At 40.7% G+C, this 59,725-nt stretch overlaps 1 protein-coding gene across 4 annotated transcripts; it reads right to left on the bottom strand.

The window, feature by feature from the left end:
- On the bottom strand, window positions 10,871-59,222 carry LANCL1 (LanC like 1). 4 transcript variants are annotated; one of them, XM_005676490.3, is made up of 10 exons: window positions 59,163-59,222; window positions 58,756-58,852; window positions 55,057-55,174; window positions 36,748-36,955; window positions 26,580-26,715; window positions 25,867-26,013; window positions 24,136-24,318; window positions 15,365-15,541; window positions 14,827-14,899; window positions 10,871-14,068 (listed from the first exon to the last, which is right to left on the bottom strand). In XM_005676490.3, exons 2-10 carry the CDS (start codon window positions 58,834-58,836, stop codon window positions 13,992-13,994), a joined length of 1,200 nt encoding a protein of 399 aa, XP_005676547.1. In that variant the 5' UTR covers window positions 58,837-58,852; window positions 59,163-59,222; the 3' UTR covers window positions 10,871-13,991. The 4 variants fall into 4 exon arrangements, with proteins under 4 accessions (XP_005676547.1, XP_013827931.1, XP_013827938.1 ...); XM_013972477.2 differs by lacking the exon at window positions 59,163-59,222 and adding an exon at window positions 58,939-59,156; XM_013972484.2 differs by lacking the exon at window positions 59,163-59,222 and adding an exon at window positions 59,027-59,156.

Below are 59,725 nucleotides of genomic sequence, written 5' to 3'. Positions count from 1 at the left end.
CTAAAGATATCAGTTAGGTCTAACTGGTCCATTGTATCATTTAAAGTTTGTGTTTACTTGCTAACTTTATGTTTGGTTGATCTAGCCATTGGTGTGAGTGGAGTATTAAAGTCTCCCACTATTATTGTGTTACTGTTAATTTCCCCTTTTGTACCTGTTAGCATTTGCCTATGTATTGAAATGCTCCTATCTTGGCTGCATATATATTTATAATTGTTATATCTTCTTCTTGGATTGATCCTTTGATCATTATGTCATGTTCTTTGTCTCTTTTCATAGTCTTTATTTCAAAGTCTGTTTTGTCTGAGTACTGCTACTCCTGCTTTCTTTTGGTCTCCATTTGCATGAAATATCTTTTTCCAGCCCTTCACTTTGAGTCTGTATATGTCCATTGGTTTGAGGTGGGTCTCTTGTAGACAGCATATATAGGGGTCTTATTTTTGTATCCATTCAGCCAGTCTTTGTCTTTTGGTTGAGGCATTCAACCCATTATTGATAAGTATGATCCCACTGCCATTTACTTCGTTGTTTTGGGTTCAATTTTATAAACGTTTTCTGTGTTTCCCATCTAGAGAAGATCCTTTAGCATTTGTTGAAGAGCTGGTTTGCTGGTGCTGAATTCTCTCAGCTTTTGCTTGCCAGTAAAGCTTTTGATTTCTCCTTTGTATCCGAATGAGATCCTTGCTGGGTACAGTATTCTTGGTTGTAGGTTTTTCTCTTTCATCATTTTCAGTATGTCCAGCCATTCCCTTCTGGCCTGAAGAGCTTCTATTGAAAGATCAGCTATTATTCTTATGGGGATCCCCTTGTGTGTTATTTGTTGCTTTTCCCTTGCTGCTTTTAATATTTGCTCTTTGTGTTTGATCTTCGTTAGTTTGATTACCATGTTTCTTGGGTGTTTTGACACCTGATGATGACAGAGGATGAGATGGTTGGATGGCATCACTGACTCAATGGACATGAGTTTGAGTAAGCTGTGGGAGTTGGTGATGGACAGGGAAGCCTGGCGTGCTGCAGTCCATGGGGTCGCAAAGAGTTGGACACGACTGAGCAACTGAACTGAATTGAACTGGGTGTTTTGCCTTGGTTTTATCCTTTTTGGGACTCTCTGGGTTTCTTGGACTTGGGTGGCTATTTCCTTCCCCATTTTAGGGAAGTTTTCAACTGTTATCTCCTCAAGTATTTTCTAATGCCTTTTCTTTTAGTCTTCTTCTTCTGGGACACCTATGATTTGAATGTAGGGGTGTTAAACATTGTCCCAGAAGTCTCTGGGATTGTCCTCATTTTTTAAATTCTTTTTTTTTTTTTTTTGCCTCTCTGCTTCATTTATTTCCGCCATTCTATCTTCCGCCTCATTTATCCTCTCTTCTGCCTGAGTTATTCTACTGTTGGTTCCCTCCAGAATGCTTTTGATCTCAATTATTCTATTATTCATTATTGATTGACTCTTCTTTATTTGTTCTAGGTCCTTGTTAAACATTACTTGCATCCTCTCAGTCCTTGTCTCTATTTATCTGTAGCTCCATTTTGTTTTCAAGATTTTGGATCATCTTTACTATCATTATTCTGAATTCTTTTTCAGGTAGACTCCTTATCTCCTCCTCTTGTGTTTGGTTTGGTGGATATTTAAAATGTTTTTTACCTACTGAATACTTCTCTGCCTTTTCATTTTGTTTAGATTGCTGTGTTTGGGGTACCCTTTCTGTAGGCTGAATGTTCAAGGTTCCTCTTTATTGTGGAGTCTGCTCCCTGTGGGTGGGGTTGGATTGGTGGCTTGTCAAGATTTCCTGGTTGGGGGAGCTTGTGTCTCTGTTCTGGTGGGTGGAGCTGGATCTCTTCTTTCTGTAGTGCAATGAAGTGTCCAGTAATGAGTTCTGGGGTGTCTATGGGTTTGGCATGGCTTTGGGAAGCCTGTCTTTTAATGCTCAGGGTTGTGTTCCTGCTTTGCTGGAGAATTAGCATGGTATGTCTTGCACTGGAACTTGTTGGCTCTTGGGTGAGGCTTGGTTTCAGTGTAGATATGGAGATTTTGGGGTGAACTCTTGTCTACTGATGTTCCCTGGAGTTAGTTCTCTGATGTTCTCAAATTTTGGAGTTAAGCCTTCTGCTTCTGGCTTTCAGTCCTTCTCTTACAGTAGCCTCAAGACTTCTCCCATCCATACAGCAGAGATGATAAAACATCTAGGTTAATGGTGAAACAATTCCCCACAGTGACACCCAGAGAGATTCACGGAGTTACATAGAGAAGAGAAGAGGGAGGAGGGACATAGAGGTGACCAGGAGTAGAAGAGGGGGAGTCAAAAGAGGAGAAAGCAATCTAGCCAGTAATCAATTCCCTAAGTGCTCTCCATAGCCCGGAAGACCTAGAGAGATTCAAGAGTTACACAGAGAAGAGAAGAGAAAGAAAGGAGATATAAGTGACCTGGGGGAAAAATCATTTGAGTCGCTCAGTCGTATCCCAACTCTTTGCGACCATGTGGACTGCAGCACAGCAGGCCTCCTTGTTGGTCCAACACCAACTCCTGGAGTTTACTCAAACTCATGTCCATTGAGTTGGTGATGCCATCCAATGATCTCATCTTCTATCATCCCCTTCTCCTCTCGCTTTCAATCTTTCCCAGCATCAGGGTCTTTTCAAATGAGTCAGTTCTTCACATCAGGTGGCCAAAGTATTGGAGTTTCAGCTTCAGCATCAGTCCTTCCAATGAATATTCAGGACTGATTTCCTTTAGGATTGACTGGCTGGATCTCCCTGCAGTCCAAGGGACTCTCAAGAGTCTTCTCCAACACCACAGTTCAAAAGCATCAATTCTTCAGTGTTCAGACTTCTTTATAGTCCAACTCACACATCCATACATGACTACTGGAAAAACCATAGCTTTGACTAGATGGACCTTTGCTGGCAAAGTAATGTCTCTGCTTTTGAATATGCTGTCTATGTTGGTCATAACTTTCCTTCCAAGGAGTAAGCGTCTTTTAATTTCATGGCTGCAGTCACCAGCTGCAATGATTTTGGAGCCCTAAATAATAAATTCTGTCACTGTTTCTATTGTTTCCCCATCTATTTCCCATGAAGTGATGGGACTGGATGCCATGATCTAAGTTTTCTGAATGTTGAGCTTTAAGCCAACTTTTTCACTCTCTTTCACTTTCATCAAGAGGCTCTTTAGTTCTTCTTCACTTTCTGCCATAAGGGTGGTGTCATCTGCATATCTGAGGTTATTGATATTTCTCCCAGCAATCTTGATTCCAGCTTGTGCTTCCAACAGCCCAGCGTTTCTCATGATGTACTCTGCATATAAGTTAAATAAGCAGGGTGACAATATACAGGCTCGACATACTCCTCTCCCAGTCTGTTGTTCCTTTTCCAGTTCTAACTGTTGCTTCCTAATCTGCATACAGATTTCTCAAGAGGCAGGTCAGGAGACCTGGTATTCCCGTCTCTTTAAGAATTTTCCACAGTTTGCTGTGATCCACACAATCAAAGGTTTTGTCATAGTCAATAAAACAGAAGTAGATTTTTTTTGGAACTCTCTTGTTTTTTTGATGATCCAACTGATGTTGGGGGAGAAAAGAGAGAATGAAAAGGGGAGACAGCAATCAAGCCAAAATCAAATCCCTAAGTGAAAAATGGATACTTGAAGATTAGATTCTTAAAAATTCAAAATTGATAACAAATTGATAATAAATATCAGAAAGCGAAGATTAAAAATCTAGAATAGAGTTTAGACTCTCAAAAATACAATATAAAAATACAAAACAAAATCAATCACAAAATTTATATATATATGCCGGGAGCCAGCATGAGGAATTCCCCCTGTGACAAGGTCATGCGGCAGAGCTCTGAAGGCAAGGCTAATCAGACCTCAGGTTTTCCCCTTGGTATTTCCTGAGCATGTACCCCCTAAAATAAGAATCTGCCTGCTTTTCCACTCTTCTGATATTCTCTGGAAAAAGTCAAATCAGGGCTTTAGTCTTCTGCATTTGAAAGGGATGTTTCAGTTAAACCGCTCTGATAGCTCTCTAGCTTGCCTAACAGGTTCCCCCTGACCTCTTACAGCTTGTGAATTGCTTACAGCCCCCAACCCTGAAAGGCACAAAGCTTAAAGCATCTTAAAGATACAGAGCCTTTTTTAAAGAGCTAAAAATCATATTGGTGACGGGTTTTCACTGTTGACTCAATGATTGCCGCCAGGCCTCCATATTCTTTATCTTTTAGGCACCTGGGAGGATGTTAATCAATGTAAATGGGATATGGAAAAAGATATATAGTAGTTTTGATGTTAGTGTTAATTACTTTTGAGTTAATTACTTTTCTTTTGTTATAAATCACTGTACTCCTTTTACTTGTTATAAATTGCTGTATCTTTGCTATGTAAGAATGTAACTTTATTTAGTGCTTTCTGAGAGTGGCACCAGACTTTGGGAAGACCAACACAAATAAGTCTTCTAGTTGACAAACCCTTATCAGAAACAAGGTTGTAAAATGTTAATTGGCCCTTTTGGCCAGAAGATGATGTAAATCACCTAAGACTTGTGTATACAACTAGGTATGCAGAGAGAAAAGCTTGGTTTTGATAAGAGTCTGGGCTGCTAATGCTGCATAATTTTGTATTACCCATTGATCTCTATGTACAATCAAAAAGGTATAAAAGGCCTTCCTAGACAATAGAGGCTGGGCCAGTTGCTGGACTGGTTTCCCCCATGTCTTCTCTTTACTCTAATTTCTGGCTGAATTCCCATCTGGGGCGTGGAGGCTCACCATGTCTACTTACTTGTCCCGGCTTCTAAGATCCGTAAGAGAGAGAGCCCAAGGCGGGGCACTCTCCGATATTCAAACGGACGCCGGTGGCCTAATGTAGATGGTGCAAGCTCCTTGTCTGGAACTTTATTGGCTTTCCACGTAAACCAAGTTATTCAGCCTCTTTTCTCCACTTAATTTTCCTACTACACTATTTCTTCCTAATCTAATCTTATATTAATAAATAAATAAGTTTTTTCCTTCACCAACACCATCCCCGCTTTGAATTCCATGGATCCCCCGGGGCTGGACCCCGGCATATATATATATATATATAATTTGCTTTAAAAATAGGGTCTTTTTTGGCAAGGTAATAGTAGGGTGTAAAAATGAAAATTGAAGGAGTAATAAAGAACTTAAAAAATTTTTTTAAGTGACAATAGTAAAAACATATCTAGGAATTTCTCTGGAGCTGTTGTGGGCAGTGCGGTGTCAGTTCAGTTTCAGATAGTTCCTTGTTCCAGCTTGTACTTGTTCTCAAGGTCTATGGGCCCCCTCCAATGCACAGTCAATATCAACTACAGGACTTTAGTCTGTTGCACCTATTGCTTCCAGAGCAGTTCCCTCTTCTTTGTTTATTTTGGCTTCCTCTGTCTGCCAGTCTCTTCAGTGTCAAATTTCTGCCCTGACACAAGGAGGCAAAGGTGGTCCCTTATTTAGGTTCAGTTGTGTTGTGGGGAGGGAGGGACACTGCAAACAAATGTTGCTGCCATGTGCGGGGAGTGCTTGCAGTGTAGGGACCGCACTGGGTTTGTTTGCCACATGCCAAGGTGGCGTGTGCTTCCCACGTCTACACTGCTTAGGCTTCAGGGTGCTCTGCAAGGGCACTGTCCCAGGTGGGCCCTGCATTTTGTGCCCTTCCCAGCTCGAAGCTGCTCAGGTTCTTGGGTACTCTGCAAGGGCTCAGACCCGGTTGTGGTGTGCATTTTGTGCCCTTCCCAGGCCTGAGCAGCTCAGGTGACCGGGTGCTTGGCAAGCGCCCTGTCCCAGGTTGGCCATGCGTCTTAATCACCTCCCTGGTCCGGCCGCTTGGTTTCCCAAGTGTGCCATGAGAGCACTGTCTCAGGGGTGCTGTGTGTCTCCTCAGGGGAGCTTATCTCAGGCTGCTACACTCCTGGCAGATGTCAACCGTCCAGGATCCCAGGAAGACACGGATAGCAACTGGGAGCCTGCTCACAGTTTGGTGGAAGATGCCGTCTCTGGGGTCGAGATTGCAGCAGCCCTCTTCTTCTGGCTCTGGCTTTCACAAGCCTCCCTCTCTGCCTCCAGCTGGGGAGGGGCCTATATGCAGCCAGCTAACCCACTCCAGTGTTCTTGCCTGAGAATCCCAGGGACAGGGGAGCCTGGTGGGCTGCCGTCTATGGGGTCGCACAGAGTCGGACACGACTGAAGCGACTTAGCAGCAGCAGCAGCTCTCTTTTGGTATTCACTCAATCCTTTGTTCTGTGAGCATGCCAGGCTGTGCATTACAGCATTTGTGGCAAAGTTTTTTTTTTCTTCTCTCTGGCGATCCTGTGATTTGGGTTGCTATCTCACATTAGCTCCCTCAGATCATCCTCAGGGAATTCAGGTCCAGTTCTTACCCTAAGGACTGATGATGCAACTCCCGCCTCCCTGGTGGGGGACATGAGTCTCTGGGCTACTTCTCCACTGGCAGTTGTGGTTAGGCATGTATTCTGTGGTTTTTTTTTCTCTCCTGATTATGTTGCCCTCTGAGGTTCCAAAACTCCCCACAGACCTGTCGAAGGGTTTCCTATTGTGGAAACTTCTCCTCCTTCACAACTCCCTCCCCAGGATGCTGACTTTTGTCTTTTTTTTTTTTTTTTTTTCTATTTTGTCCTACCTCCTTTTGAAGAGAACGGGCTGCCTTTCTGGGTGCCTGGTGTCCTCTGCCAGCATTGTTTTGTGGAAGTTGCTCAACATCCAAATAAGTTTTGATGAATTTGTGGGAGAGAAAGTGGTCTCCTGTCCTATTCCTTCACCATCTTGGGACCACCCCGCAGGCCTAGGTATTTTTCATGGGCCAACAGATTGGTGTGTGTGTTGTAAAACACAACATGAAAACAGAAAATTGAAAACACTAAAGTTTAAGTTACATGGCTACAGAATATGTAATGTTAACCTCATTATTTTAAAATTTTTCTCAAGCTTGATCAGAATCATCTGGGGTTGTTAAAGCAGATTGCTTTCTATGCCAGCATATCTGACTTAGTTTGTCTTGGTTGGGTCCTATAGTTTGCATTTCTAACAAGTTCCAGGTAATGCTAATTAACCTTGTTGGGCTAGAGACTGCACTTTGAGAACCAACAATCTGAGAATGTTAATTCATGTTTATTGGCTTGAGCACCTAGGTAGTTAGTAAGTGAATTAGGAAATCATTAAGTGAATTAGGAAACTCAGCAAAAAGGGCAATTTGAAATGACTGGTAGAAAGATGATGAATTTGGCTTTTTCAAGGAAACAGAAGAGTCTACAGTCAATAATATATTTCAGTAATATGCAAATGAAGCTAATTCTTAACTGGACAGGTGAGAACTGGTGAAAGGTAAAATACAACATGCTGTTCTTTCACTATAGTAAGTGGTAGACAATACATTGGCTATGTGAGTCATCTAATCTTACATCAATTCCTAGCACAGAACACCCCCTGCAGGAGGAAACTGGCAATCCACTCCAGTATTCTTGCCTGGAAGTAATCCCATGGACAGAGGAGCTTGGTGGGCTACAGTCAATGGGGTTACAAGAAGTTGCACACGACTGAGTGACTAAGCATGATCACGAGGCTGAGTACAGAACGTGCAGGGCACACACTAATGTGAACAAGAGTGTCTGCCTAGGCTTACTTGTATCAGTGTTCCAATTTAGAAGTTAAAAATGAATATTTTCCTATTTCTAGTGACATTTCCAAGCTTCCTGGTTCAGCCCTGTTCTTATGCACTGAAGTGTCCCTGGATAAATGACCTCTGTGACACCACAGATCACTTTATGAAATTTTCATTTAGGAAATATGGCAAATGACAGATGGTGGCAAATAAAGTGTAAATGACACCTCTGGTGTACATTTTCTACTCAGAACATGCTAAGGAAAAAAAAAAACTGGAGAAAGTGATGTGATTGATCTTTTTTTAAAATTTAAATACCTTTAACAATTAGTTGACTAATCGTGGCTCCTTATAAATTCTAAACAATGGCAAGGGTCTAATTTTCCTCATACAAATCTTGATTCCAGATGACTCCAATTAATTATTTAGTATAGATTATCTTCCACATGAGGACTCTGAATTGAAAGATTCCAAACCCTTGGCAATTTTTCTACTAAAAGTCTAAACACATATTTGTTCCAAGCCCACTCCTATCCCTTGCTACAAGCACTATCACAGACAACTGATTTCTTCAAGGCTGTACCCTTTGCGCTGACATTGTTTGGGATTGTATCACATCAGTAATCAGACTCCAATCATCCCAGCTCTTTGATGCTCTTGCTATTAGTGCCTGTGCTCTTTGATCACAACATCAATCAGTTCTCTCAATTCATCAGCCAACTCCTGACCTTCCCTCCTTCTTCTCTAGAGTCAGAATTCTGTGATGCATCATCTAGCACCGCGGTACTCAAATGCTCTGTGGCCAGTAGCATGGGCATTGTCTGGGAGCTTGTTAGACATGCAGACTCTGAGGGCTCGCCAGACTGGCATTTTAGAATCATCTTAACAAGATTCCTAATGATTTGTATGCAGATAAGGCGGGCTTCCCTGGTGGTTTAGACTGTAAAGAATCTGCCTGCAATGTGGGAGACCCAGGTTGGATCCCTGGATCTGGAAGATCCCCTGGAGAAGAAAATGGCGACCTACTCCAGTATTCTTCCCTGAAGAATCCCATAGAGAGAGGAGCCTGGCAGGCTGCAGTCCATGGGGTCACAAAGATTTAGCGACTAAAAATAACAACTCTCTGCAGGAGTACTGAACTCAGTTATTTACAAATACAGATAGAAACCATGGGTCACAGGAGAAACTTGGACACACTTGAAATTTGTGGAATAAGGGAAGGACTAGCTGGAAGGTGAACAGGAATATTTGAAAATGTTTCCTTGTAATCAGCTGTCTCTTCCCCCATCTTCTTCACCAGACTGAGTTGTCAGGGTTGGGATGTGTGTCTCATGCACACAGAATCCTCTGCCAGGCATCTTGCTTGTAACATACACGCTTAATGAATTTGGGGAATAAAATGGTTTTAAAGCATTTCTCAGGTATGATTAAATAAAATGGCAGTCTGAAGCATATGAATATTGCCAGCAGTTCAGATTATACCAGCAAAGGGGTGATGTTAATACCTGAATGCCAGATACTCAATCAAAATTAACCATCAACTTTCACCATTAGCCGTTATCCATGTTTCTCTGGTTACAGATACCTTTCTTAATACCCCAGCTCCATTAGATAAGAGAAATTATGCAACTACTTTATAAACTGATTTATCAAGAGTCCTGCTTTTCTCTGCATAATGACTAAGTGCCTTACAAATACTTTCTCTGCCACTTACTTGTAGAGTGAGAGAACATTAGCTGGAGATTTAATGTCACCATGGTTGCGATTTGCATGTGGATGAAAAGTTAACATAATGTAGAACTGTGAAATTAAACTGGTCGACTATGAGCAGCAGTCCTGCTAAGATCCATTCATCTATCCTCATTATTTCACCCCGTGGCTTATTGTGTTTGCTGCTTTCTTCCATTACTCACAAAATTGTCAAATAAGTCCCAGAGGATTCACTGGCACATGGCTTCTTCTGGAAAACAGTGTTTGCAAAGCTTACATAATGGGACCGATGAAGCCAACATGTGAAAAAGCCCAATGTTCTCTTGCCTTGTTAACTGACCCTTGGCTTCAGAGGGAAGAGGGTGAATCTGGATAGGAAACAGAATGAGAAAGCAAATTATCAAGGGACTGACTTGTACTTTTTTCTTACTTTAAATGATGCCTGTAAGAGTCGAGAATACATGAGACTTTATGACACAGTCCACAGTGGGAACTATCTTGGGGAAAAAGAAATGGCACAAAACTGATGATTCTATTCAGAGAGTATGGGAAGCAGGGGGTCAAAGGCTTTTTCAAATGCAAAGTGTAGGAAAAAATAAACTACTGTGGGTAAATTGCAGGAGATGAATTACTTCTTCAAGTTTTGTTTGCTCATGAGATTAACACTGTGGTGTAACTGAAAGCGCTTGTTATTGTTTTTCCTCTGATAGGAAGATGAGCCAGGAAATGGTAAACCAGAGAACAAAGCTAGCTGCTTTACCAATTGAAATGTAATCCTGTGAAGAGGTAGGGGGAATGCTCCACACATCACTTTGGAGTCTCTGGGTGGCCTCTGCAGAACACCGTCCTCTCCACAGTCCTGTGCCCACATCCAAAGATGAGGTGCCCTCATCTCTACCTTCATTTGATCAAAGGAGCAAAATAAAAATAACTGAATTTAGCCTTAGTAATATAAGTCATTCAAATGATAGACAAGGGGAATGAAGGGCATTTTAATCAGAGGTACAGAGAACAAAATATAACTTGGGGATGGAAACAAGTATTTTATAATTTGGCAAATTCTGGTGTGCTAAGTGACACTAAATGGCTGAGTCATGAAAGGAAGTAGTACAGTCATGCCAGGTGACTGAGCAGAACTCCTTTCCAACCTCTGTACACACATTTTATAATCATGCCTCATTTAATCTCCCCCTCCATTCAAAGTACCCTTCAGAACCAGTCAGCAGGGAAATCAACTTCTAGAATGAGACTTTTATTAACCACAGGGTGGATTCTCATATGTATGGGATGGTTAATATACTGCCCTACTTGAAGCCTAGTAGATTCTTCTTAATTCTATTAATGATCATATTTTAAAATGCTTTTCTCTAATAAATCTTTATATTCATAAAGTACTTCAAATCTTGTTTGACTCAACAATGAAGAAAAAGTCAGCAGCAAGTTCTAGGGAATGAGTATAAAGAAAAAGCCATCATTTACTACTGAAAGAAAATATTTCTTAAGTTTAAACCAGAGCAAATAAGAAGCACATGACAATGGATGGTTGTAATAAAATTTTATTGAGAACCAGTATGATAAATCCTTTATAGAACATAGAAATACATACAATTCCAGCCCTTTCCAATAAATGGCAATGTAACATTGGCGTAGGATTCCTGAATATCCCAAACGCTTTGTTTTGTACCTGTAGGAGAGAAACAGTTCTACAGCTTAACAACACAGAAGTGGGGTGCTCTGACCTATTTAGGGTGGGCAGCACTGGAGACAGAATTCGGCATGGATAAAGGAGGACTACAAATGAGTTCAAGTGGCTGAAAGAGTAGATGAATAAATATTCAATCTTCTCATCGTGTATTTCAAATTCAGTCAAGAGAAGGCAAGGCATTATAAAATCAGACACAAATTAACTTGAGGACACCTGAGCAAAGCATATCTCTCAATTAAGTTATACAGGGACACTGTAATAAAAGAGAGAAAATGGCCACTTTTACCTAAAACTCTACCTACCGTGAAGGCTTTTGATGCCAAATAATTGGAACTGACATCAAAGATGAAAAGGGAGTCAAATGACTCTAAGGATTAAAGGCTGACTTCTTGATGGGACCACAGATCAATAGGATTGATGTAAATAATGGATGTGACATTCACAGACACACACGGGAGGATAAACGGATACTGCCTGACACAGCTTTACGGTTCTACTACCTAGTTTTTACATAGAGATAAAAGATACTACTGAGTTTTCTGGAAAGCAATTTTGAGAAAATTTTCATTTTGTTTTGCTTTTTTAACAAAGAGAAAAATATCTGAGGGAAAAATGATATAACAGAAACAGAACTGAAATGATGCCTCTTCCTTTCAAAACTAAGAAAACTAGTATAAAATTTCAGTTTCTACCATGGTGTTAGGTTATTATACCCTTTGCCTGAGTTTAAAAGCCGATCAAACTTTCTGAGCTAGTAAACATAAATAAAACAAACAATGGCACAAGTATAAAATCTTGCCTGTTTAATAACTGATAACTTAATCAGGTCAATATTGATAAATTTGCTAATGGATGACAGTAGCTAAACTGCAATCCAAATACAAACAAGAATCTTATTCAAAATGTTCTACTCCCTGCCTTGATGTCTTCCTGGTGAAGTGAAGTGAAGTTGCTCAGTCGTGTCCAACTCTGTGACCCCATGGACTGTCCAGGCTCCTCTGTCCATGGGATTTTCCAGGCAACAGTCCTGGAGTGGATTGCCATTTCCTTCTCCAGGGGATCTTCCCGACCCAGGGATCGAACCCAGGTCTCCTGCTTTGGAGTTAAAACTAATTAAGATGTTTGGTGAAGCACTGTGATCACTGTCCTCTGGTTAGTAGGAAGTGTTTTCTGTTCTTTTTCCCTTGGTTAGTAAATACAGTAGCTAAAAGTGCAGGTAGAGTACAGTAAGACATTTAACTAAACCATACGGGCTCTATTCTTTCAAGTTGGACACCCATCCAAAGGCAAATTAGCTTTACAGTGAATGCTGACACCTCTGAAATGCTCATGCTCATGAGAAAGGCAAAGCTGGCCCACAGCTTACCAGCAGCACTTCAAAATCTGAGAGGCACAAGGTTGTTCACACTAACACAAGTCACAGAATAAGCTAATCCTGGGAATTGAGCCAGTGGACTGTGTCTTAGATCCCACTGTCGTTGGCCTTTAAAGGGTCAGGTAGTTTCCAACAATATTAGCTATTTTGGTGCTACATGGAAAATAATAGGGGATTTCTACCCACAGGAACCAACATACACTCAGTGGGAATTTGGTTCAAAGTTCCAGTTAAAAATAGCATATTTTTGTGACCGAGAGAGTTGTGAAATAGGCACATTTAAAATTCTTAGACCCTGTTTTTTAAAGTGGCGAAATGTTTCAAAATCAGTCGATATACATAGAGAAGATGAAACAAGCCTGGGAAAATCAGCAATGGAAGAAGGAGGGATGGGAGCTGCTAAGTCAAAACATTGGCACAGAATTTAAAGCACCAGGAATTCTTCACCTACCATATAAATAACCAATCCTGAGGGCTCAGAAATTGACTGTTAAAGCCTAGAGTATGCAAAGAGACAAAAGTCATTTGTTCTAAGAACGATCACTGGGTAATACTGTCTCAATAAACGGCATTTCTATCAAAAGCATAGCGATTCTGCCATATAGCATCCCTCCCCCTCTTTAAACAAGTAGAATGCTTTACTATTTAGTGAAAAGACCAACATCTAGATAGATAGGAAGGAAAATATCTCATGGCTTGTATCAAGCAGGCAACACTTTACAAAGCATAGTCTTTTCAAGATAAGTAAAACACAAGCTAAAGTTTAGAAGGTCAGTCAGAAAGGGTGGACTCAAATCCTGGGTCATATATATTCACACATAGAAATCTCATTTCCTGATCTTACTAATTCCAAAGAAGAAACACATTTATATTAAGTAATTCCAAAACATATTAGCTTATCTGAAAAAAACAAACTTTTTGTTAGCTTATCTTGAAATAACTATCAAATCATAATTTTCGTGTAACGACCATCCCATTTTAGAAGTTTTTGATAAAGGCGTTGGATTATAGAGCCTGAATGCTCTCCTAAAAGGGGTAAATTTGAAAGTACGTTTAGCTCTAGTTTAGATAAATACTGTGAATTTGAAAAATGGTGTTTCGGTCCCTAGCCCAGTTGACAGTTTTTCAAATTCTGTCCCCTTTCATAACCACTTAGAGAAAAGCAAAGTCATAAAACTGTTATTAAAATACTAAAGAGAATAGGTAGAGGGCAATATCAAATAAGCAGCATGTTTTTATCTACATTTAGTTTCTTTTAAATATTTTTAGAACAGTAACAGATGATTATAGTCATAGCTTAAGTAAGAATACAATTGCCCCTAAGTTCTGAAATATATACATATATGCCCTCAAAGTACTATACATATCACCTACCCTCCCTTTAAGAGAAACTGAAGTTACTTAAGATTTCCTTGGATATTTTAAAATAAAAGTCAATAACAAAAAGGAACTGAACTAAAGACATATTCTGAAAAAACAGTCAACTAAACTACATACAGAGCTTGACTCTATTGTTGCTTTAGCGAAGGTTTGATAATAGAGGTGCATGCAGAGGTGCAACAGAGGGGGAACTTTCCTTTTATAGTTCAAATGCAGGGAACCTGGCTTTTGTGGGCACTAGGAGATCAGCCAAGAAATATATTGTTCCAGCCATTCCTGAAGGAAAAGAAAGAGTCAAAAGCTATTATACCAAAAGATGATATTTTTTATAGAGTGGCTTCATTTTGCAGGATAAACAACATGATGATATAATTTATATGATTTAAATGAAGTAGGTGTCTGTTTTTATATGTTGCAGCTCATTAGAGGGGATCACTAGTAAGGTGCCCAGCCTCTTTATGCAAGTAGAAGACAGCAGGGAGAGTGGAGCCAGACTGGTTTAAGACCCGGCCCTACCAGCTACCATATGTGAGCTCCTTCATCATGGCCTGACTTACCGCAGGCCATGAGCCTCAGATATCTCATCTATGACATGAGGATAATAATACATATTTCTGATGAGATAATTTATGATGACAATCTACAAAATGACTAGCATGTGCCTGGCTCCATAAACAGCAGTCATCATAATTACTACTATTGGATCCACGGTGGTCTGGGTGCTAATGGATTTTTATTTTTTATTTTTTTTTATTTTTTATTTATTTTTTTTTTTAATTTTAAATCTTAATTCTTACATGCGTTCCAAACATGAACCCCCTCCCACCTCCCTCCCACAACATCTCTCTGGGTCATCCCCATGCACCTGCCCAAGCAAGCTGCACCCTACGTCAGACTGAGTTACCATATTAGGAAATAAAGAAGTAGTTTAAGAAATAACTATAAAATTAATTTGTTGATAAAATATAACATATTACTAAGGAGAGAAGTGGATGCTGATATTATAAGGCAAATAAGTAATGTGTGGAAAATACCTTCAAAGAGGGAGAAGGGGGTGTCTGGTGTCCGGCATCCGTGTTCTCCATAATCTAAGCACCATTCAGCAAACTAAAACGAGACCAAGTTAAATAATTGAAATGATTTCTTCTAGAGACTCCTGAAAGTTGACAGAGGTTGTCTCTAAGATTTACTCTGAAAAGACAAAAACTATTCTCAAGGCAGGGAAAGGGTTTAACCCAGAGAAATGGATGGTCTAAAAAGAAACTACAAAGCATGGGAGGAATTTAATGAGTTTCTGAGTCACGTCTCCAGGGCTATCATAGAAGAAAGGAACAAAACCACCTTACAGCTCCCAGCAAACACAACATCCCCCGCCAATGCTGTTGAGTAGCATTATATCCTTTAAAAAAAACAAAAACAAACACCTAATTCAGTTGAATGGTTTTTCTTAAACTGTGTTTGTTCTATAGACTTATGGTTTAAAAAAATAAATGAATTAAATCAGATTAACCAGAGCCACTACGATAACCTCCTGGGCAAAGGTGTGCTCTGTTTGACGGTCCTGAATCCTACCTTACAGGCCCTGTACAGGTACTTAGCATCCTGCGTGAGCTTGTACAGCGACAGGAAGGCGTAGGCATTCCCTGCAGTGCCGTGGCACAGCCCATACCCCTTCTTCAGCAAGCCGTACTGCCAGATCACGTCCGCACATTGATAGGCGTCATTGAGATACCGTTCTTCTTTGAACACCTGCAGAGTCAAGGGACTGAGTTTATTATAAGGGGTATAAAAGATACTTCTATTGACCTTCCTTCCTGATAGGAGAGAAAAGAAGATGGGAAAAGGGAGGAAGAGAAAGGGAGGTCGCTTAGTAAGAAAGGGTAAAAAAATTCAGAGACAGAGATATGTCATATTGGCGGGGAAAAATTAGAATAATTCATTAGCATTTTTTTTTGTTTTAAAATACATAACTGGACATGACTTTGTCCGTATGATCTAAGTTTTATATGCATATGTGTTTGTGTTGTTGCTGTTTTTTACTTGCTGAGTCTTTTTGGACTCTCTGTGACCCCATGGACTGCAGCCCACCAGGATCCTCTGTCCATGGGATTTCCCACATAAGAATGCTGGAGTGCGTTGCCATTTCCTTTTCCAAGTTATCTTCCCGACCCAGGGATCAAACCCATGTCTCTTGTATTGGCAAGTGGATTCTTTATCATGGAGCCACTGTGTTTGTATAACTGAATGTTACTGGTGAAGTAGCCTTATTTACTTGCAACTTGCTATTATCCTTAGTCACTTTGCAAAGGATAAACACTATCTTCTCTGTAACAATGATGCTCTTCACTATTAGGAAGTTTCTTATACCCTGGAGAAGAAACTGTTTATAAAATTAATTATAAAACACTATACTTTGCAGAAAAATAGAGATACATCTTTACAATCTTTTGTGACCTCCTAACTCTTGATTAAAGATGTGAAAAATATACGTGTGTGTGTGTGTGTGTGTCTGTGTGTGTGTATTTTTCCCATGCCATGTAGCTTGTGGGATCTTAGTTCCCCAACCAAGGACTGAACCAATATCCTCTGCAATAGGACACAGTCCCAACCACTGGACTGCCAGGGAATTCCTGAGAAATATTTTCTGAGTAGATATTTTTAATATCTCATTACAGTATAAAAGTAGAGCAAGACAGTTTAAAAAATTTTTGTATTATATTTGACTTTCTGAAGGCAAAATCTGACATACTAAGAGCTTATTCAGACCATAAGATGCCAGAGACTATTTAGAGTCTATAAAATTGTAATTTGTAGAACACGTACCAATGAACATCAATATCTTGGTTTACTTCCATTTTTTACCCCTCAAATAAAAACCTTTGCTTCTTTGATTATGGCTCTGTCATAACATGCTTTTTTAGAAGTGATACTTGCATTTTAAAAATTATGGTGAAATATATGTATGAAAGTTACCATTTTAATCATTTAAAGTGGACAATTCAATGGCATTAATTATATCCCCTGTGTTGTTTCAAGATGGTGAAAGAATAGGATGGGGAGGCCACTTTCTCCCCCACAAATTCATCAAAAGATCATCTGAATGCTTTCACAAAACAACTTTGAACACTGGCGGAGGACACCAGGCACCCAGAAAGGCAGCCCATTCTCTCTGAAAGGAGGTAGGACAAAATATCAAAGACAAAAAGAGAGACAAAAGAGTTAGGGATGGAGACCTGTCCTAAAAAGGGAGTCGTGAGGGAGAAATTTCCATACAGTAGGAAATCCTCTCACAATCTGTGGGGAGTTTTGGAATCTCAGGAAGCAACATAACCCGGAGAAAAGAAAAAACCAAACAAACCACAGAAAACATGCCTAACTGCAACTGCGGAAAAGAACTTCCCTGTGAAAGGCTCTAAGTGAAAGTGAAAGTGAAGTCGCTCAGTCGTGTCCGACTCTTTGCGACCTTGTGGACTGTAGCCCGCCAGGCTCCTCCGTCCCTGGGATTCTCCAGGCAAGAATACTGGAGTGGGTTGCCATTTTCCTTCTCCAGGGGATCTTCCTGACCCAGGGTTGAACCCAGGTCTCCCACATTGCAGGCAGATGCTTTAACCTCTCAGCCACCAGGGAAGCCCAACTAACACCTAATGCACAGTCTGGCCTGCTCACAGAACAAAGGATTGGGGGAATACCAAAGGAGAGCTAGCCCCCTGCACACTGGCCCCTGCCCGCCCAGAGGCAGAGAGGCAGGCTTGAGACAGAAGGCAAGGGCCTGCTGCAATCTCAGCCACAGAGATGGCATCTTCCACCAAACTGTGAGCAGGCTCCCAGCTGCTAACCAAGTCTTCCAGAGATTCTGGATGGTTGACACCTGCCAGGAGGGCTGCAGCCTGAGATCAGGTCTCCAGGGGAGACATACAGCACATCTGAAATGGTGCTCTTGTGGCACACCTGGGAAACCAAGTGGCCGGGACCGGGGAGGTGATTAAGACGCATGGCCCACCTGGGACAGTGCACTCACCAAGAACCTGGTTGTCTGAGCTGCCCAGATCTGGGAAGGGCACAAAACGCATGCCCAACCCACAGAGACTGAGCCAGAACTGTGTCTGAGTGTCTCCTGAGGAGGTATGGGTCAGCAGTGCCCTGCTGCAGGGGCAGGGGCTCTGGGTGCAGCAGACCTGGGTATGGCGTAAGCCCTCTTAGAGGAGGTTGCCAGTAACCCCACCATAGAACTACCAGAGCTTACACAGGATTGGGGAAAGAGACTCTTGGAGGGCACAAATAAAATCTTGCGCACACCAGGACCCAGGAGAAAGGAGCAGTGATCCCACAAGAAACTGACCCAGACATGCCCATGAGTGTCCAGGAGTCTCTGGCAGAGGCGTGGGTCGGTGGTGGCCTGCGGCAGGGTTGGGGGCACTGAGTGCAGCAATGCCCACATGGAACCTGCTGAAGGAGGTCACCATTATCTTCAAAATCTCCACCATAGTTTGGCCTCAGGTCAAGCAACAGAGAGAGAACACAGCCCAGCCCATCAACAAAAACTGGATTGAAGATTTACTGAACATGGCCCCACACATCAGAACAAGACCCAATTTCCCCCACAGTCAGTCTCTCCCATCAGGAAGCTTCCATAAGCCTCTTATCCTTATCTATCAAAAGGCAGATAGAATGAAAACCACAATCACAGTAAACTAACCAATCTGATCACATGGACCACAGCCTTGAACAGCTCAATGAAACTATAAGCCAGTCTGTAGGGCCACCCAAGATGGACGGGTCATGGTGGAGAGTTCTGACAAAAAGTGGTCCACTGGAGAAGGGAATGCAAACCACTTCAGTATTCTTGCCTTGAGAACCCCATGAATGGTATGAAAAGGCAAAAAGATAGGACAGTGAAAGATGAAATCCCCAGGTCAGTAGATGCCCGATATGCTACTGGAGAAGAATGGAGAAATAACTCCAAAAAGAATGAAGAGATGGAGCCAAAACAAACATAAGACCCAGTTGTGGATGTGAAGGGTGATGGAAGTAAAGTCCGATGCTGTAAAGAGCAATATTGCATAGGAACCCTGAATGTTAGGTCTATGAATCAAGGCAAATTGGAAGCGGTCAAACAGGAGATGGCAAGAGTGAACATCGACATTTTAGGAATCAATGAACTAAAATGAACTGGAATGGGTGATTTAACTCAGATGACCATTATATCTACTAATGCAGGCAAGAATCCCTTAGAAGAAATGGAGTAGCCACCACAGTCAAGAGAAAGAGTCCAGAATGCAGTACTTGTATGTAATCTCAAAAACGACAGAATGATCTCTGTTCATTTCCAAGGCAAACTATTCAATATAATGGTAATCCAAGTCTATGCCCTGACCAGTAATGATGAAGACGCTGAAGTTGAACAGTTCTATGAATACCTATAAGACCTTCTAGAAGTAACCCCCCAAAAAATGTCCTCTTCATTATAGGGTCTGGAATGCAAAAGTCGGAAGTCAAGAGCTACCTGGAATAACAGGCAAATTTGGCTGTGGAATACAAAGAAGCAGGTCAAAGGCTAACAGAGTTGTGCCAAGGGAATGCACTGGTCATAGCAACACCCTCTTCCTTCAACACAAGAGAAGACTCTACACATAGACATCACCAGATGGTCAATACCGAAATCAAACTGATTATAGTCTTTGTAGCCAAAGATGGAGACAAAACAAAGATGGAGTCAGCAAAAACAAGAATGGGAGCTGACTGTGGCTCAGATCATGAACACCTATTTGCCAAATTCAGACTGAAACTGAAGAAAGTAGGGAAAACCACTAGACCATTCAGGTATGACCTAAATCAAATCCCTTACGATTATACAGTGAAAGTGACAAATAGATTCAAGGGATTAGAACTGACAGACTGCTTGAAGAACTATGGACAGAGGTTTGTGACACTGTACAGGAGGCAGTGATCAAGACCATCCCCAAGAAAAAGAAATGCAAAAAGGCAAAATGGCGGTCTGAGGAGGCATTACAAATAGCTGAGAAAAGAAGAGAAGCTAAAGGCAAAGGAGAAAAGGAAAGATATACCCATTGGAATGCAGAGTTCCAAAGAATAGCATGGAGAGATAAGAAAGCCTTTCTCGGTGATCAATGCAAACAAATAGAGGACAACAACAGAATGGGAAAGACTAGAGATCTCTTCAAGAAAATCAGAGATACCAAGGGAACATTTCATGCAAAGTTGAGCACAATAAAGGACAGAAATGGTATGGACCTAACAGAAGCAGAAGATATTAAGAAGAGGTGGCAAGAATACACAGAACTATACAAAAAAGATCTTCATGACCCAGAAACCATGATGGTGCGATCACTCACCTAGAGCCAGACATCCTGGAATGCGAAGTCAAGTGGGCCTTAGGAAGCATCACTATGAACAAAGCTAGTGGAAATGATAGAATTCCAGCTGAGCGATTTCAAATCCTAAAAGATGATGCTGTGAAAGTGCTGCACTCAGTATGCCAGCAAATTGTGCATATTGAGTCTTCATTCCAATCCCAAAGAAAGGCAATGCCAAAGAATGTTCAAACTACTACACAAATGCACTCATCTCGCACGCTAGCTAAGTAATGCTCAAAATTCTCCAAGCCAGGCTTCAACAGCACGTGAACTGTAAACTTTCAGATGTTCAAGCTTGTTTTAGAAAAGGCACAGGAACCAGAGATTAAATTGCCAACATCCGTTGTATCATCGAAAAAGCAAGAGAGTTCCAGAAAAACATCTACTTTTGCTTTACTATGCCAAAGCCTTTGACTGTGTGAATCACAACAAACTGGAAAATTCTTAAAGAGATGGGAATACCAGACCACCTTACCTGCTTCCTGAGAAATCTGTATGCAAGTCAAGAAGCAACAGTTAGAACTGGACATGGAACAACAGACTGGGAACAAGACTGTTTCCAAATCGGGAAAGGAGTACGTCAAGGCTGTATATTGTTACTCTGCTTATTTAACTTATATTCAGAGTACATCATGTGAAATGCCCGGCTGGATGAAGCCCAAGCTGGAATCAAGATTGCTGGGAGAAATATCAATAACCTCAGGTATGCTGATGACACCACCCGTATGTCAGAAAGTGAGGAACTAAAGAGCGTCTTGATTAAAGTCAAAGAGGAGAGTGAAAAAGTTGGCTTAAAACTCAACATTCAGAAAACTAAGATCATGGCATCTTAGTTCATGAAGTGACTGTCCTATCACTTCATGGCTAATAGACGGGGAAGCAATGGAAACACTGAGAGACTTTATTTTGGGGGGTTCCAAAATCACTGCAGGTAGTGACTGCAGCCATGAAATTAAAAGACGCCTGCTCCTTGGAAGAAAAGTTATGACCAACCTAGACAGGATATTAGAAAGCAGAGACATTACTTTACCAACAAAGGTTCATCTAGTCAAAGCTACGGTTTTTCCATTAGTCATGTATGGATGTGAGAGTTGGACTATAAAGAAAGCTGAGCACTGAAGAATTGATGCTTTTGAAGTGTGGTGTTGGAGAAGACTCTTGAGAGTCCCTTGGACTGCAAGGAGATCCAACCAGTCCATCCTAAAGGAAATCAGTCCTGAATATTCACTGGAAGGACTGATGCTGAAGCAGAAACTCCAATACTTTTGGCCCCCTGATGCCAAGAACCAACTCATTGGAAAAGACCCTGATGCTGGGAAAGACTGAAGGCAGGAGGAAAAGGGGATGACAGAGGATGAGATGGTTGGATGGCATCACTGATGCAATGGACATGAGTTTGAGTAGGCTCCAGTAGTTGGTGATGGACAAGGAAGACTGGCGTGCTGCAATCCGTGGGTTTGCGAAGTTGGACATGACTAACAGACTGAACTGAACTGATGTTGTATTAATACAACCATCACCATTATCTATTTCCAAAACCTTTTCAACATCCCAAACAGAAACTCTGCACCCATGAAGTAATCATCCTCACCTTTCTGGGCCTTGGTAACTCTTGCGCTCTTCTCTCATTATGAATATGCCTATTTCACATATCTCACATTAACCATCACAGCATGTAAGTGGAGTCATACTGGATCTGCCCTTTCGTTTCTGGCGTGTTTCACTTGGCATCATGTTTCCAACGTTCATGCATGTTGTGGTATGGATCAGAAGTTAATTATTTTCTAGGGATAAATCATACTGTTGCATGTAGACACCGTATTTTGCCCACCCATTTATCTGCTGATGGACACTTGGATTGTTTCCACTTTTTGGCTTCTGTGAACAAAGCTGCTAGGGAACACTGGTGTACATATATCTGTTTGAAACCTCATTTTCACTTCTTTTGGGTATATACCAAGGAGTGGAATTACTTTACTAGCGTGTGAGATGAGTGCAATTGTGCATATTTCCCATTCTGTTGTAAAGTAATGCTCAAAATTCTCCAAGCCAGGCTTCAGCAACACGTGAACCATGAACTTCCAGATGTTCAAGCTGGTTTTAGAAAAGGTAGAGGAACCAGAGATCAAATTGCCAACATCCGCTGTATCATCGAAAAAGCAAGAGAGTTCCAGAAAAACATCTATTTCTGCTTTATTGACTATGCCAAAGCTTTTGACTGTGTGGATCACAATAAACTGTGAAAAATTCTGAAAGAGATGGGAATACCAGACCAACTGACCTGCCTCTTGAGAAACCTATATGCAGGTCAGGAAGCAACAGTTAGAACTAGACATGGAACAAGAGACTGGTTCCAAATAGGAAAAGGAGGATGGCACCCCACTCCAGCACTCTTGCCTGGAAAATCCCATGGATGGAGGAGCCTGGTGGGCTGCAGTCCATGGGATCACTAACAGTCAGACATGACTGAGCGACTTCACTTTCACTTTTCACTTTTATGCATTGGAGAAGGAAATGGCAACCCACTTCAGTGTTCTTGCCTGGAGAATCCCAGGGACGGGGGAGCCTGGTGGGCTGCCGTCTGTGGGGTCGCACAGAGTCAGACATGACTGAAGGGACTTGGCAGCAGCAGTAGCAGTAGCAGCAAGGCTGTATAGTGTCAACCTGCTCATTATCTTATATGCAGAGAACATCATGAGAAACGCTGGGCTGGAAGAAGCTCAAGCTGGAATCAAGATTGCCGGGAGAAATATCAATAACCTCAGATATGCAGATGACACCACCCTTATGGCAGAAACTAAAGAGGAACTAAAAAGCCTCTTGATGAAAGTGAAAGAGGAGAGTGAAAAAGTTGGCTTAAAGCTCAACATTCAGAAAACGAAGATCATGGCATCCGGTCCCATCACTTCATGGGAAATAGATGGGGAAACAGTTGAAACAGTGTCAGACTTTAGTTTTTTGGGCTCCAAAATCACTGCAGATGGTGATTGCAGCCATGAAATTAAAAGATGCTTACTCCTTGGAAGAAAAGTTAAGACCAACCTAGATAGCATGTTGAAAAGCAGAGACATTACTTTGCCAACAAAGGTCCGTCTAGTCAAGGCTATGGTTTTTCCAGTGGTCATGTATGGTTGTGAGAGCTGGACTGTGAAGAAGGCTGAGCGCCAAAGAATTGATGCTTTTGAACTGTGGTGTTGGATAAGACTCTTGAGAGTCCCTTGGACTGGAAGGAGATCCAACCAGTCCATTCTGAAGGAGATCAACCCTGGGATTTCTTTGGAAGGAATGATGCTAAAGCTGAAACTCCAGTACTTTGGCCACCTCATGCAAAGAGTTGACTCATTGGAAAAGACTCTGATGCTGGGAGGGATTGAGGGCAGGAGGAGAAGGGGACGACAGAGGATGAGATGGCTGGATGGCATCACTGACTCGATGGATGTGAGTCTGAGTGAACTCAGGGAGTTGGTGACGGACAGGGAGGCCTGGCGTGCTGCAATTCATGGGGTCGCAAAGAGTCGGACACGACTGAGCGACTGAACTGAACTGAACGGAAGGAGTGGAATTGCTTGAGCATATGTTTAATCCTGTGTTTAATTTTTTGATGAACTGCCAAACTGCTTTTTATAGTAGCTGTGCCATTTTATATTGCCACCAGCAATGTCCAGGGAGAATCTTTTCTATTTTTAATTGATCTCCTGGGATATTTATGTTGTCTTTGCCTCTAAGACTATAGATCTTGGCTACTCTACCTGTCAAGTGAAGTGGTTCCTTGTTCTGTGAAATAACGTGTGCTATGGTATAAAAGGATACTGTGAGAATGAATTATAATTCATATAGCCAAGTGAGTTTAGGTCCAACAAATGGTTTGTCTATGTATCCTTGAAGAATTATACAGAAAACTAATTAAGGTGATAGAATTTTATATTCTGTTTGCTAACTTATTTCTAAAAATGAGAAAATTCATGTTACCTTATAGGCCTGAATGAGCATGTAGATTACCCCGGGAGCTCCGTGGCACCAGTGGACGAGCAGATCACGACTGTCATCCACACAAGGAGGGTAATTGCCTGAAGGGAATTTCAGTTGGCAGACATAGTCTACACTGGGCTTGACCAAATTATGTAGCTTCGCATGGCTCACTTGAAGGCTGGGCTAAGAACAAGAATGGGAATTATTAGTTTTGCTGAAACAAACAGTCCTTTTTAACACTCAAAGTGAAAGTGTTAGTCACTCAGTCCTGTCAGACACTTTGCTCAGGGATGGGTTTAAAAAGAGAGGAAAAGATGACCAAAATGAATTGGAAGTCATTAAATGGTTTTGGATTCCAGCCAATTTTTTCACTTACTGGGACAAATCAAAATTAGATTATCAGTTTACATCTGGAACCTTATATACATATTATTTTCAATATTTATTTTTATCTAGATACATATAAAAATTTCCAAAGCCAATGCTTAAGAATGTGAGCTAAGAGAAGTTTCCTAAGGTCTTATTACCTTAAGCACCTTTAAGGACCACAAAGAGAAGCATTAGACAAATCAGGTACAACTTTCATCTAAAGTAGTAGAGGTGATAGTTTAGTCGCTAAATCATGTCAGACTCTTTGAGACCCCATGGACTGTAGCCCATCAGGCCCCTCTGTCCGTGGGATTTCCCAGGCAAGAATACTGGAGTGGGTTGTCATTTCCTTCTGCAGGGAATATTCCCGACCCAGGTATCGAACCTGGGTCTCCTGCATTACTGGAGTGGGCTGCAGTGCCCTCCTCCAGGGGATCTTCCAAACTAGGGATTCAACCCAGGTCTCCCACATTGCAGGCAAATTCTTCACTGTCTGAGCCACCAGGGAAGCCCAAGAATACTGGAGTGGGTAGCCTATCCCTTCTCCAGGGGATCTTCCTGACCCAGGAACAGAACTGGGGTCTCCCACATTGCAGGCAGATTCTTTACCAGCTGAGCTACCAGGGAAACCCCGGAACATAGCATATTCAGCTATTTTTCAGGTAAATAACACAAAATCCATTGAAAAGGCTCCTTAGTTTTGCTCTCTAACTGCGCCTTAGGCAGCAGATCCTTCCTTGTTTTCTACTGATTTTGTTCTTACTCCTGGAACTTCTTTCAATGGATGTGCCTTATAATGAGGAGCAGTATTAATTCAAGGCATCTGCTGAAAGAGCAGAGCAGAGCAGAGGGCACTTCATATAGAAGAACAGGTCAAACACTTACTCTGCACAAGTGGCATGAGGTGGGCAAGTGTGGTCACCTACAAATCAAACATCATCTCAAAGCACAGTGCCTTTTACATTAATACACTTCAAATACATTTTGGCAAGCACTGTTGTTATTAAGTCATTGCATTGTGTCTGACTCTTTGTAACCCCATGGACTGTAGCCCGGCAGGCTCCTCTGTCTACGGGATTTCCCAGACAAGAATACTATAGTGGGTTGTAATTTCTTTCTCCAGGGGATCTTCCTGACCCAGGGATCGAACCTGTGTCTACGGCATTGGCAGGCAGGTTCTTTACCACTGAGGCACCAGGGAAGCCCTTGGCAGGCACTACTCTTGTTTGTCTAGGCCAGGTAATCACCGGAAGAGTGATGCGGCAGTTGACAGAATGAAAAAACTGAGCTGGAGCACTTGTCTTCTCACCCTAGATAGTAGAGTAGGACCCACATTCTAGTTTCATCATCACCACCTCTTACCTGCATCAGGTAGTAATAAATTCCTGCCAGGCCATGAGCAGCCCCCACATAATATTCTTGGTACCATTCATACATCAGTGGAGTCTTTCCTGTGAACCTTCTCTTTCTAGCTAGGTCTTCTCCAGAAGTTAAGACTGTTTCACAAATCTACAGAGAGAAACCCAACCAGAATAAGGAAGGAATTAGAATGGAGTCAAGGGATTTTTGCTAACAGGTACTGGGGAACATGGCAAGTTAGACATCACCTATGGCCATGAATGGGCACAGTTTGACTCTGTACTCAGAGAAGCACATGGGATTATTCTGCCTCAAGGAGGGAGAGTCTGGAAGATTTTGAACTCTTTTTTTACTACAGCTCATAAGAATTCACCTGTCAAAGGAAAGCAAAACTCCCTCAGGAACAGAAGGAACACCTACACCTCAGAGGTCAGCTGTGGCCCTTATCTTCCTCTGAATGGCCCCTGAACTCTCACATGGAGCAGCTGGACTTCTTACCCTGAGTCACTGCCTTCAGGGTTAGGGCTAGGGTTAGGGTTAGGGTTAGCACCCCATGTGAAGCTGGTGGTGCTGGGATCATGCCTGACCTTCAGAGGTCAAGATACACCTTCCCGGCCAGCTGCCTGGGATGTGCTGACGAGGGAAACAAAACCAACAGTTTAGGCAGACAGGAAGTGGGATCCTAAAAAGATGCCAGAAAGCACAAAACGTGGTACCTGCTGAATATGGCTCTGAGGAATCTTTTCCTCTCCAAAGTTCTTATTCACAAACAGAAGAGCACTGATGTAGCCCATTCGTCCATAGAGCATTTCACTTGGAGCATGGGGATCAATCTTATTTAAGTGAATTAGCCTGGGAATAAAAATACATGCCTAAGATAATGTGAAAGGGATTGGTTACTTAAAAATGGTACAATTAAAACACACACGTACAAATATATATAGAGAGTTATATATATATATATATATATACACATATGTGGGATTATTTATACTAAATATAGAAAATATAATATTTAAATATATTTACATAAAATGTATTTAATTATATTTGCATATAAATTATATTAGTATACTCTAAATATTAAGTAGGCTGGGCCAGACCATAAATGGGTAATCAGGGGTCAGTGATTAACCATCAACTACATTTCTTTTCTTCAGTTCACAAGGGAAGTGACAAACAAAAACTCAAAGAATGAAGGAACACATGATTATGGCTGGGACCACCTACAGTTTCCCTAGCCCCTCATGGCAGTATACCCGGAGACCAGCAATTGACATCCGAGAAGCCAAGAACTACTGGGTATTATAACATTCAGTTTGAGGAAATGACAAAAGTCAACACTCAAAGGGCCATCCGTTTCCATAAAATGAAATGCCTGCTGCACCCCAGTTATCGCCTTTCCTGGTTTACTTCTGAAATGTGTCATCTGGCCTGGCTGAAGTGTTTGTAGCAGCCTGATCCACCACTATCAGTTACACATACAGACAGCACAAAGGGATCACTCAGGCTCCGTTTCCTCGGTCTCCCAGCATCTAGTCCTTCCTTTCAGAAATAACCCTGGTTACCAATTTATTGTATATTCCGAGAATTATTTTATGCACAGATAAGAATACATAAACTTATTCATAAACATATTTCCCCAAATATTTTGTGACTCTACTTAACAATTCATCTAGCCAATCATTCCTGATCAGCACACACAGAGTAATCTTCTTTATCATAGGTGCATAGTATTCCACTGAATGATTATAATTTATTAGTTCCCTATTGATAGACTCAGTTCAGCTTCCCACCCAAAAGAGTTATTTTTGGTTCTGGTCCCAGGCGAGATGGAGTAAGCATATATCATCCTGCCTCTCACAGCACAAGTAGGTCCAAAACCTCCAGATAATGTGTGAAGCTGTTTAAAAACCCTGAAAAGTAAACAGTAGCCGGCAGAATGGGGATGACCAGAGTGTACTGCCAAACCAGTGGTGAGTTTACCACATTTTCCCCTCTGCTATTTCCCTGGCCTGAACTCAGTGCTGCTTGAAGCCTGGAAGTGTGCATCACTGGGCTGAAAGAGTCCTGGAAGAAGCCCTTCAGTTCTGTCTCAGAAAAGAAGAGGAAAGGGAACCCTTAACAGCAGAGACTGGTAAAAAACTTCATTCTTCTATTCACTCCCCAGGCCACAAGCAATCTCATGCTGGCAGCAGAAGTGAAGGCAACTGGAGCCTACAGGGGCCAAAATTCTGAGAGAGGGACCTGTCCACACAGATTGGAGAGGCTGCAGTCCCAGGAATGTTGACGGGGCAGGAGGCCCTTTGCCTCACTTCTCTTTCCAGCCCCCCCATCACTTGAACCTCCAGATGCAGGCACAATCGGGGGAAGTGTGTGGCTGAGTAGGGTAACCGAAGCCTTGGGGAACCAGAAAGTAGGTGGAGTTCACTGAGGGATAAGAGCAAAGAGAAGCAGCTATACTTGTCGTCTGAACTCTGACAATGAATTTTTTTTTCTTTTTCTCTTTTGGTGGGGGGGGGGGGGAGGAAATATGATAGTGAGGGAAAATGTCCATGCTATTTTACATTTTTCATCACATTAAATTTTGAAAGCACATCTCAATTATCCCTAAATTATCCTATAAATTCAATGTGAGATCATTTTAATTCTTAAAATGATTTAGGTTTTGATGAAACTTGACAAAATGATTTTGGTATACTAAAAAAGCAAGGAGGGAGAGAGTCAGGGGACTTCTGGAAAAGAGGAGTAATGAGAGGACATTAGTCTTACCAAAAAAAAAAAAAAAAAATGATCTCATCATCAGGTAGCTTATGATACTACACATGCTATTTAATCTCTATACTTCAAATTTCTCAACTATAAAATGAATGATGCCTTCCATTTTAAACATTTATTTTTAAAGCAGTAAAGTATAAATAATGCCTGCATATGTATATTATCTAACTTTAGTCTACATACTAAAAATGTTTAATAAGCATTTGAAGTAACAAAAAAATCATTCCCCTAGAGTGATTGGTTATATCTCAAGTATTTTATAAAGAAAGCTGAGCACCCAAAACTTTGATGCATTTGAACTGTGGTGTGGGAGAAGACTCTTGAGAGTCCCTTGGACTGTAAGGAGATCCAACCAGTCCATTCTAAAGGAGATCGGTCCCGGGCGTTTTTTGGAAGGAATGATGCTAAAGTTGAAACTCCATACTTTGGCCACCTCATGGGAAGAGTTGACTCACTGGAAAAGACTCTGAAGCTGGGAGGGATTGGGGGCAGGAGGAGAAGGGGACGACAGAGGATGAGATGGCTGGATGGCATCACTGACTTGATGGACGTGAGTCTGAGTGAACTCTTGGAGTTGGTGATGGACAGGGAGGCCTGGTGTGCTGTGATTCATGGGGTCGCAAAGAGTCGGACATGACTGAGCGACTGAACTGGACTGAAATGAACACAGTGTTCATAGGGCACTATTTACAATAGCCAAGACATGGAAGCCACCTCAGAGTCCAGGCATAGATGAATGGATGAAGAAGATGTAGCACATATATACAATGGAATATTACTCAGCCATAAAAAGGATGAAATAATGCCATCTGCAGCAACATGGATGGACCTAGACATTACCATACTAAATGAAGTAAGCTGGGCAGAGAAGGACAAATATTATATGATATCCCTTATATGTGGAATCTAAAAAATGATATAAATGAATTTATTTACAAAACAGAAACAGTCTCACAAACACAGTTAACAAACATATGTTTACCAAAGGGGAAAGGGTCGGGGAGGAATTAAATAGGAGTTTGGGGTTAACATATAAATACTACTAAAGATAAAATAGCCAATCAACAAGGATATACTATGTAGCACAGGGAACTCATATATATACAGATATATATATGTGTGTGTGTGTTGTGTGTGTGTGTATATATATACACACACAATCGTTTAATCACTAAGTTGTGTCTGACTCTTTTGTAACCCCATAGACTGTAGCCCACCAGGCTCCTCTGTCCATAGATTTCCCAGGTAAGAATACTGGAGTGGGTTGCCATTTCCTTCTCTAGGGGATCTTTCTGATCCAGAGATTGAACCTGTGTCTCCTGTTTAGCAGGCAGATTCTTTACCACTGAGCCACCTGGGAAGCCCATATGTATATAAAATCAAGTATACTTCAATAAGTGCTTCCCTGGAGGCTCAGACAATAAGAATCTGCCTGTAATGCTGGAGACCCAGGATTGATCCCTGGGTCAGGAAGATCCTCTGGAGAAGGGAATGGCCACCCAGTCCAATATCCTTGCCTGGAAAATTCCATGGACAGAGGAGCCTGTGGGCTGTAGTCCATGGGTCTCGCAAAGAGTCAGACACAACTAAGTGGCTAACACATGCTATACTTCAATAAAAATTTAAAACAAAAGTCAGAAAGGGAAAGACTAAAACAATTACTAAAACTAGGACTTTTAACATCATGCTTTAGATGCTATATTATTAAGACAAAATGAAGCAATGATAGCATTTATTGATCATAATGGTTATTTTATGTATTTTCAGAAACTCTCAAACCCAGAAGCACATCATTGAAGCTCCACTTATTTGTTTTGCTATGTGGATATTAATAGCAACCGATCTTTAGAAGAGACAAGTCATTGGAATGTCACTGAAGCAAGAATAAAGACATAAAAACAGGATAATTCTGTTCCACTCCTAGAAGTATTTCCCCAGTGTGTTACTGGGAAGAGTTTTTGCCTTTCATCATCAAAAGGTTTGTAACTTTTAAAAAAGAAGTCCTTTTCTTCTTCATCGCTACAAAGGAGAAAGGGTATACATTATCTGACCAGAAATCCAAAGTTTGTCACTCTGAGTACTAGCTTGAAAGCATGCTGTGTGTGAGGCTAAGTCACTTAACTGGGCATAAAACAGGCAATGCTCTTTATTCATGTAGTAGCACCAACTATCCCTGTGTAGAAGGAAGGGAGAAAACAAGTATGCTTGAATTATACTGCCTGTATGAATCAAGCAGTAGGAAGAACTGGCACTATTTGTTAGCTTCCTCTCCACTTGCCTCAGCCAACTGCCGGACAGCTTTGAACAAGAACACACCTATGTGTACACATTCCTTTCGGGGAGTCACAGACCTCTCCAAGAAAAGTATAAATGTTCTCTCCAGACTGAATATAATTCAGGAGTTTTCTATATACCCCCGGAAGCCCTAAGTTTCTCAAGATCCCAAAGCTAAGAAGCCCTACCTTAGGGAAACACTGATTTCTTTGGATTTCAATTTGTCTAAGGATTAATCCCAAAGGCCCTTTGGTTTCTAAAGCTCAAGATCATGGTTCTGGGAGACTGCTATATTAAGAAAATACAGGAATGGTAAGCTGAAATACAGTGCTGGCAGTGGACTACATGGATGGCACATGGAGAATATGAATGTCTCTGGACACAAAAGGACTGCGTGATGAGCTGAAGGTTAGGCACAAAGTAAAACAAGGAAGTGGGGGTGGTGGTTTAGTCGCTAGGTCGTGTCCAACTCTTGCAATCCCATGGACTGTAGCCACCAGGCTCCTCTGTCCACAGGATTTACCAGGCAAGAATGCGGGAGTGGGCTGCCATTTCCATCTCCAGGGGATCGTCCGGATCAGGAATCGAACGCAGGTCTCCTGCACTGCAGGCAGATTCTTTACCGACTGAGCTACCAGGGAAGCCTGGTAATCACAAGTTTAATAAACAGGTGAGCAGGTTTATTAAATAACCAATGTCATCAAGTAATTTTGTATTTCCTGAAGTTACACTGAAAAGACTGAAATTTTTCCTTTAAAAGGGAGGAGATGTGAAAGTAATTTATAAATAATTCTGTTTCTTTTTGGTCTGCCATGAACTTCAGGAATCTAAAAAATCAAACCTGAGGCCCAAAAGAGGTATTTTCCTATCATACACCTGCATTCTATATTTTTAACCTTAAGTCTATAAATAAAATATTGCTGAAATGTCATAAAAAATGATATAAATAACACCTTTAATATCAAAGTATCAAGAAAAAACAAATTTTATTCCAAGTGTTATATAATAATCCAGTATTAATAAATGGTATTCTTCCCCAAAGAGTGTTTCTTAGAACAATAGACCCTAAGATGTCCTGACATTGCCTGAGACAAGTGTGGCAAATTCTGCTCCCTAGAGTCACCTGAGTTTCCCGTGAGTTTAAAAGCTACTGAAGACTCTGAGCAGCCAGTAAAAGCACGCATATAATTTTAATTAGTATTTCCACACTGCATCTGAATACACAAATCTTGTTTTCATTTAATACCTAATAACATTCATCACTTATGAAACTATTACTATTTGGGTGTACATATTTTGAGAGAGGCTGACATTATACATAGAATATAAGTTCAGTTCAGTTAGTTGCTTAGTCGTGTCCGACTTTTTGTGACCTCATGGACTGCAGCACACCAGGCCTCCCTGTATATCACCAACTCCTGGAGGTTACTCAAACTCACGTCCATCGAGTTGGTGATACCATCCAACCATCTCAACCTCTGTTGTCCCCTTTTCCTCCTGCCTTCAATCTTTCCCAGCATCAGGGTCTTTTCTAATGAGTCAGTTCTTTGCATCAGGTGGCCAAAGTATTGGGGCTTCACCTTCAGCATCAGTCCTTCCCATGAGTATTCAGGACTGATTTCCTTTAGGATGGACTGGTTGGATCTCCTTGCAGTCCAAGGGACTCTCAAGAGTCTTTTCCAACACCACAGTTCAAAAGCATCAATTCTTCAGCACTCAGTTTTCCTTATAGTCCAACTCTCACACCCATACACGACTACTAGAAAAACCATAGCCTTGACTAGACGGACCTTTGTTGGCAAAGCAATGTCTCTACTTTTTAATATGCTGTCTAGGTTGGTCATAACTTTTCTTCCAAGGAGCAGGCGTCTTTTAATTTCATGGCTGCAGTCACTGACTTCAGTGATTTTGGAGCCCCCCCAAAATAAAGTCTTGTCACTGTTTCCATTGTTTTCCCATCTATTTTCTATGAAGTGATGGGACCAGATGCCATGATCTTAGTTTTCTGAATGTTGAGTTTTCAGCCAACTTTTTCACTCTCCTCTTTCACTTTCTTCAAGAGGCTCTTTAACTCTTCTTTGCTGTCTGCCATAAGGGTGGTGTCATCTGCATATCTGAGGTTATTGATATTTCTCCTGGCAATCTGATTCCAGCTTGTGCTTCATCCAGCCCAGCATTTCTCATGATGTACTCTGCATAGAAGTTAAATAAGCAGGGTGACAATATACAGCCTTGACGTACTCCTTTCTGATTTGGAACCAGTTTGTTGTTCCATGTCCAACTCTAACTGTTGCTTCTTGACCTGCATATAGATTTCTCAGGAGGCAGGTCGGGTGCTCTGGTATTTCCATCTCTTTAAGAATTTTCCATGGTTTGTTGTGATCTACATAGTCAAAGGCTTTGGCATAGTCAATAAAGCAGAAGTAGATGTTTTTCTGCAACTCTCTTGCTTTTTCGATGATCCAATGGACATTGGCAAATTTGATCTCTGGTTCCTCTGCCTTTTCTAAATCCATCTTGAACATCTGGAAGTTCATGGTTCACATACTGTTGAAGCCTGGGTTGGAGAATTTTGAGCATTACTTTGCTAGCGTGTGAGATGAGTGCAATTGTGCGGTAGTTTTGAGCATTATTTGGCATTGGTTTTTTTTGGGATTGCAATAAAAACTGACCTTTTCCAGTCCTATGGCCATTGCTGAGTTTTTAAGGCTACTACAATTTATTTTTATGAAACTTAATAGTGATTTATTGAATGAGACTTTCTTGTGAACCTCTAAAGCAGAGGGATCCTCAGCAAATAAAACCAGAAATACTAATGCTGTTAGAATAGAATGCTATTCTAACAGTAATTTGGCAAAACAAGTACAATACTGTAAAGTAATTAGCCTCCAATTTAAAATTTAAAAAAAAAGGCATATAAGTATATGAAAAGATGCCCCTCAACATATGTCATCACAGAAATACAAATTAGGACAGTGACATACCAATATACATCTATTAAAATGGCCAAAATCTGGAACACTGACACCACCAAATGCTGACAAAGATGGTGGGAATGCAAAATGGTACAGCCACTCTGGAAGACAGTTTAAGTTTTTTCCAAAATGAAACATAGTCTTATCATACAATCCAGCAATTATGATCCTCGGTATTTTATTGCAAACAAGCTGGAAACATATGTCCACACAAAAACCTGAATATGGATGTTTTTCACAGCCTTGTTTATAGTTGGTAAAACTTGAAAGAAACCAAAGTGTTCTTCAATAGGTGAATGAATACATAAACTACGGTACCTTTAGACAATGGAATATTATTCAGTGCTACAAATAAGAGCTATCAAGCCATGAACAGACATGGAGAACTCTAAATGCATATTATTAATGAAAGGAGCCAATTTGAAAACGCTATATACTATATGATTCCAACTCTATGACATTCTGGAAAAGGCAAAACCATGGAGATGGTAAAAAGAACAATAGGAAGAAGGGAGGAGAGATTAATAAGCACAGCACAGAGGATCTGAAGGGCAGTGAAACTACTCTGTATGATACTGTAATGATGTATACATGTCATTATACACTTATCCAATCCCATAAAATGTACAAAGCCAAGAGTAAACTACAGACTTTGGGTGTATGATGTGTCAACACAGGTTCATCAGCTGCAGCTAGTGTGCTCTGTGGAGGATGTTGATAATGGTGGGGGGTGCGGTGGTGCTCTGCGTGTACAGCACAGAGGATGTACGGGAAGTTTCTGTACCTTCCTCTCAGTTTTGCTGTGAACTGAAAACTGCTCTGAAAAGTCAGGTTTGTGAAACAACAAAACAAAACAGAACAAAAACCTTTGCTGGAATTGCAACTCTCTCTGTGTTCTTTTTCACAATAAACTGTGGAAAATTCTGAAAGAAATGGGAATACCAGACCACTTGACCTGCCTCTTGAGAAACATATATGCAGGTCAGGAAGCAACAGCTAGAACTGGACATGGAACAACAGACTGGTTCCAAATAGGAAAAGGAGTATGTCAAGGCTGTATACTGTCACCCTGCTTATTTAACTTCTATGCAGAGTACATCATGAGAAACGCTGGGCTGGAAGAAGCACAAGCTGGAATTAAGATTGCCGGGAGAAATATCAATAACCTCAGATATGCAGACGACACCATCCTTATGGCAGGAAGTGAAGAGGAACTAAAAAACCTCTTGATCAAAGTGAAAGTGGAGAGAGAAAAAGTTGGCTTAAAGCTCAACATTCAGAAAACAAAGATCATGGCATCCGGTCCCATCACTTCACAGAAAATAGATGGGGAAACAGTAGAAACAGTGTCAGACTTTATTTTGCGGGGCTCCAAAATCACTGCAGATGGTGATTGCAGCCATGAAATTAAAAGACGCTTGCTCCTTGGAAGAAAAGTTATGACCAACCTAGATAGCATATTCAAAAGCAGAGCATTACTTTGCCAACAAAGGTCCATCTAGTCAAGGCTATGGTTTTTCCTGTGGTCACGTATGGATGTGTGAAGAAAGCAGAGCGCCGAAGAATTGATGCTTTTGAATTGTGGTGTTGGAGAAGACTCTTGAGAGTCTCTTGGACTGGAAGGAGATCCAACCAGTCCATTCTAAAGGAGATCAGCCCTGGGATTTCTTTGGAAGGAATGATGCTAAAGCTGAAACTCCAATACTTTGGCCACCTCATGCGAAGAGTTGACTCATTGGAAAAGACTCTGATGCTGGGATGGATAGGGGGCAGTAGGAGAAGGGGACGACAGAGGATGAGATGGCTGGATGGCATCAATGACTCGATGGACGTGAGTCTGAGTGAACTCTGGGAGTTGGTGATGGACAGGGAGGCCTGGCATGCTGCAATTCATGGGGTCGCAAAGAATTGGACACGACTGAGCGACTGAACTGAACTGAACTGAACTGTGTGTTAGAATATTTAGGGGGGAGCCTTGGGCTTCCCAGGTAGCTCAGCTGGTAAAGAATCCGCCTGCAATGCAGGAGACCCTAGTTCAATTCCTGGGTTGGGAAGACTCCTGGAGAAGGGATAGGCTACCCACGCCAGTATTCTTGGGCTTCCCTGGCGGCTCAGCTGGTAAAGAATGTGCCTGCAATGCGGGAGACCTGGGTTCGATCCCTGGGTTGGGAAGATCCCCTGGAGAAGGGAAAGGCTACCCATGCTAGTATTCTGGCCTGGAGAATTCTATGGACTATAGTCCATGGGGTCTCAAAGAGTCAGACATGACTGAGCGACTTTCACTTTAACAGTATAGCATGTGGAGTTGCATGGCAGACAGATTTCTTGGTAGAATTCTGAAACTGTTCAACACACTTTGCTAAAGCAAAAACTGTAATTTGTTGGTATAAAAGTTTCATAATTCTTCATGATTCACAAGCTTCTCAGGGCTGCCCTGATTTATACTAAAATGAAACTGGATTTGCAAGTCGTTATTTCTGAAAGAAGAGCCATTTTGGCTCTGCGATCCCTTGGGAGGCCTCTCCCAGCCCACCAGAGCACATGCACCACATTTCTTCCAGTCCCTGGTCCTGGACAGCGCCCTGGACTAGTAATCACATGACTAGGCCTTCGATCTCATTTATGGCAAGGGACTGACGTTCGATCTCGGACATGTCGGTGTCATCACATCTTGCAATGAAGAAGGATTACAACGGTTGTTTCTTACCTGCAACTCAGGAATAATGTCAGAATTGATCAAATGACAGCAGTAAATCTTACTGCTGAGAGAAAAGTAAATTCAATAAAACGTTTTTCTGCTAACACACACAGAGTTACGGCAAAATGTCTAGACAGTAATTCTCAGAAACATGATTACCGGGTGATGCACTCTTCCGCCTGCTTCTCATTGTGCATTTTGTGATGCACCACAGCAGCCACTGCCAGTGGTCCCCCGTCCCCGCAGAGGAAGGTGATGGAATGCTTGCTCAAGGAGTTCAGGCTTTGCTTGACGTAGCCATGTGCCATTTGTAGGTAGGTGGGGTCCCCGAACACATCGTAGAGGTGTAAGTAAAGCACAGCAATACCTGAAAAGCAAAAAGAAGATCATGTACAGATAAGGAAAGAGCAGCTGACCGTATAATTCTGGGGTATCGTCTACTCAGCAGTGTTGATTTTTGATAAGCTAACAGCAAGTATATAAATTATCTGGAAATTCAGATGGCCTTAGTTCTAGACTCAGCTTTATTACCAAGTAGCTCTAAGAGCAGTAGGAAAATACTCATGTTTTCTCAGTTTCCTCATCAATTCAAAATTAAAATAGGAACTCTAAGAACTCTCAACCCAAGTTTACTATGAACCCTTGTTACACTCCAGCTACTGTCTTCGTTTTTTCTTTTGAGAGTCCCCCTGTTTTATATATTTATTTTTGGCTGTCCTGGGTCTTCACTGCTGCATGGGGCTTTCTCCAGCTGCGGCGAGCGGGGGCTGCTCTCTAGCTGCAGTGCACCGGCTTCTCATGGTGGTGGCGTCTTGTGCTGTGGAGCACAGACTTCAGGGCGCTTGAGTTTCAGTAGCTGTGGACCTGGGCTCAGTAGCTGTGGCTCCCGGGCTCCGGAGCACAGGCTCAAGAGCTGAGGTGCATGGGCTTAGTTGCCCCATGGCATGTGGGATCTTCCCGGATCAGGGTTGAAACTTGTGTCTCCTGCTTTGGCAGGTGGATTCTTTAACACTGAGTCACCAGGGAAGCCCCTGATGTATTGTTTTTGATAGTAAAAATTATACGTCACCAATTTTTGGTATAATCAATCATCACCTATCTATTTTACAAATAATAATTTCCTTAATAATAAACAAGAAATGTTTGTTCTTATGAGCTGAAAAAATTCAAAGACTGGGGAATGAAAAACTCAATTTTTCTTTGTATACAAGATCATTTTTTGCATGAGAAGGTAGGTAGAGTAATAACCAAATCCTCCATCCCAGTACCATTCCAGGCAGGGATTATATGAAAACTATTAAGTTTTTTGAGATCTAAGAAAATAAATTCAGTTTCTCAAATTTTTTTTAACCCTGTTTAAGACCCAGCCACTTTAGTAACTATACTAGAAAAGCTGCCAATAACTTTTGCTTTGGGCTTTGATTTGCTTCTTATCCTGCTCTTGAAGGCTGCTATATGTAACTGAGGCCTTATGTGCATGTCCTCATTCCAAATGCCTGTCACAGTAGATAGAGCGTTTTCTCGGAAGCCGACTGGTCTCAGGGCAGACTCAGAGAGGTGGGGTAGAGAGCCTGCCTGCCTGCAGCATTTCCAGAAACTCATTTCTTCCCTTAAAGTACATTTTCCATCTCATTTACCATTTTTAGATGATACAGGGCCTCTGTTTAAATCTAAATTAATAGAGCCAATCTCTTCATGGATTTTGGGGCTGTAAAAATGCAGTTTGCAAAATTACTTTTCACTGTACTGAGGATAATTTTAAATTTAGATAGTTTTCTCATTTTGCATGGGTAACCTCCAAAGCTTTGTGCTACAGACAATTCAATTTCGCATGTATATTAAGGCCAAATTTTCATTTCCTGCCAAAGTTAATAACCTTGTCTGCTCTTTCAAAGTGGCCTGGTGTTAGTAATTCCACAAGCTGCTGATCAGACGTACCAATACTTAAGGTTTGTAGACATAAGTGTACAAAACCACGCATATGGGTTAGAAAAAAAAAAATCTCCTTTTCACAAATGATCAACGTCAAGAGCTTCTTCTAGAATTAGGTTCTTAATAGGCTTCATCTCCATCCACACCAGGCATCTGCACAATCTGTTTAAACTGTTACTCTTTGATTTTGCCCTCCTATTCCCATCACTGCCTGAACTCCCCTAATTAAGTTATGCAGGCACCAAAGCCAGATAATGACATGACTGAGATCCGAGAAAATGAAAAGTGATTAAATACAAGCCCAATGATTGTTTTCCTTTTTAGACCTTTGTCTTTCATTATCAACAATTCCTTTTGGACTGAACATTTAACAAACAAAACTCATTAAAGGTGTGTGCAATTTTAAAGTTTGATGCATTTCTCGTGAAAAAACGTAATCATTTACAAGTCTCATGATACTTCACTTAGATGGAAATTTTTTAAAATTTCTTTTTGATCAGCAGAAAATTAGCTTTCCACAGCTTCAGGTTCTATTTCTGTGTTTTCATTCTGGGCCTCTGTGTCCATATATTTTGATTAGGCAATCTTCTGTTAGGTTTGTAGTTTACACCACCTACCTTCTTCCCTGCTATGAGACATTCAACGTCAAAAGGGGTTCGAGTAAGGAGTGCTACTGCCAATTAGAAAAATCTACCTGGGCAAGCTTATTATAAATCAGTCTGTGTGTGTGTGGTAGTCATCAGTCGTGTCCCCATGGACTCTAGCTCACCAGGCTCCTCTGTCCATGGGAATTCTCCAGGAAAGAATACTGGAGTGGGCTGCTGTTTCCTTCTTCAGGGGATCATCCCTGACCCAGGAATTGAACGAGATCTCCTACATTACAGGCAGATTCTTTACCATCTGAGTTACCAGGGAAGCATAAATCCGTCTAGGTCAGGAAAATAAGGCAAGATGCATTGAGTCAAAGATATTCAATGTCTCATCAATATTTTATACCCCAGGGAGACTAATAATAGAAAAAATGAGGGAATTGTCTGTGACCAAACATCTTGAACTTGATTCTTACGATCTTCTAACCTTTGACAGCAGTCATGTATACAACATCATCTTTGCATAAAACTGAAGGCTGACTGATACGGCAAGGTGGGAAATAAAAGATACAACCTCAACGCTCTCAGGGTAAACTCATCGAGTCCTTACATTTCCTCACAACCCTGGCCTCAATCCAGGCTTTTAAACTCTCTTTTCAAATGGAATTCTTAAATCAAAATAAACGTGTTCTTCATGGAAAAAGTCAAACAGTACTGCTACGCTTAATATACATTGGCAGTCTCTTGGCCTACTTCTATTCCTGCCTCCCAGAAGCAACCACTTTCAATAATTTTAGTTATTTCCTGTAGTATCTGCCTCCGTATTTCCAATAATATGCTATGTGCTTTCTCTTGATTTTTCTTCATCAAATACTTCTGATTCACCTTTCACTGCAGAAAATAAGGATTTAACTCTTGCAACAGAGACAGCTAAATGGAACCCCGAAATTTATCTCCCTTTTCTGTAAACAATAATGCCTTGGATTTTAGCTAGGCACACGGTTATCCAGAATAGTATGTGTAAGAACGTGTGCATGGGTAAGTTCTGACCAATGAGACAGAGTGGAAATAACAGGGGTAACTTCAGAAAATGTTCTTGAAGGGAGCAGACCTGCTATTTCTTTTTTCCTGGTTGGAATGTAGAGGTGATGGTGTACCTAAGCAACCATTTTAGACCATGAAGTGGTAGTTCTGTGATGAGGATGGTAACATATCAAGATCAAAGAAGTTTAGAACCCAGAGGACTGTGAAGGTGCCACACCATGACTATCCTACACAAGACAGAAATCCTGTTGTGTTAAAGCCACTGTTATTTTAGGTGTGTTCCCGTTATGCAAGCAAGCCTAATCCTAAAGAACACAGCTCTCTTCAAAGCTCAGGAGGTAGGCAGAAGGTAGACCACACAGGGTCTTGTAAACCAGTTAAGGATTTGCGGTTTTATTTGAAAAGCACTATTTAAGAGCACAACTAAATTTGTGTTTTTAATATTTCGCTGCAGAGGGAGGTGGGAAGGATGTTCAAGTGGGAAGGACATGGGTAAACCTATGGCTGATGCATGTTGATGTTTGGTAGAAACCAATGTAATACTATTAAGCAATTATCCTTCAGTTAAAAATAAATAAATTAAAATATTTTATAAAGAAAAACTTCACTGCAATTGCACTGTAAGATTTGGAAAAGAATATATGGAACAGTGGATGCAGGAGGAGCAGTTAGGAGGATCGGTGAGGAGTACAAATGAGAGGCAGAGTAGCTGTAGCAGAGATGAAGTGAGACTGAATGGGAAAGATACCTGTCTGGAAGGTACAAGTCAACAGCACCTGCTGGGGAATGACTGAGAGGGAAAGATCAAGATGACTCCCTAACTTCAATGGCTGGATGGGCGATGGTGCCATCCTCTGAGATGGCAAACGCCTCCAGGGGAGGGCCACTTAAGAGGGAAGACTACAGATGTATCCTTTCAAAAACTAACCCCCAAATATGATTCCAATTCCTAACGGACATTTAATGAGAAGAAATGTTTTTTAGTGGTTTCTAGGATAACACCCATCAGAACTGGTCATGAGGTTCAATGCAGGATGATATATGGAGTTTAAACTTTTTAATGTTTTCATCAATCAAAGAATATGTTACATAATCAAGAATATCCTTGGGTTCAAATTTGAGCAGCAGATAAAATGTCCTTGCTTACCTACTGTTTGGTAAGCAAATGGTAGAATAATCAAGATTTCCTTCCTTTTTCTACCCTTTCATGAAAAGGTAGAATTTTCTAGAAGAAAATTCTAGACCCGAAAAGACCGAAATGAGATTTAAAATTTGCTTGCAGTTAATCGTAAAAATATGCTCCAGATTGTTTTAGACTTTAGAATTACGTTTTTAAGAAAAAGGAAAGACTGCCCCACCTTTTATGAATCTGGATGAAGTTTTCATTGATATAAACTTTAAGTTAAAATATTCTTCTATTATTTTAGTTGGTCCACTCCATGATAACCACTGTCACTAAACTATGAAAGCTAATGCTTTTTGGTCTTACTTTGACTATCTGGTTAGGAAACATACTGACCTATTTTAAAAGAGAAAATAATCCACATGAATACACTGAGATTATTAGTAAAGCAAAATCTAATCCATTATTTTCCCATTAATCTTCAAGTCATTAAAGGTGACTTTATAAGAAGTATTGGGGATAATATTCTAATTCTGTTAAGCAATGAGTACTTTTCTTCAGGAACAAGAGACCATTCCTACTCTAGATGGTGTCTTTATTTCCCAAAGGGTACAGGAAAGTTGTTATTGGGCTGCCATCTCTAGTTTACAAGTAAAATCAGACACATTTAAATAATATCAGTAAAAATGAATCAGTAAAGTATCCTTTAGAATTAAGCATGGTAAGTCAGTAATTGTTTTAGAAATCCCATGTTAATTCTGTAGTTATTCATAGCCTCGGACGCTGACTTGATGGAGAAGGAACAGACAGGTGGACACAGTACCCTCTTCTACCCCAGAGATAAAAAATTATCATCAGGAAGTAGGTATGGGCAGAATGTGGACTGAAAGGGAAGCTTCATTTGTGCTAAGCTTGACACAAAGCAAATGCAGAGACTGCTCCCAGCACGTGGAATCATCTAAGCAAATCCACGTGGACAAGAGGACTAGGGGATGACTTGGCTAGTAAGACTGGATTCCTTGGGGCTTCAAATTGTTAAAAACTAGACACAGAAATATAGATTTAATGCTAATCTATTGTCAATTTATGTGAAGAAGGAGTATTCAAAAACAGTATTTTTCAAAGATATATTTAGCTATACGTGTTAGTCTAGGTTCTGCAAGATGGGACTGAACATATAGGACTTCACTAGGGACATACATAACATGAAGGGTACTGCAGGGCATCATGCCAGCAATTGCATGCTGCTTCCACGTGCAGCCCCTGGACCAGAAGAGGTGGTCTCACCTAACTAGAAAGAAGCTGAGAGGTCTAACCCTCCTGGAAACCAAGAAGGAGAGGGACAACCAGATATGAATGAGCACCTGACACAGGGCCTGGTGGGGAAGTGGCAGAAAGAGGAAGCCAAATCTTGGACAGGTCAGTTCTGAGATGTTCATTAGACATCTCAGTGGAGATATCAAGTAGGCAGCAGGATGCATGGGTCTGAGTTTAGGGAAGAGAGGTTGGACAAACGTCCTCCAGAAAATAGAAAAAAAGAACCTACGTATCTCCTGTGATCTCAGAGGCCAGTAGAAACCCAGATATCTATACTTTGATCTAATAACTTGTGGAATCTGTCTGGTGGCTCAAAACTACAGTGTTCACTATGACAGTCTGCAACCATAAGTATCTACAGAAACCTAAGTTAGTTAAAATGAACAAATTTAAAATTCAGTTTCCCAGTCACACTGGCCACATTTCTAACACTTGGAAATGTAATTAACATATGGCTAGTGTAATTAACATATGGCTAGTGGCTGCTGAATGGACAGCAAAGAAACAGATTCATCACTGCAGAAAGGTTCAATGACATTACTGCATTACGGACAGATGTCCTTGTTTATATAAAAAGTTCAGGATGTCTGGCACTGCTCACAGATCATCCCAGGAATCGCTTGGCTTTAAACTGTTGAAAACTAATTTACTTGAAAGACAAAAAACAAATGAAACTTTGCTGTAAAGGAATCCATCCTGGCTTTCAGTATAGATGCTCTGCACCAGATTTTTTTCTATTTTGTTTCCTTCCATAGCTACAACTCTGGCAAGGGAGGGTGAATTGTTTAGGGATACTTCTAAATCTGCAATTTCCTTACTCAGCTGCTTATCCCCAGCAGTACTATAAATATAGCCAGCTGTTGAGAGGTAATTAATAGGAAGCCTTTGAATTTCTGAGGGATCATTAGTCGTATTCATCTTGACCAATCAAGACCTTGATGCATCTCAAATGGCTATGGAGATGATAAAAATCTCCACAGATGTATGAAGCTCTCAAAGCACTTCTCTGTAATTATGCATTTGAGATTATTCCTTAACATTATTCATTTATTTTACAACCAGCCTACACTGATATAAAAACCTCTGCCATGGTACTTCAGTCCTGCAAGTTATTTCCTTATAGGTTAGGTACTTTTGAAGACTCTTCTTCATGTATGCTCTGGTGGGAAAAATCATGCTCAGATTATGGATACTGCTGCAACCACTGGAGATGTTCAGTAAACACCCAAGAATGGGTCTTAGTAGTTTTGAGTGATACCGAGACAAGACCTTCCTAAAGGAGGGGGGATGGGTTGCTTCACCCTAAGTTTCAAACAAACTGTTCCCCAGTTGAAATTTTTAAAGCTCATCAATTTTTTTTTCATTCAGATTAATGGAAATATGAGAAATGAAAGTTTTCTCTAAATAACCCCATATAGTATGATCACCTGCTTTCTAAGCAGGCTGGTATTTTCTAATGCATTATTTTTAATAATTATCTTAAACTTGCGTGTGTTTTGAGCGTGTGTTTCCATTTCTTCAACAAAATGACAGTGTCTTTAGTGCAGGGCTCCCAGTCCCTGAAGTTATTCTCCGCAAAGCCTGGATGTGAACACTGCACTGACTAGTACATCCAGTCCATCTTCAGGTTAAAGCTGGGCGTAGTGCCGGCTTTCCAAATACTCCAGTACTTTTAATACAGGTAACCTGAGGAGGAAACTAGCTGTGACTTTAAATCCTTAATTTAAAAATATTGACCCAAATGAAGAGGTGGAATTGCAAATAAAAAAAGGCAAATGAGCACACTGAAGAGGTGTCTTCTTTTCTCCATTATCTATTTCCAGAGCTAAACAGGAAAAGGGATTAAAATTTTTAAAAAGGGGGATATTATACTTTCCTCCTTCCTTCCCTCAGTGCCCTGCAGTGTACTGCTTCCTAACTGTCAAATTAGGAAGTGCTCCTATTCTGTTATTCAGACTACCATGAAAAGTGAAAATGTTAGTCGCTCAGTTGTGTCCGACTCTTAGTGACCCCATGCACTGCAGCCCACTAGGCTCCTCTCTCCACGGGATTCTCCAGGCAGAATACTGGAGTGGGTTGCCATTCCCTTCTCCAGGGGGTCTTCCTGATCTGGGGATAGAATTTGGGTCTCCCACATTGCAGGAAGATTCTTTACTGTTTGAGCCACCCAGTAGGCCTTAGACTACCTTAATAGGTGATAAATCCTTTAACACAATAGTTATTAAGAGTAACTTAATTCAGGTTCATGAATCACTGCTTGATATTGAAGCCTATCTATGCTACTTCCTAGCTGTGTGATCTTACCCCACTTACTAAACCTCTCTGTGCCTGAGCATTTTTACATATTGAATGGAAATACCAGTAGCTACTCCATATATGTGTGTGTGCGCGTGCTAAGTTGCTTCAGTCGTGTCCAGCTCTTTGTGACCCCATGGACTATAGCCTGCCAGGCTCCTCTGTCCATGGGATTCTCCATGCAAGAATACTAGAGTCGGTTGCTATGCCTCCTCCAGGGGATCTTTCAGACCCAGGGATCAAACCTATGTCTCTTACATCTCCTGCATTGGCAGGCAGGTTCTTTAACACTAGCACCATTTGGGAAGCCCAGCTACTCCATAGCTATTGTAAATCATTCTGATCAGTACAACAGTCTCCAGCACCCAGTAACTACTCAATAAATGCGCAAACCCCATTAGTCTGTGATTCTGAGTGCTGAATGAGTTGCTTTGTCTCATCACTGATGCCTGATCTAAAGGGACAGAAAATACAGAGGCAACCATATTCTTCTTCCTCCTCCTATCTCCTGCCTCTCTCCTCTCTCACTGGCTCCTCTGAGGAGGGTTAGCAAAACCTTCCCCACATCAGGACGTCTCTCTTCTCCTCAATCCTGTTTTCATGTTGTTATCCACTCTTTGGCTGTCCAGAGGCTCTTTAAGTCTAGGGAGTTCTCAGCTGGCATGGTGGTAAAGAATCCACGTGACAATGCAGGAGATGCAGGTGACTTGGGTTTTGATCCCTGGGTCAGGAAGATCCTCTGGAGCAGGAAATGGCACACACTCCAGTATTCTTGCCTGGAGAATCCCTTGGTCAGAAGAGCTAGGTGGGCTACAGTCCACTGGGTCTCAAAGAATTGGACACAACTGAGCATGCATGCACATGAGAGCAGGTAAGTTTAAACTGGGGGCAAGAAGGAGGAAGCCCACTTTATGTCCAGGTCTAAACGATATGCTCTTTATCCAACTCTGCCAAGTATAAAGTGAATATTATGTATGAGCCCTGTCTCATTGCTGTGTTCACTTCTCAATTGCATGAGAGGTTGAAGGGAATGGGATGTGATTAACTCTTTTACATCCTTGAGACATGAAATGAGTTGGATTCTCACTCTTTCCCCATTCTGCCTAGTTTTGTTATTGTTTTTTAGTTTGCACAGATGGTAGCTAGAGTAGTAAAAGACAGGTTATTTCCCTTTCACTCATCCATTCATTCATTCAACAAACATTTATTAAGCACCAACTATGACCCTGGCATTGTGTTAACCGCTAAAGTTAACGGAATGAAATTGACAAGACATGCCACCTGGTATTGTGGATAAAAATCAAATGCTTAGATATATGTCTCTTTCTTTACCTGCTGTCAGTTCTTCTGATCTACCTACAAACACTTACATCCTACTCTGTGCTTCACTCAGGCACACTGGTGATATCTAAACCCTACAGCTGTTTCAAGCCTGTGTGTCAGCCATTTATTAATAAGATCGCTGACGGCACAATGACATCAGCACCTTATAAACTGTAGGCAAAAAGAAAGCAGGCAACATTCATGGTGCATTCATCTATCTAGTGATCACTGTGAAGGGCCCTCACAGACCCAGTGGAGATCCACGCCACTGATTCCTTCCATTTGTCCTAACAGTGCTGGGTGGGAGGCACAGATGCCTCTCCTGATGGTGAAGGACACTTGGTCAAGGCTCAAATTAGACACTGAAATGCTGGCTCTGATGAAGAGCTAGTTAGAAGAATATCAAATTGCAAAGAAAAGACACCTGGCCAGAGCAATTTCTTTCAAATATCTGGCATCAGCAGAAACTAAGACCCACATGCTAAAACTGCAGCTCAGAGGCTATAAATTTGGCAGATCAGAGGAACAGCATCTTGAAACACTTTAATAACTTGCATTTAGAGCGTGAGTTAATATTACTCTAGGGATTATGCTGCACATCCTCTTATTTAAAATGTTATCTAATACTTGAAAAGAGGAAATATATGCCAATCTTAGCCTCATTAACTTTGCGAGTCGGTATAGAAGATTGGGTCATGTCTTTTAGAACTAAAGCTGCTGGAGTCCTGTGTGCGTTTTTTGAGTGTGAGTCGATCATTATTTCCCTTGGGAATTATCATAGTTAAGAGTGGGAAAAAATGAAATTAAATGAGGGCTAGCACTTTTCCTCATTCCCTCTTTAAGGCACTAGTTGAGATCAGCCATCCCTTGGGTTTACTTTTCTTACTTTGTTATCTGCAAGGGAAGCAATCTTTCCTACTAAATGCTAATTTCTAACATGAGAAGACTTCATCTGCTCACTTAATCCTTTATAATAACAGTACCTCACCAGTGCTTCATGTTTTCCATTTTATAAAGCACTTTACAATCTTCTCCCTCCTAGAACAAATCTACTGGGAGCAGAACCCAGATGGCAGGGAGAGTCATGTCCTCTGGTGAGTCCCCACAGATCCCTGGACACCACCTGTGTGTGTACATGCTCAATCCTGTATGACTCTTTGGGACGCTATGGACTGTAGCCCACCAGGTTCCCCTGTCCATGGGGTTTCCCAGGCAAGAATACTGCAGTGGGTTGCCGTTTCCCTCTCCAGGGGATCGTCCTGACCCAGGGACTGAGCCCATGTCTCCTGCATCTCCTGCAGTCGCAGGCAGATTCTTCACCACTGAGACACATGGGAAGCCCACTGTCAAGGAAGTCCCTATTCATTTTTTAAATGCGAGCAAATTATTAGATGAATTTTAACTTACCTCATTTAACCATAATTTACTTAAAAGTTATTAATACCTTGTCTTCTGTTAGTGCTTCAGGATAGTTCAAAAAACAAGCTACTGAACAGAAATAGGTTAACCCTTGCTGGGTCTTTGATCTGGAGTTATCTCTGAAAAAAACTTTTGAAAACAATCTCAATTTGTGATTAAGTACATTTACTAGTATAGGAATTTCCTGGCGGTCCAGTGGTTAGGATCCCATGATTCCACTGCAGGGGGCATGGGTTCAGTCGCTGGCAGGGGCATCACCTACCATCATTTAATAGCTGGACTTCAGATTTGATCTTAAGGGGTTTCCATGCCTGCTATTTCTCTACACTGTCTGCTGTGTGCACGGGCACACTGAAAGGTTCTTAACGGGGCACCTAAAGATCTAAATGGCTTCCCTTGCCTCCCAAGCTGGGAGTGTATAGCAAAGAACTCTTGAAACTCTACCGGGAAAGGAATAAAGCTAAAAATGAACAACTCAATGCTTACTGCTGGTGTATGTCATACATCAATATCATGATGCACTACACTTCAGTGTATTTGATTTTACAGAGGAGGATTTCAGTGAAAAGAACTGAGGCTGTTCATTTCAAACATCACTTATTAACAGTTGCAAGAGCTACTGATTGCTTTCAGACTATGGGTAATGTTTTACACAAGAGGGTCTCAACAAGCCTTTTCAAACACAAGCAATTATAAGGAGAAGCTTCTGTTTTGGCCCAGTTAATTTTCTATCCTGAAGCCATGCTCTGAATATATTAATTTACGATTAGAAAGGGGAAGAACGCTCTAAGGAACAAAGCCGAAGATTATACTTTTCTAGCTGCAAATGCCCATAAAATCTTTCTAAGGTTTTTACTCCATGTCCAGTCTCAAATAACATTTTCCTGTAGACATTTTAATAGTAGTTATTCTTGCCATTCTAACAAGCCATGATTCCCTCAATCTTTCCAAATTCTTGTCATGTTTTTGCAGGGCTTATTCTGATTTTTTCTAAAACACTTATAATTGACTAGTCATTAGCCATTTCTAAAAAGTTGGTATGGTTCACATTACTTCATCTCATAGCTTATGGGCTGGTCTTCTTCACTTTTTTACCTATCAAATGTATGGAGTAAACCCAAATGTAGGAGTGGAGAGTAAACTTCAACCACCCCTCCACCCCCCCACCGCCACACACACATACACATTCTCAGGGACTAAAGAGCAGGGCTCTATCTTTGTCACTAACTAGCTGTGTAGCCTTGAACAAGGTACTCAGCCTCGCTTTGATTCAGTTTCCTCATCCTCAAAATCAGGGTATGAATAGGATGCATGCCATGGAGTTGAGATGTAGATGCGTTATTTAATGCAAAGCACTTGCGTGGAGCCTGGCATATAACATTAGTGACTGGCATACATGCACACACACACACTAGCTCCTGTCATTCAAATGTAAATCCTATTAGCATTTTATTAACAAGAGTCAAATTTTAATTTTTCCTCTTATCTTTCCACAGTCAGATAATCATGAAATTGCATACTGATGATCCTCATTCCTTTAGGAGCCAAAATTCATTCAATCAATGTATTTTACTATTAAAGTATTGAATTGTGTTTTGAACATTAATGTATAGTAATAATGTGTTAACTCTCAATTACTGACTGAAAAACCTAATTATTCACAACACTTCATTCCTGAATAAGCAAAAAAGAGACCAGAGGGATTTGTGTAAAAAATGCTTCATTTGCCAATAAGAGATAGTTATGGGATTTAAAAATTATTCTTTCTTTCCTGCTTAAGGATCAAAGCATATTACCTCTCTGCGATATATAAAAAAAGATAAACGCCAAAGAATACAGCTTGTAAAACTGCACTGTGACAACCCACAGATATAAATAAAGGTTTCAGAGATGATATCTGAATCCTATTAAAAGTTTATGTTAATCACTCTCATCACCATATTATATCCTCTGCTTTTATTTAAAAATAAAAGTCAAGATAATTTTAGTTGTAAAATAGTACGTAAAGTCTACGTTAAGTTCTTTCTAAAGCAATGATCTTCTTTTGAGTGTCAGTTTAAACTTGTATATGTCACCCTTACCAGTAAAGCAGTGTCGTGTTTTCTAAAGCATATACAACACACAGCGGTACTCTAGCAGAAAAGTAACCTATCACTATTAGTCTCAATTTTTGTTGGAAAATTAAAAAATGATGTGAATCCGGTTTTTCAGTTTTAAGTTCATATGTAACATTAAAAACATATGGGTGCTTTTTCTCTTCACTGAAACTCTTTCAAGATCAAGCTGAACAACTGAGACAAATCTAGGCATACCTTGAATGAAGTATCATGAAGCTGGGCAGCCTAGCCCTGTGGCTTTCTTTGGAGTCATGAGCCAGAAACACAGATACATGACTACAGGTGTACTGTGGATTGATAAACGTTACAAACAAAGTAAGGACTTTATAACCCTGTGACAGCCAGCGAGACTTTGAGAGGAAGCGGAAAGGAGAGGCAGAGAGCTGTCTACTCAGGCTGAGAAACCATTGATGTTTCCAGTGTTTATAACCTGCTGTAGCCCCATTTCTAAGTTTTAGTTACGCTTGGCTCTAGAAACACGACTTATGATTTGGCATTTCTAGAATACTTCCTATGGCAGGCTTTACGAAAAGACTATTACTTATGGAAATTAAGAAACTTAAAAGTGAGTAAGAAATTTTCAATCAAAATCCAAGTGTTAATCTCCCTAGAAATAGAGTAGGCAAAACATTGCTTAGCATATTTCAAACATTTATCAGTTCAGTTCAGTTCAGAAGTTCAGTCTGAGAAAGAGTTGGACTCTTTGTGACCCCATGGACTGCAGCATGCCAGGCTTCCCTGTCCACTGCCAACCCTCAGAGCTTACTCAAACTCATGTTAATGATGAATTTATCCTTATAAAAATTCTCCCAAATTAGAGAGCCAGGTTAGAGAGCCTTTTGCAGATAGAAATATTGTGGCTTACTGTCTACATGCCTTGTGCAAACATAGGAACAAAAAAGGATCCTTTTTCATGTTGTACAGAACTTATAGCAGAGATTGCTGGGTCTTACCCTAAATCCACGCTCCTCTTTCCTTCAGTAACAGACCCCAGTTTAGACTACATTCACCATCCTTCCTTGTTAAGGGGTATGGCCATGTGACTATGTTCTACCCAATGCAAAGAACGTAGAATTGAAATGCTGAGTAGGACTTCCTGGAAGTCTTAAAAGAAAGAAATGCATTTTTTCTTTGCCTTTTTCCTCCCTGCAGCCTTGAAAAGCCAATATAATGGCTGGATATTCAGTTGCTATTTGGTCAAGGGAGAGAAGCTATTGCTGAGTCGCTAAGTAGTGTCTGACTCTCTGAAATCCAGAAAAAGGCCATGCCAAAGGATTGGCTGAGGGACGATGGAGAGAAAGAAATGAGCCTGGGTTCCTTTTGACATCCTGAGGCCATCACCACAGCTCTGGACCACCTCCCTCTGGCTTTCTTTTACATCTTTTTTGTTTTGTTCAGTTGTTAAGTTGTGTCTGACTCTGCTACCCCATAGACTGCAGCATGCCAGGCTTCCCTGTCCTTCACTATCTTCCTGAGTTTGCTCAAACTCATGTCCATTGAGTCAGTGATGCTATCTAACCATCTCAACCTTTGCTTCCCTCTTCTCCTCTTGCCCTCCATCTTTCCCAGAATCAGGGTCTTTTCCAATGAGTTGGCTCTTCGTATTAGGTGGCCAAAGTATTGGAGCTTCAGCATCAGTCCTTTCAATGAATATTCAGGGTTGATTTCCTTTAGGATTGATTGGTTTGATCTACTTGCTGTCCAAGGGACTCTCAAGAGTCTTCTCCAGCACCATAGCTCAAAAGCATCAATTCTTTGGCACTCAGCTTTCTTTACAGTGCAACTCTCACATCCACACTTGACTACTGGAAAAACCATAGCTTTGGCTATACAGACCTTTTTCAGCAAAGCAATGACTCTTGTTTTACATCAGAGTAAAAAAAAATTATTATCGTGTTTGAGCCACTGTAAGTTTGATTATTTTGGGTATATGAAACTGAATCCAGTCCTATTCCAAAAACAATCCTATCCAAATCAGCACAGAAATCAGACCATATTTCTACTGGGGAATGAAGCTTAACAAAATAAGATAGAAATTTAAGGTTCTAATTGTAACAATCATATTACAATCATAGTTTCTCAAATAAACTACATATTATATTAAAAGAGTTTCACTGTATATGATAATAAATATTAATAGATGTGAATGCTGAAGAAGGAAATAAAGTTTTAAAAAATTTCTATAATTAGTGTTTCCCAAAGGAATGTTATTTTGGAAAAATTAATAACAAGAGCAAATAATAATATTTGCGAATAAATAGAAATATGACCCTAAATTTAGTGAACAAAGTTAAAAATATAATTCTCTTTTCCTCAAAAGAGTTACTTTTTGAAAGATAATGAGGCACAAATGTAACATACAAAGCCACTCATTATTATGTAAACACTGCTTTGAGACAGAACACAAAGTGTTTTTATTGTGTTAAGATGGTCATGAATGTACTTTTGCTAATAAAATTGCAGTTATGAATAGATGATACTTGATAAGACATAATATGATATTATGATATTCTGTGGTTGAATCAGCTTTAGTTTCTCCCCAACAAATTTTCTGTTCAGATGGAACATTTGCATCAGTTCAGTTCAGTTCAGTCGCTCGGTCGTGTCCGACTCTTTGCAACCCCATGAATCGCAGCACGCCAGGCCTCCCTGTCCATCACCATCTCCCGGAGTTCACTCAGACTCACGTCCATCGAGTCCGTGATGCCATCCAGCCATCTCATCCTCGGCCATCCCCTTCTCCTCCTGCCCCCAATCCCTCCCAGCATCAGAGTTTTTTCCAATGAGTCAACTCTTCTCATGAGGTGGCCAAAGTACTGGAGTTTCAGCTTTAGCATCATTCCTTCCAAAGAAATCCCAGGGTTGATCTCCTTCAGTCCAAGGGACTCTCAAGAGTCTTCTCCAACACCACAGTTCAAAAGCATCAATTCTTTGGCGCTCAGCCTTCTTCATAGTCCAACTCTCACATCCATACATGACCACAGGAAAAACCACAGCCTTGACTAGATAGACTTTGGTCAGCAAAGTAATGTCTCTGCTTTTGAATATGCTATCTAGGTTGGTCATAACTTTTCTTCCAAGGAGTCAGCTGGCTGCTTAATTTCATGGCTGCAGTCATGCAGTGATTCTGGAGCCCAGGAAAATAAAGTCTGACACTGTTTCTACTGTTTCCCCATCTATTTCCCATGAAGTGATGGGACCGGATTTTACTTAGGAAAACACTGGAGGAGACAATCCGTTCTATGTGGAAACAACGGCTTTATAACAGTGCTTGATCAGGAGGCATTAGGGACCTTGCCTTGAAAGCCATTATCAAATTTATCTAGAAAACTTTATGCTATATCATAAAATAACCAGCAACTGAAGAAATCCTTAATTGCTTACTATGCCAATTTGCCCCTGCTTTCAGGAGACAGCAATGAATATCATAGATACTGAAGGATAAAAGAGTTGAAAGACACAGGCAATTCAAAGAAAATGATGCCAAAAACTCGATATTGCCAGAAAAATTTTAAACAAACTTGCATTCTACTTTGGAGTAACTTTTTCTTTTTTCTATTTCCAAGGAAATTTTAACTTTGATTCTCAACCAGCTCTGCCAATAGTGAAGATTTTCCTTATGTTGTCAAACGATGAACTCAAACTTGAAATCAATCACTTCTTTTGCTCCTAAAGCAAGGTACCTTATGATATATAATAATATAAGCTCACCTGAAGGAGGTGAGTTACAGATTTATGTCATTCTTTTAACAATCAGTTATGCAATGAAATCCAGCCATCTGTCTCAGTTGTCCTCTTCTGTTTAAATCCTCATAGTTTTAAATAAAGAAGAGTAATACTAATCAATAAGATTCGTTTACCAATGACTGCACACCTGGAACACAGTATAGCTACTCAGTAAATGACAGCTGTTGCTATAATGTCTCTCTTGAAACAAAACACTTTCATTTTATTCTCATCTTAACATTTTTTGTGTTAAGTTTCTAAATCCACAAATATTATAACATTATACTATAGAAGGGAGGGTCCACATGTAGCTCAGATAGTAAAGAGTCTGCCTGCAATGCAGGAGACCCGGGTTCGACCTCTGGTTTGGGAAGATCCTCTGGAGAAGGGAATGGCAATCCCTCCAGTATTCTTGCCTAGAAAATCCCAAGGACAGAGGAGCCTGGCAGGCTATAATCTGTGGGGTCTCAAAGAGTCAGACACAACTGAGCAACGAACAATAACACTATCTTGACTACTACTTTTGTTTTATAAAATACTGACCTTAAAGGTCCCCGAGAGATTAAAATTTTATTGATTTTTTTCCCGCCTTCCCATACTCAGGAGAAGAAACAGAATTACTTGCCATAAAAGAGGATTACTAAGAGACTGCTATTATTAACAGTAAATTCCTCTCCTAGAAAAGCTCTCAATGTATGCTCTGAGAAAGACCATCACCATCTGCATCAGGACCATGGAGGCTTGTAAACTGCAGATTCCTGGGTCCTGCTCAAGACTACTGAAGCAGATCTTGCCGTGAGGCCTAAGAACCTGCATTTTTATGATAAGCCCCATTGCCTTAAAATACAATCCAAACTCCTTAAGCTAAAAACCTATTCCTCCTTATCTGCTTTTCAGAATAACTGGGAAACACTAAGTCTCCAAGCTGTGTTTCCTTCAAGATTAGAAAGCTGTCTTCCTGCTCTCTGCATTTGTAAGCTAGCTGCAGTTCAACTTTCCTTCTTTGGTTTCCCTCTTTCTCACTTTTTTGACATCTATGTACAGTTTCCTCCCAAACTTTCTCAGCCTCTCAATGACCAGCAACACAGAGAATGTACATCAATGAGCAATGACTATATTGGAGGATTAGTTCATGGAATCTATACTCTATCCCGAGTTCCTATATGGACACCTGTTACATGGTAACTTAAAAAAAAAAAAAAAAAAAGACAATTTTGGACATGTTTTATTTTCCATGGGTACATTCTCCTGTTTCATGCACTGCATTTTGGGGATCTTCCCAACTTTTCCCAGTGAAATTCTGTTTCTGAATTAACTACGTAACACTGAACATCAATTTTTCACCCAAGTATGAAAGCCATCCAAATTTGTGTCAGGCATGAATTCTAGGAATATGCTTACTCTGCTCTAAATTCTGGACACTGTTAAAGATCCAGAAGATACCAGGTTAGGCTGAGAGCACAGCATTCTACCCAGAAGCAATTACTTCTATGCAGATGCAAGAAGCACTTTAGGGTACACCATTCAGCCAGGCAGCTCGCCTCTCCTATGCTTGTGCCAGCTCCCAGTCAGCACTTCATACCTGCCCAGCCAGTGTAAACAGTGCTATCCCGAGGGTCTGCTGACTTCAGGCCTCTCTCCATTTGCTGAAGAAGCTCTCGAATCTTATTGTTCAAGCGTTGTGAAAACTCAGGAGTCAGCTGTAGAAAGTAAAGGGAAAACAAGTATCAAAAAATATATGCCACTTGGTGTCCTAGGCTGTAGCCTGTTAGAAACAGGAGGGTACTTCATTTCCTTTCAAGCTGCAGTTTTTTGCCTGAGAGAACAGGACAATTATTTTATTCTTAAACAACAAGGATGAATTAACAAAATGTAAAAGTACTACTGTATTTTCTTACTCAAGTGAGGAAATATTTTTGATATAACTTAAATGTTTTACATAAAAATTTTAATTAAATATTAGACTGCCAATGTTAAACAGGATCACAGTAATTTCCATTTACTAGGAATCATCTATTATTTAAGTCAATATTTCTTTTGATAATAAAAACCATTTTATTAAACTAAGCATAAAACAGAAGATATTTGCTGTTTTCAAGCAATTGGATTTTTAGTATTCAGATGCAATGTTAATTCCCTAAAGAAATACTAATTGCTTCTGTTGTTTAAAGTATCTGCCTGGAATGCAGGAGACCTAGGTTCAATCCCTGGGTCGGGAAGATCCCCTGGAGAAGGAAAACGGCACCCCACTCCAGTACTCTTGCCTGGAGAATCCCATGGAGGGAGGAGCCTGGTAGGCTACAGTCCATGGGGTCACAAAGAGTCGGACACAACTGAGAGACTTCACTTTCACTTTCTGTTGTTTAAAAATGATGATAAATATTTATTAAAAAATCCATTTAGAAAAAAATGTATCAACATTAAAAAAAATGTAGAAGTAGTATAAGAAAAGCTAAATAAATTCATAGATATTAGGAGCATTCAGCAGAGTGGAAAGAACATTGGATCAAGACACAAAAAGCCACGCCCAGGACAGTGCCTTGCAGGCTACGGGCCTCACAAATATCGCTCAATGAATGAGCCAGGCCACATCCTTGTCTGCTGTTAGCTGAGTGACCACGCTCAACCTGTAACTTCTTTATGCTTCAGCTGCCTTGTAAAGTCAGGATAATAACACCTGACTCACCAATGTCAAAGGTACACTGAGGATCAAATGAGATTGTGGGTCTCATACCCTTTGCATTCAGGGATTTAAATGCTGACATTTTTACTATTTTAAGCAATCCAATGATCTATACAAATATTTTGGATACAGACTGAAAACAAACTAAGACTGGGCTGTGAGGTTGGTGATATCCATATAAAGGACCATAGATGAAGGGCAAATGGTGAGGTTTACCAAAAAGTTATGTTAATTGTTCTAATAACTGAAAAATATTTAGAAAGTTCTGGATACATTGAATCATGAAATGTCTTAAAAGGTAACTTTAATATATACCTCTATTTTTAGTAATCTGCCCTGATTCTCAGACTTGGATTTCACAAAGCAGTAAAACAGTGAAATAATGTTGGGGAACATTACAAAAGTACAAACATTTCATTACATAAGGACGGTAAAAAAATATATAACAATGACCTGCAAGCATCATAGCCTCATTTTTTTTTAAAAAAGGGCATTTTTAAAAAATGTAGGAAGGCAGTAGGAAAAAAATATAGGAAAGAAGAATGTAGGAAAGGCAGTATCAGAATTATTAGTGGTAAGAAAAGACATTAAATTTTTAAAAAGACTGATACTTTGAAGAGTATCTCTGATAAGGCAAATCAGATGATCAACCATATCTGGGTTATTTATTCTAAAGCATCACTATGATCCCCTATTTCACACTCTGAAGAAGAAACCACATTGTTTGACAGACACACTCTCATCATTTAACAATGTCTGCCGAGACGTTAAGATTTCAACAAGCCTTAAAAATACATTTAGTAAGATAAAATATACTTCAGTATTAATATAAAAGGCCTATAAATCTTAACTAGATAGAAGAGTGCATCTACATAAGAACATGTCATATTCTGTTCGTAGATCATGGATAATTTATCATCTTGCCTGACCTTACTGTAAGCGACTGAGAATAATGAGAATGCCTCAGCCTCAAGAAGGGACATTACCTTCTATTTGGCACATAATTGCATTTAATAAAAGCAACCTGCCTAAGAATATTGATTGCTTGTGGCAGACCAAAAAATTATTCAAACCTAGCAATAATATGAAAAGTTTCTAAAAGCCCTTTTTGCAATAGATGCCAGAAAACAGAGCAGTTTCTTATTGAACTATTTGCATTAACAAGTTAAGGAGGACAGATCTCTAGGGTCTGTTCCTTAGTGTTCAACATTCAACAATTCTAGAAGTGGGAGGAGGATTGTTCAAAAACCATGTGTCAGGCAATAAATTACACTATTATTTTGGGGCCAGAGTTCAAATTTATGAGTATCGTTTTTCTCCCTTAGATAGACTTAAATCTGTAATTAGCATTTACTTTGTAGACATCCTAAACAGCGAGCTATGTTCCACTGAAGGCTTCTGTCATTAGGATCTATACTCAACTGCTCTCTTTGCCAAGAAACATGAAGCTGCAGATCTTCCTCCAAAAAGACAAGACAAGACAAATGCTTCAGCTTCAAGATCTGCAGAGCTAGACAGAACACAGGTCCAAAAAGCCAAAAGGAAGCCATCTGGCTTCAAGGTAATGATTAGAAGCTTTGTTTCGGCAGTTCAATTATGGTCTTAAAAGAATCATATTGATTCCAGCTCCATACACACTTAGGCAGCCTTCTATCTTACAACTCTCTGCCATCTCTCTCATTCCTCCTACTTGCACTACTCAAGTTAAACTACGGTGCTAAGTGTTTTAAGGAAAGAATCAACAGAATTACTGAAAGTTCACTTGGCAGATATGGAATCTCTAAAGCCCTTGAATCACAAGCAAAATGCTTTTTGTATGGCTGATGAGCCTAGAAGAAATTAGCTGGTAAAATTTGAAAATGTGTGCACATTTAAAGAGATCACTCTTCTCACAACACTTCTCGACTAGGTGTATACCCTCTTAACAATTATGTTCACAGGCATGAGAAAACACAGACCTCTGGAATCTCAAGCCCAGGTTCTCTTTGTAACCTCACAGTGTGACTTGTGAGGCGCCCATCAGTTTAACTGACCATTTTCATGTATTCATTCATTTATTTATTTTCCAGTTGTGGGGTTGAGTGGAAATGGGACAAAGATTTCAGGCCTATGTCCCAAACCTCTTTTAGCAGCTGCAGTTTAAAGATGTCTTCACTGCATTCTGGTTTACTCTCGTCCTCGTCCTGCCGGTACTCCTGTTCAATCATAAAACAGTAACACTGCGCATGTGAAAAGCCAGGAGGATTTCTCATCTCTCTTAAAAAACAAACCAAAAATGATTAAAAAAAAAAAAAGGCAAGATTACACACTAAATTGCAGAGCTGCCAATTTTTATAATTTAAATATCAATGACTGAAGTTATTTCAATGATCAACTTCTACTACAAATATTATCAACAACTTCTTACATCAGTTCAACATGTTAGAGCTCAAACTATTTGCATATGTACTTTACATATTTACTGTATTTTATATGTTTATACTGAAATTATTCATTTTTTAAAAAGAGGTGTTCATCCCTTTCTTTCAGGCAAAATCGAACTCCTTTCCAAACACGGGTTTGGAGGTAGGGATGGAGGCAGATACTTCCCAAACTCACCCTCCCAGCAGAATCAAAGTAGCCTTCGGCCAGGGATTTGTTATAATCAGCATAAGGATTCGGGAAGGCCCTCTGCGCCATGATGCCAGAAACGAGCCTGCAGAACAGGGGAAAAAGAGAATCTACGTTGAGATACAGGCCAAGTCCGCGTTGCGAAGGCGGAGGCCAGCGCCCGGGGAACACCTTTCTTCCAGTCCCTCGGCCACTGCGCAGTCCTTGCGGTTCGAGTGGACCCCTGGCCCCCCGCGGCCCAGCCGTCAGGGTGTGGCACCTCCGCAAAAGGGCTGCCAGGGCTCCTAACCCACCGCGACGAAGGGGGTCCGTTTTGCACCCCACGTTCACACTTGCGATTTCAAGCAACTGCCCGTCCAAGATCCCAAAGCCCTGTAAGGCCTCTAGCCACTCACCCCGCCGCCTCCGGACAAAAACTGAAGCGACGCTTTCACTGCCCACTTCCTGCCAGCTGGACCAATCAGAGCCTTCGCCACCCCGGAGGCCCGCCCCCTTCTCATTTTCAGTTTGTTAAAGAGACAGAAGTGTTGTTTCTAAAGGGTGGGAGAGGTGATTTAATTCCCGGAGAGTGGAGAGGGAACATATTTTAGAGTAACGCGCAACTGTGGGCAATGTTTCCTACCTTTATTCTCCTTTAAATTAAAAAAAAAAAAATCAAGTAAACTAATTCAAGTCCAGATGATTCGCAAGAATTCGATTTTAAAAAAAATTTTAATTTGGAGAAGAAAACTTTGAGTTCTGAACACATTCATAGTTCTACTGCTAGGACTGAAGGACTGAATAAAATTGAGGAGGATTATGTCTCCCCAGAGATTTGCCAAGCGTTTTTTTTTTCCTTAAACAAACAAAAAATATAATAAAACACCATCATCACTCTTAGTGACAAAGATCTTTGGAGATAATTTATGATAATTTAACCTCAAAGGCACTCAGTCAATGTGAGTGGCCAATGGCAAGG

This window comes from Capra hircus, chromosome 2 (genome assembly GCF_001704415.2).
Source record: "Capra hircus breed San Clemente chromosome 2, ASM170441v1, whole genome shotgun sequence".
NCBI classification, from domain to species: domain Eukaryota; kingdom Metazoa; phylum Chordata; class Mammalia; order Artiodactyla; family Bovidae; genus Capra; species Capra hircus.
The sequence above is the reverse complement of the archived record's forward strand: the minus strand, read 5'-3'. Positions and strand labels throughout refer to the sequence as shown.

Bases quoted from the DNA above. Each gene is read 5' to 3' on its own strand.
- LANCL1 (XM_005676490.3), bottom strand. From the start codon at position 58,836: ATGGCGCAGAGGGCCTTCCCGAATCCTTATGCTGATTATAACAAATCC. The intron at 15,542-24,135 runs GTAACATGAATT...TTGACTCTGCAG, and splicing joins TGCTCATTCAGGCCTATAAG to GTGTTCAAAGAAGAACGGTA. The intron at 14,069-14,826 runs GTATTTTCCACA...CTTTTCCTTCAG, and splicing joins CCCCTTCTCCCTCTTTGAAG to GAATGGCTGGAACAATATAT.